This window comes from Nesoenas mayeri, assembly GCF_963082525.1.
Source record: "Nesoenas mayeri genome assembly, chromosome: 16".
Classification (NCBI taxonomy): Eukaryota; Metazoa; Chordata; class Aves; order Columbiformes; family Columbidae; genus Nesoenas; species Nesoenas mayeri.
Window position 1 is genome coordinate 11,082,654 of NC_137562.1, and position 71,179 is coordinate 11,153,832.

A 71,179-nucleotide genomic window follows, 5' to 3' on the forward strand; every position below is an offset into this window, starting at 1 on the left:
CAGGAACAGCTGATGTGGCAATTCCCGGTGTCCCTCGGCCACTGCAGAGCAGCCAAACTGGACACAAACCGGTGCCTCAGCCTCCCTAGTCTGTGTCAGCACAGCGGGTTGTGTGTTTTAATTAAATGCTGGGTAGAAGTAACTTGCTCACAAGCTCCTGAGCTCCCCGGGCAGCCCCTTCCCCCCGCTTTGCTGCCTGCAGGGCTGTGCTGGTGACACTGACCGCTGCACTCTGACTTGGGGGGAAAAACATATATAAAAAAGGAAAAAGTACACAGCTGCAACTCCACTGACAGCATATTACTTAAATAACAAACAAGGGATTTAAAAAAAGCAAACTATCTTTAATATCTCCAAAACCCCATGTGGAAGCAGTTTCACAGAAACATCACTTCTATCGTGCAGTCAAGACCGGAGGAGGCAGCAGAAAGAGGGAGAACCAGACAGCGCGTCCTTGGGGGCAGACGTGGAATTCAGCCCCACGTCTCAGAAATTCTCCAGCAGATCCAGGATCCGCTTCTGCTCGCTCTCCCGAAACTCCTGGTTCTTCCCGTCCCCGATGTTCTCCGCGTACTCTGCGGGGGAGAGAGCACAGACAACAGACACTGATCAACAATGGGCAGCTTCTCCTGCAGGTACCACCCCAGAATCGAAATCTACGTCCACTGCAAACAGCTGAATTGGAATTTATGCAACGAGCATGATGGGTTTTCTCCCCATTCCTGAGGTTAAAGCTTTGCCTAATAAACATCCTCATTAAAAGCTTCTGTAGCAAACAGAGATTGTAGCAGAAATATCCAGCTCGTGTCATAAAGAGCACAAGGAACCCGAGTGGACACCAGCACCCAGAGGCGGCTCCTGTGCCCGCACCCGTTCCCTGAACAGTTGTATCACTGGCTTCTCTCAGACAGGAGATCCCAGCCAGCCCTGGACAAACAGGCTTTCCAGGTCACTGTTAACGCTGAGCATTGTCAGCGAAGGTCAGGCATGGACCAGCACACAACTGTTAAACATTCCTAACCCTAGGTTTAATCTGTCTGTTGGCCAAACATCTTAAATGAGGATTTTTGTCAAGTGGAGACAGTTCCCCAATCTACAACTGCTTTTAACCTATCTGGAAGAAAACACACCAGTTCAGATTTAACTACAAACTCTTTGTCTTCAGGCAGAGGACACCAGACCCCGCTCAAGGACTCGCCCATCCACAGCCACAACAAAGCACCGCGGAATCAAAAACCTCCTCCTGGCACCCACTGAAAGCCAGCAGCTCTCACCTCTGTCCCAGCTCCCTGTCCTGTCCCAGCTCCCTGTCCTGTCCCAGCTCCCTGTCCTGTCCTGACCCAGCTCCATCCCTGTCCCAGCTCCCTCCTTCCTGCAACCAGAACCTGCGTATTCAAAGACAGTTCAAAAAGAAAAAAGAAAAAGCAGGTTGTGAGCTGTGAAAGCAAGGAGCTGAACAAATTTTAGTAAATCAGGAGCAGACTGCCTGGTTAGACAGTGTTCTCCAGCCTCCGCCTTCTCGCATTCTTTCCCTTCTTCCTAAACAAACAGAACAGCTTGTATTCAGCATCTGAATAGTACGTTACTGTGGAAAGTTTGCTTTAATATTTATACGTTCAGCACTGCTACATGCTTCTGAGCTCCATCAAAGCCTTTATTATAAGAGCACTGAAAAGAGTGAGGACAGGCAGAAGTTGCTGCTGTGGGAGTGTTCCCTCCTGCGTGCGCTCTCTGTGTTCGAGAGGCGCAGCTCTTTGCCAGGGAGAAATCCCTTTGGTGTTTATACACTGCCACAGCCGCTGTACCAGGGCAGCAGTAACGCCGGGTTTGCTGATGCCAGCCCCAGCTCCTGGCTGTGCCGGCTGTGCAGGGGCCGAGCTGGCAGCACCGTGGCACAGGCAGCGCTCCCGCCCGACTGCGGCACCGCTGGTGTGCCAGAGCACGGCTCCCAGGGACCCTGAGTGCCACCAACGCCACTGCCCATCCCCTGCCCCGTGAGAGCACTCGGACCACAGCAAGCCACAGATTCCTCTGATCTTGCCCAAAAGCTCAGCAGTTTTCCTTCTAAACATTTAAGCTTTGTAAGACTGAAATCCCAGCGACTCGCAGGGCAGACTGTTTACTGGGTTACCAACTGTCGCTAATGCTGATTTGAAGAGAACAAATACAAGCCCTAGAACCAGGCTTAAAAAAATAAAAATCTCTGACTGAGTTTTTATGTATTTACCTTTTTATTTAAAATTCCACCACTTCAGTGAGAGACCAAAACCATCAAGGTAAGCTCCCCCTGCCAGCACTTAAACAGAGCTTCCACATTGCTGTAGCTACACAAAGGGAAAGGACCTGAGATTGGTTTCCGCTTCATTAGACAAAATACAACGGTTACAGAACAGTAAAAATCAATAGGGAAATACTGAAGCTTGTAATGGATATTGGAGGCTCCGAAGCCGGCACGCAGGGAGGGAGCACAGGCCAGTTTAGCGCCGTCTCACACACACCTGCCTTTGCTGTGTGGTTGCCCTGCTAACAGCTCTGGTTTGTCACACTCAGCAGTTACTCCACCTCCCCGGCTTCCTGATGTGCCAGTTCCCTTCACCAAAAGCAGAGGCTGAACTCAGCATCACCTGTCGGTACCCCTGGGGAAGGGCCAGGGCTGGTCCCCGGGTCAGATGGCGCATGCACTGTCCCCTCACAGCACCGAGTGTCACGGCTCTGAGTCACCGCGCATCCCTGGCGAGGGACAGGGGCCAACACAGACACCACGAGCTGCCGTGAGGACCAGGCTCCATCCCAGAGACATCCCCCAACCAAGGCTCAGCCGTGCTCTTCCAAAGGACAAACTGACTGTCCCCTTGCAAGTAACGCTTGATCTTCCAGAAAAAGGAGCTGCAGGAGGAGCAGTCAGCCCACAGAAACGCGCTTAACGAGCCCTCGACCATCCCTGCCCGCTCCCCATGAAAGCCCCACCGTAAGGAAATGCATTTGCTGCTGTGCTTGCATCCTAAGTAATGCTGAGCAACCCTGGGGGACCCATCAGCTGTCAGGTTGCCAGAGAAACATGGAGAATATGTAGGCCATAAAAACCAAACTAAAAACGAAGCACCTAATTAGTATGCAAAAAATAGAAAAAAAAAAAAGAAGAACAAAACACTGAACGAAAAGTAAAAATAAACCAGCGCTCGTCTGTCCTGAGAGCAAGTTGGAAAGTGCCCTGGAAATGTGTCAGCCAAGGCTCAATGCTCCCGACGTCCCAGTCACTCGGGACACAGCCCTACAGCTCAGACACCAGCTACGATTCGGAAATCCCTGCAGGAACACTCCAGGGGCCACGGTCAGCCCAGGAAACAGCCCTGGACAGGCATGAATGTGTCCATGGGGCACTTCTGCCAAAAGACAGTGAATCTACAGTGACAACATACTTGGACATAGAAGTGTAAGTACTGAAAAACTTGAGTTTCACCAGCGCAGAGCTCAGGTGAGCTCAGTGCTGCTCCTGCCTGGCAGGAACCCCCCAGGTCCCACTGCAGGATTTCACATGGGACCACTGATAAATTGATCTCTGAGGTCACTGACAATTGTGGCAGCAAAAGTCACTAAAACTGGCAAGCATGAGAGTTGGGGAAAGTGAAAACAGAGCCTCAAATACTGTGTCCCTCACCCGTATCTTCAATGTGCCACACATGGCCTCTTTGGGCAGAGAACATGTTACTGCGGAGAGCACCAACCTGACACGCAACCCACAGCTTGCAGCGCACAACAAAACCACTGAAAAAGGTTCAAAATGCAAGGCACGGCTCGTGAAAGAAAGAATCAGATGAAATTCTAATGCAGCTGCCCTCCAAAGAGCTTTGTGTGTAAATCACCAAACCAAAGACATGAACGTGAGGTGTGTAAATCCAGCCAGATGTGTAGACAAATCCCTCGGGCACCCGTGGCCCAGGTCAAACGTGGCAATCTGCGCATGGCTGTGAGCCATGCCCTGCGCTGGAAGTGCACGGGCTGGAGGCAGAACTGTCAAGCATCACAATTAAAAGCAGAAAAGACATCCTATCCAGTCCCCCTGCTCATCAGCAGGCATTAACCTGCACTTGCTGGCAAAGGACAAGGGCCAAAGCGATTGCCTGTAGCTGCAGGAAATTTCACACTGTCAGAAAATCGCTCTCAATTTTGTCACACCAGCCGTCCTTCTGATCCCCTTCTTTCCTGCTTACGAGAAGGGAGAAAAACGACAGGATCTGCAAGACAAAAGATGCCTGTACCTGCCAGTGTTGGGGGGAAGAAAAGGCCAGCAGAATATCGCTGTGATTCCCAAAGCAATCAGAGCCTTCAAAACAGAAGAACCCACAGCTCAGTGCCCTGGAGCCAACCTGCCCGTCTGTCCAGGAGAGGAGAGGGAGACACACTCCACACCCTCCCTGCTCTCAGCACAGCCCTGGGGAGCAGAACAGTCCCAGACGCAGGTCGGGGGCAGCAGGTCCTGGTCCTGTCCCCCTCCCAGCTCCGCCGGTTGCTCTGCTGAAGGACAGCGGGCTACAGGGGACAGCCACAGCTCAAATCAGCATCGCTCTGATTCAACATAAGCTTTAAAAATAACAAGCAGTACTTTAAAACTGGGATCGCAAATCACAACAGCTACATTTTAAAGCTACAGAGGATACTTTAATGCTATAATCCATATTAATCTGACACTAAGAACAAGACAAATACACCATGGATACTAATACAGTGCAGATGGTGAAGTGCGGGGCCGTGTTAATGAAAGATGAGACTCCGCTGTTCTCATCTCTAGAATGCATGTACACTCCCCTTAAATATTTACTCTAGCGTTCATGTCGGCAGCGAGTTCCAGGCAGGCTGAGCTGATGGCAGCACCCAGTGCTGTGCTGCTCCGTGACCATGCACAACACGAGTGTCCTGATGCGGTCACGCGTGGCTCTGTCAGGGTGACACCAGCCCTGCCCACACCTCAGCATGGCCCAGCCATGGCTGGAGACACCAGTGAAGTCACGGAGAGCCCCATGTGAGGGCTGATCCCACCAAGGAATGGCCAGACTGCCCCAGCAGAGGAGACATGCAGAGGAACATCTCAACTCACCCTTTAGGATGTGTCGAACAATTTTAATGGAGCTGCCTCTCATGTTCAGAATCTGATGGACTCTCTGACGGATCTGATAGGGGATAGGAAAGAGAAGAAAGTAATTTCCGACACAACACAAAACTACGCACACCCCTTTGATCCCATTGAGGGAAGAGCACCACGAAACCTGGCTCAGCCTCGCCAGTCCCCGACCCAGAGCAGCTCCCCGGAGACACCCAAGCCATGTCTGCCAGGACTGAGTCTTGCCTGTACCACGGATGGAAACTTAGACAATCTGCCAGCCTTGGGTACAGCTTTACCTGGGGAACGTTGGCATTACAGATCTCTGCCATGATGTAACAAATGAGCTGCAGAACAAAGAGACCAGCATCCAGGCGACGGAGATAAAATTCGTCTTCCATGTCATCATCTATTATCTCTCCCCGACGCACCATGTCCTGTAATGCAACGCAAAAGAAAGGTGTGATGACTGTCTCTCAAAGTGGCAAAATGTTGGTGATACTTGTGGTTTCTTAAGAAATGCTTTGTTCCCCAAAACATTAACATCCATATATTTCTCCCCAAAGAAGTACTTTTAATAATTCATTTAAATTCACAAAACATTTCATTCCGTTTTGAACAAAGTTGCCTTTGCTGGTTGTGAAGTGTGTCCATCTGCAAATTAAAATTCTAATTCAAACATACAAATTACGTTTCTAAATTGAGCGATTAGAGACTGTGAATATGGAACAAACCAGTGTCTCTATTATTTATCAGTTCTTTGTCAAAATGGAACAAACAGCCACTCTTTCACTGGCCATTTGAGGGTGCTGTTCAGCAGTGCAGAACACGACTCCAGCAGGCTCCAAGGCCCATCAGGCTTCCAACTTTATTACTGACTGATCAATGAGAAAACAGGTCTGACAATTCTGCACAAGCCTGGCTTTGCCAAGCCCAGCCTTGCTCCCTGTGTGAGGGGCAGCAGAGCCCGCGTTCTGTGATCGCTGACGGGTTTTCTCCCTCTGCTCCAATGGCATTTCGCTGTGAGACCTGCCCAGACAAAACCCAAATGCAGGTGGCAAGGGGCCACTCCGTGCGTCTTCAGACAGAGCATCTTCTTCCACATGCCCCAGGGCACCCGGCGATGGGCTCAGAGCAGCTTCCCTGCAAGCGGCCGCATCACCCGCTGAGCTGCCACCACCTTCCTGGGGACCGGCAGTTAAAATAACTGCTGCTGTGTCTGACCATCTGCATTTTGGGGGTTGTTTTTTGGGTTTCCTCTTGAACAAAGGCAGCAGCTGTCAGGCCTGCCTGCTCACTGCAGCCCGTGTGACTGAGGATGCGGCGCCGGCAGGTGTGCGCGGGCACGGAGCGATATTTCCTCATTAGAGTCAGCAGAGCCGACACCGGCCCTGCGATGCGCAGCAAGTGCTTCCTCGGGGCACACACGCAAGGTCAACAGCACCAAAGCTGGTCCAGGCTCCTGAATTCTCCTGTTCTGTCAAGCCACGTCCCAGCATAGAATTTGAGTCTTTCAGGCACAAGAAGGAAAATGAGCCCAGTGCACTTCCCAGTGCAGAGAGCGCAATGGTGACCACCACCCAGAAACTGTGTCCAGTGACTCAGTGCAGCTCACACCGGCTCCTGAGAGGGGACACCACTGGTCACGAAACGCTTCTCCCTCCTCCTGGAAATCCAGCTTGCCAATGAAAGAACAGGTCAGGTTTAAAACACAATGCCCAGTTACCAATGCCATAAAGTCAATGGCTTTGGCTCCACTTCAGGATGCTCCAGCATCAGACCCTGCAGATTCCAGCCTTTGCACAACCATCATTAGTGCCAGGTTCTCAAGCCCCAAGCACAGGCAGGACTGGGCAGGACTGGGCAGGACTGGCACACAGGCTCTTGCCAGCAAAAAAAATCCAATTTTGTGCAAGGAGTGAATTTTCTCAGCCTGCATCCATGCCAAAACTGCTTGAATCTGATCAAATCTTGTCTCTAACACTAAACAATGTTGAGTCTGGCTAGCAAGAGATCGGAATATCGAGAAGAATTCAAGAAAGATGAGAAGGCACTCGCTCCTGAACCGCTGCTCACCCTGCTCACCACACACACTCCTCTCAGCAGTGCTAAATTCCTGAACAGAAAACACCATCAGGGCAGGACTGGAGTCTATGGAGCAGAAACAAAGCGCGTCTCTGCTCTGCATTCCAGCCCAGCAACCAGAGGAGCTGAAACAGGCAACTGCTGCCTTGATTACAGAGAGGAGGTAGCACTTTAACAGCCCCTCTCGACAGAGAAGCAAGATTATTTTGTGCCAGTAAATTAAGCAGATATGAATTAGAAGACAAGTACAGTTTTAAGGTGCCTTTTCACAACCTTTTTTTTTTTTTAAACCACAACCAACCACCCTTTAAATGCTAATCTGCCTCCCAGTACAGTGCCGAACAGCCACCTTTCCACTTTGTCTCTCTCTGCGAGCTGTCACGTCGCGAACCTCCAAATGAGCACTTCGGTGCCATTTCTAATCTGCCAGCAATATGTGCTGAGGTGCCCCTTGCTGATGGGAGAAGACAGCAATAAGATGGGCTTCTGTGAAGCTAAAATGAGCTTCTTTCACACTAATGAGGCAGGACTGACAGGCCTCGGGGTGTCAAATAGAGACTGGAAACCTAAAGACACACCAGCTCTGCTGTTGCCATACAAGAGATCACATCAGCTCTGGTTGCTGCAGCAGGGCCTGGAGCTGCTCCTCACCCTCCTGGTCCCTCCTACACACAGCATGGGGCAGGGAGCGGGGACAAACCCCAACAGGACTCCATGTTTGCTGCTGCACTGGCAGGACAGCGAGGCCACAGCCAGGCACTGCAGAGGAGAAAGGGAACGGCCACGCATGGAACCAGCTACCACCTGGGCCCCTGCCTCATGTCAGCCCCTCTGCCCTCACTGCTCTGTTGGGGCTGCTGGGGACAGGCAGGTGACACCTGCAGATGGCAGGGAACAGCTCAACTCCAGGTCATCGCTGAGCCCTCGCTCACAAAGGGACGGAGACTCGCAGCAGGAGAGCAGCGAGGAGAAACCCTGGGGGAAACCAGCCCCTGGCAACCAGGGCTGTCCAGGGCCACCTGCTCGCAGCTGCCAGCTGTGACAGCGATGTCCCTGCAGAGCACACGCTTTCTCCAGCAGAGCGACCACTGTTTTCCCTGGAACACGCAACGTCGGGACGCAGCCCTGGCCAGGTTGTGGACTGCAGGCGACAAGGTGACCTAGAAGCTCTCAGAACCACACAAACCACCAGAGCCTGTTGCTGCACAAAGCACTTTCTTCGGTTCTGCCTCACAAGCAGAAACATACTGGAATTTCTGTAAATTGAGAAACCAATCTGCAAAAGCTGGAAAGTTCGTTGCGATTGCTACAAAGCAAACCACCACTTCCTAGTCAGGAGAAACAGCAGCACCTCCTGCAAGGGCACAAGCTCAACGTCGGCAGCGAGAAATGGGCCCCGCGTCAGGGCAGCTGTCTGAAGAGACCCACCAGGCTCAGCCCCAGAGCCCTAAGCCGAGCCCAGCCAGCCAGCAGCATAGTCCTAAGCCAAGCCCAGTGGCCGCATAGCTCAGCACAGCCAACATGAACCTGTCGGCTGCAGAACCCGCACACCCTCCCCTCCTTAAGATCTAAGCTAAAGATTACCACGTCTCTCTGCAGCCCCTGGCCCGACGCTGTGTCCTGCCCTCAGAACGGCTCAGGCAGTTCAGTTTATCTAAACCCGGCTGGAATGCTGGGCTCATGCACATTCCTGTTTCAATTATGCTGGTCTGCGGACATCGCTCTCATGCCAGGAGTTCCACCTCTCCCTTTCAGTGACTTCACTGTAGCACAATTAGCATGTAATTTGTAAGTCATTACAGCGCAAAGTGTCTGGTGAGAATATTTTAAGCAATAAACCTGCTGAGCATAATTTTCTGTGGAATTATAAAAATATTAAACCGTCTCCTGTCTTTCCCCACCATCTTTAGAGATCACTAAGGCTATCGTTTCCGCCTGTAATTATACATCATTTTAGAGTTTAAAGCTCTAGGATTTTGCACCCTTTCCTACAGAAAGAAGTGAAGAATTTGAGAAGGGGACAAGGCATTTTCTACATTTCATTAACTAAAAACTCTGAGAAAAGTGCTAAGACAAGCATCAGGTATCGGAGACAAATGCTCACATGCACTTCACTCCCGGGTTTCACGTGGCAATTAGGGGAATCACTAAGTTACTACTTTAAAATATATTCCCCAGAGCCAGTGGGTGACGCTGGAAGGGAAGCTCTCCCCCCGCACCCCGGCCCGTTTCCAGGTTAAGGGTGCAGGCTCATTACAAGGGGCTCCAGAAATTCCCCCCTGCCTCCTGCCCCGAGCCCCCCACACCTGCACGGCCATGGCTGAGGAGAGGGCTATACACAAATCACTACAATAAACCATGCTAAAGGAACGAAAAAGGAAGAGAACTGCAAGAGCAGGAGTTTCTTATGCCAGCTGCACTGCTACAGATAAAACCTCAGGTACAATACACTCCGTCATTCCCTGGATAATCGAGTTTTCACTTCTTGTAATGCAAGACTTAGCAGGATACTCTGTCTGTCAGACTTAGATCTCGTTCTCCTCAGGACAGGATAAGCCTGTAAAATCTCATCAGGTATCATTTTTCTTGGGGCAGGAAGAAAGGTGAGGATCTGTGAACTGGACCTTGGGGTGCAATGTCCCCTACTGCCAGAGTAAGGTCAAAGCCCCCAGGTGATGCAGCAGTTTCTAAGGGACCAAGTGTTTGTACCATCCACTTCAGTGATTCATGTGCCACAATGAGAAATGCTAAAGTGCTCCATAAATCCTGTCCCTGGAGTGCCGGCAGCTGATGGACAGAATGACGGCTCTGGCTCCTTCTGTGTGGGGAAACCACCTGAGCCACTTCAGATCTCAGCAGGTCATTTCCCACTGACCGTTTGAGGATGCTACAAAACAAAGCAAACTGTAATTCTAAGAGTGTTCCAAGCACGGAATGAACCTCAACATTGCATTTCCTACATGTTGTGCCCAACATATTGCACAAGATGTTCCTGCCAAATCCTATTATTGGCTCTAATAGGAGTGGAGAACCATTTATCCATGCCACTCTGGCCTGCAGAGCCTTGTGAAGGGGCAAGTGCACAGTGCCCTCTGGATACAGGAGGAAAAGCTGAGCTTCTTGTGGTTTCTCTTCTCTCCTGCATCAGTAACACAAACGGCTTAATATTATTCAAGAGCTTCCACAAGAGCTTCTTCACAAATTCCCTTCGCCCTGCTTTGTGCTGGCTGCAGCAGTTCACACCTGCAGACAGGATCGAGGGCACACGCATGGGCTCTGCACGCTGCATTTTGGGGCTCTGCACAGCAGCGGCCCCTACGCCACAACACTTCGGCCAGAACAATCCATTCTGCTCTCTGATTTCTAAAACCAACACACCAACGCTGAAACGTAAAGAATAAATGATTTCTTGCTCTGTTCCGAGGAGGAGGAATGGAGCACGGAAGGATCACAGGAGAGGGTAAAGGCTGGTTGTCTTCAGGCCACCGTTCAGTTGTGAAGCTGCAGCTGTCCATATGGAGCGTGCACGCTGGCAGCAAACGCAGCTCCATTCATCACTCAGCTCGCGTCTCTCTGATGCCCTCAGAACGTTTGCCGGTGCCCAGAGAAGCGGCCTTGGCTGCGGGCAGCCAGCGCTGGCCGGCACCTGGCAGGGGCCGAGCCCGTGGCACGCCGAGCTCGCCCACGTGCGGGGACGGCGGCTGCACTGATTACTCTCCGTCAGCGCTAATCAATCTCACACCCTCTTCAGTGCTGATACAGATAATCTTGTGGGAAGCCGGCCAAGCTTGCTAACAGCTCTGCAAGCTGCTTCCTGACTCCAGCAGCTCATTCTCGTTCAAAAAGTCTGTTCCAGCTCCAGTTCCAAGAAAGTGTGTTGTGGTACCAAGGCTCGTGTCATTCAAAACGATTCGCTGCTGGTGTGCAGAGAGCACACCAGCCTTTGGCTGCAGCCTCATCTAACTAATCAAAATAGACGTGTTCTCGCAGCTGATCAGAACTCTAAAGACCAGGGTAGGAGGCCTCGCACATTATCATGTAATTGTCTCTCTGCATTTCACTTACTCTCCATCTGCCAAACCAAGCAAGATTGCAGCCAAGTAAAAGTGAAGGCAAATTGAAGCACAGACTCAGGCTCTCCCAGTAAAATTCACTCTCAGAAAAGGCCAGAAGCACTCGCTGTGGTGAAGCCCTCAGCCCGTTTTATCTGAGGGTAACTGGAAGCTGGCGAGCAGGGCAAGAAGAACCAAGAGGTGACAGTACAGGTCCAAGGGCCAGCTCACAAGTGACCTGGCTGAGCCAGGAGCTCTGTGCAGAGGTATCATAGACACGAGCTGGAAGAATTAAGCAATACATACGTGTTTCTCTCCATCAATCTTCTTATCAGCTGCCTGCATTGCATCCAGGTACTTAAAATACAGTTCCATCAGCCTGTCGACCTGCAAGAGCAGAAGAGAGAGACCTAAGCAAGAGAAAAGAACAATGCAATCATCTTTAATCCTTCATGCTATGTTGTTTTCCTCCCAGCTGCAGCGTTCACAAAGTAACAGGCAATTCTGTCACTCAGAGGAAGAAATACATTCCAGAAGGACAGAACAAGTGTTGGTCTGATGCGCACGCTGAGTCTGCAGGCATTTGAACGTAATCCCGCATCACAATATGGTCTCGTCAGCTCCAGCTACAAGGCAGCAGCCACGGCCTTGGCTCGCTCGCTCTCCTCTGCTGCTGTTCTCCGGTTCTCCCAGCTCCATCACGGACCCTTCTGCCGATGCTGTGAAGTGTATCGGCCTGTTACAGCTCTCCTGCTCTCCTCTGAATTGCATCAGGCAACTGAAAGCCTGTCAACTAATGGGAAATTTTCTGCAGCTGGTAGCACAGGTTATGAAAAATGCCTTTAAGAGACACTAATGAGGAATACTAAGGAACCAGTATTTTTTCCCCAGTGACAGAATTTACAAATCCCTTGAGAATTACTGTTTTGCAAAAGCTGCTGTTTCTGTTTCACAGCTATTTGATCTATCCACCACCATGTAAATATTTTGGAAATAATTTCCCAGGCTAAACACCACTAAAGTGACACATTCTAGGAGAGGAATGGGGCATGTTAAACATGCACTATAGCAATTCCTAAACTCTCTGCAAAAGAGCTTGACCAAAAAACTGTCACCTTTGCACGCTGCCCAGGCTCACGGAGCCAGCACAGCGCAGCCCCACACAGCACGTGTCACCGTACGTGACACAGGCTGGGAATCACTGCAGCCATGCGCTGGAGCACCAGGAAATGAGCACACACGATGTGGGAGGCCAAGCACTACAGGCATCTCCAGTTCTCCAGTTTGTAAGTAACAACATCAGCAGGAGAACAATGGCGTGTGAGAGCACAGGCTCTACAAATACAATAAGGGCTCTTCGGTACCTCCAGGAGCCTACAGGCACCCACTGGTACCGAGTATCTGCTCAGCCTGGTACCCAGAGCCTGCAGACACACTCAACACTCACCTTCTCACTGTCATTCTCTGTGAATTTATTCAGCAACCGTGTCCTCTGCTGCCCTCTCAGGTTTCGCAGAAGGGAGGCCAAGATGGAACAGACATGTTCTGGAGATACAAAATGAAAATTGCATGCTGAGATCAGGAACAGAAGCTTATTTTCTCCGTAACGTGCCATTAAATTTACTCCCAGCGCTCCTGTGTGTAGCCATTGATAAGCAGAACGCTGGCTGCTCCCATGGCCGGGGAGTAGCAAGTTGTGTTTGTGGGAGCACAGGCAGCTCCTCACCCTGCAGCAACGGCTCCTCTGGCTCTGCTGCACCCATCCTGCTTTCTGCAGTGACCTGAGAAAAGCTCCTTACGTAAAGCCGAGCTCTGCTCCCGTTTGCCCCGGGCTGGTAGCCCAGGCTCCGGGTCCCCTGTCCCAGCTGTGGGTGCAGCCGCTGCTCCTCCCCAGGGCTGAGGGACCCCGGGCAAAGCCAGCGCTGCTGCGCAGGTGGCCGAGTTTGCTAAACGGAACGGGCCCTGACACAGGAAATCTTGAGGAAGGAATCACTGGGCCAGCGGGCAGCTCCTGCAGAGACTTCACTGGTATTAGCTAGAGGAAAAAATCCTCAAACAAACCACTTGTATTTACAGAAAATCCCACGGATTGAACATAAATGTGCCACAACAAACCAGACACAATCAAATAAACATGTTCTACAGTCTCCTCAGTTGCTCCTGGGGTCATATTTTACAGCACAAACCTCAGAGCCAAGTAACAAGTCAACAGCACAAGCACACAAGAGCCGACACGGATGCTCATGTCCCTGCACAGCTGACAGAACCGAGTGCCTAGGTCTGCTGCAGCTGGTCCCCGATTGACAAGTCACTGGTGTCACCTCCTGCCCACAGGTCTGCACTGAGCACAGACCTTCTGCTTTAGATATCTCAATATATTCCAAACGGTAACTTCTCCAAGATGTCCTTGCTTTAATCTTGCTGATTAGGACACAAGAACAACAATGGCCACAAACATTTCCTCACCCATAGTGGTGTGGAGAGAAGGAGTGTCAAGATTTGTTATTTTCAGAGAGGAAAATGCAACACGCAGAGAAAAGGGATCATCATCTTACTGCTGTCAAACCATCTTAACAGGCGTTTCCACAGCGCTGCCTGGCCCGAAGCCACGAGGAGCCTTGATGGATCACACCAGCATCCTTAGAATCAGCAACACGCGTTTGCAGGGGGTTCTCAGCACCTGCTCACGCACAGTGACGCCGCTGCCCGGCCGCGGCACAGGTCCCTGTCCCACACGGCAGCACACACCAGTTCATTAGCTACTTATAAATGTGGCTTCCTCAGGAACAGATTTCTGCCCGAGGTGGTGTCAATTTGTCACGTTCCAAAGAGCCAGGGAGCGGTGCAGATAACAGGTTTATCGGGCGGCTGCTCCGTCATCCCGACAGGATAACGCGGGTGAAGGATGGCTCAGGTTCCTGATGCACAGAAACAGCTACACAACAAAAACCAATGCCAAATTAAACATCGACATTAAAAAATACCATAAAAGCCTCCAAAGTCCTTGCAAGATCCTATTTTCTTAAGGTGAAGAAAAGCATGACAAAAATTAAGTCCCTTTTTTCAATACATCTCAACAATCCTCTGCTGTTACAGAAAGAAGTCAGCATTCTGCATTTCACGCTATTTTTTCTCAAACTTTATTTTTTTGGAAGCGTTTAGGAATGTTGACATGGTATTTTAGTAGAAATATTCTCACCAGTGATATATCTTCATTGCTTTTTTTCGATATTCCTTTACTAGGAAATGTATTTTAGCCATCGTTTTTGCTTTGGTGCTCATATGCAGACATTTATCCATTTCACCAATAAAATCCTTAAAACTACTGAGAAGTCTAAAGAAGCTGACATAGGTTTTTTAAGAATGAAGTTATTCTTCCAACATATCACTCCAGAAAACCCAGGCAAAGCAAACACCCAGCTGAGCCACGCTCAGCACCAACAGTTCCTTAATGGAACAACAGTTACCAGCTGGCAGCCAGGATGCATCCAAAATGATCTTTTTTCATATCACCAGCCCAAAATCTCACAAATCTGCAGACAGAGGAAGGCAGAGCCTGATTTTTCATTAGCAGGTATCTCTGTTTTAGGCCCCGTTGGCTGCTTCACGTACCGCTGCTGCCCGGGACACCGATGCTGCAGTGGCCACAACGGCCATGTCCCACCGCATCTGTCACCCCACCAAACCAAAGCACCGGCCCCGAGTCACCGCGGGCTCTGGGGGGCCTGTCCCTCTCAGACAGACACGAAGGCCTGAGAGCGCCAGTGGTGTTTAAAAGCCCCTAATGAGATCGATCCCGCCTGGGGCTGCGCTGTGCTGAATACAGATTAATCTGCTCCACGCTGGCAGCTGCGGCAGCAGGAGGTCCTGTCACGTCTCGCTCCTCTGCCACCACCACACCCTCCTTTTCTGTTGTTTTTCACATTTCATTCTGTGGGACCCCGCCTGGCGGGGAGCTCCCCACGTCCTGCAGCACCATGTGGACCAGGTCATGTCCCACGGGGCCATGTCGGGTGCAGGACAGCGGGTGCTCCGGTGAACCCAGTGGAACACAGTGGCTCTAATTAGGAACAGGGAAGTGCCAGGAAACAAACACACACACACCTCTTTCAGAAATGTCTGCCCTTTCTACACACAAACCACATCGGTACTCCGCATTCTAAAAGACTGGCCCACTCAACTATCTCAAAATATGTTGCCAAGAAAAATCTCATCTTAAAATACTGATGGCAGTAAGAAATCCTGATTTTACTGATGGGTAAAGTGGGGCCTGGAAAGGTTGAAAAAGCTCCGCACAATGCCCCGGGTGAGCTGACATTCAAGCATCATGCTGAATGTAAAACACAATTCTTTCTATCAACTGAGAAGGTTTATTTTTGTGATGTTCTTGTAACGGAGAATGCTAACTCTAATTGAGACAAATTTAACTCTGTACTCGGCATCATGGCTCATTCAAGTAACAGATTCCTGTCGTATTCTGGAGGGTTGATGGTAAAATAACAAATTGGCATAATAAAGTTCTGTTCAGCCAGACTGATGCCTTCCCTGTGTATTCACTCCAGACGACCCCCACATGACAAATGTTCGCTGCTCTGGCACAGGGTACTCAGTTGATAAAGACACTCTTTGTCAAACCATTTTTCTGTTGCTGCCTTTCCACTGCTCTGGACTCAAGGAACTCTGCACAGGATTCACCGCGGGGATTTGCTGCCTCTCAGTCTGGGCTACAGAGGACGAAGAGCAGATTCACTAAGAAACGGTTTTGCTGCTGTTGTTTTCTAAAGGAAGCGCGTAGCTGAGCGGCTCCAAAAGGGGGTTCTGTACTGCGAGAGGAGAACAGGCACAACAGCCTTGGAAAGGGGCTGAGCTAATTCTCAGGTGATCAAATTAAGCATTCCTAAGTAAAACTGACATCCAAGTCTCAAGAAGGCACTTAAATGAAGATGACATGGGCAAACACCCTTTTACAATTCCCTAGAGTCTCCAGGTGACACACAGGGCTGCGGCACACGAGCCCATCAATGTGCAGTCAAACACCACCAGCCAAATCTTCGGACTCGGATCATCCATAGAGACAGTTAAGAAATTTTCCGCTCCTTTTTTTCCTAATTACATAGTGTATATAAAGCATAAATACATGCAGTTTGAATTTAAACGGTTCACAGACTTCCTAGAGTAAAATAATTTTTAAGCAGTGACAGTGTTTAAAACGTGGCTAACCAGCACTGGCACCTTTATGCTAGCTTTAAAAAAAGAGATAAATACATTATAGGAAAGCTATTTTTATCAAATTTAATCTGGATTCTAGATTTCTGTAACAAATAAAAGCTCGCTGAGTCACACCGAGATTTTGACATAGACATTAACATTTTCCTGGCAGAAGACGATCATTGTAATTAATTTTGTTTTTAAACAATTTGAACACAAGATAAAGTTTCTACAAGAAAAGGTGACAAGACTGAACAGCAGCATTCCCTTTGACAGATCAATGCAGACAGCAGCATGTTCGGGGCTCTGACAGCCCGGAGGACACCGACTCCCAGTCACCCCCCAGCCATGCAGCGTTTCCCTCAGACCCGGGAGCGTCGCAACCCCGGCGCCCCGAGCACAGAGTCATTAACAGTAAAACACACACGGTGCCGCGTGTACCCACATCAGGACAAGGGCTGCGCAGGCTCCAGGGGAACCCTGTGAAACATCTCAATTAGCTCTCGTCATTAGAAATTCAGTAACTCACCTGCCCAGCGATGTAAAACAAAGGAAATTTGCCTTACTACCACAGTGGTTTAGGGAGAGTTTATTTTAATAAAACTGATTTCTGGACTCATCTTAATATCCTCCATTTCTCCTGAATATGAATGAGATGGAGGTACGAGACGGAGCCTGCTTGCACGGATCACTCCGTTCTCCTGAGGGCAGATTTGCTTTTTTTCGCTATCACAGAAACAGTCAGGAACTGACCCTGTGAGGGTTTTCCAGACTGGTACCAAATCCTCACAGCAGCCAAGACTTTCACAGAATCACAGAATGTCAGGGATTGGAATGGACCTGGAAAGCTCATCCAGTGCAATCCCCCCATGGAGCAGGAACACCCAGATGAGGTTACACAGGAAGGTGTCCAGGTGGGTTGGAATGTCTGCAGAGCAGGAGACTCCACAACCCCCCTGGGCAGCCTGGGCCAGGCTCTGCCACCCTCACCGAGAAGAAGTTTCTTCTCAAATTTAAGTGGAACCTCTTGTGTTCCGGTTTGTACCCATTACCCTTTGTCCTATCATTGGTTGTCACCGAGAAGAGCCTGGCTCAATCCTCGTGACACTCACCCTTTATATATCCGTAAACATGAATAAGGTCACCCCTCAGTCTCCTCCAAACTAGAGAGCCCCAGTTCCCTCAGCCTTTCCTCATAAGGGAGATGCTCCACTCCCTTCAGCATCTTTGTTGCCACAGATGTCATCTGCAGTCTCAAGATGAAGCGGATGAGACAGAGATTAACTCGCTTTCCCAAACCAAAATATTCAGTCAGGGATGTGAGCCACAGACCCAGATCTCGACTCAGAAGCTTGTATTCTAGCTTGAGCTTTCTCAGTAGGAATTAAATCACCTTGTTTTCATACTGTAAAGGAAGATTTCAAACCATCCCATAAACCCACTATCTCAGTGGAAATGCACTCTTCGCAATTTCATTGCACCAAACCCCAGTTCCAAGCCGGGCTGGTTGGGTTTAGAGCTCCCGGTTTGCTGTCGTCTCCCTCCCGTTCCCCTTGGTTTGCCGCCAGGACGGATATTGGCAATCCTGACACCCACTGACACCTCTTCAGCTTTCAACACCGTTCACCCTTTACAGAACTGAGATGAGTAACAAACTGCCACAAAACGTCAAGCACCTCTGGCAGTATTTAAAGTTTCTTCCAAGACACAGTCAATTATTAACCAAATGGAAAAGGCAAAGTCACCAGAAGCGGGAGGGACCGAGCTGGGGATTCAGTTCAGCAGAAGGTTCTGCAGTCATACTTCACAGCAGATTTCTGTTCAGAATTTTCCAGGGGAGAAAGGGAAAAAATAGAAAAACAAAACAACAAAAAAAAAAGCGCAACTTCAAAAGCTTGCAGTTTATTTCTGCAATGCCTGATGTTCATCGAGTCACACTCCAGCGCTCAGAGCCATGAAAACGCTGCTTTTGAGGTGACATCTGTAGTTGCCTCATTACTCTTTTCAAAAGAGTTTTGCATCAAAGAGTCAGAGCTTCAAACAACAGACCCTACAGGAGTAAAATAACTTATTAACAGCACATGAAATGGAATTGCCAGGCACTGCTGCTACCAAAACAAGCAGGGCAAGCGTGTCACCAACAGCTGACAGTGACAGTAACAGCAAGCAGGAGCCTGGACCTGAGTGCACCTAGGAGGTGCTGCTCCCGCCCCCCGTCCTGGGCAGCACACCCACCTTCGTGCTCTTTTTCAGTCGTTCCAACCTTCTTTATCTTCTTGGGCGATTTCATGAAGAGAGGAAAGATGGTCCTGAGCCCCAGAATGTCGACAAACTTGTGGCAGTTGTCGGTGCCCTCGGGCCCGATCATGGCGTGGTCGAGCACCTTCAGCGCGCTGCTGCGGGAAATCTTCTTCTCCCTGCCAAGGGAAAGCTGCACATTACAATGTTCGGGGGCATGAGGAGCTTTGGACAACACTACTTCAAAAATACAGCACGAGAAGGGAAACAAACGTGACAGGGAAAGTGCAAAGAGTCTGAGCACAAGCTCTAAGCGAGATTTTCTTCCAGGAGCCAAAACATTATGTCAGCAAATACTCTTTTCAAAACTGTGGCTGAGAATAGTCTCTCGGTTATTTCTTTTTAAAATGTTTTTAGTATCCTTTTATTTTCTATTTTCTTTTTATTTCATTTTATATATTTTATTGTTATGGTTTCATTTTCTTACTTTTTATTTCTCGGCTATTGAAGAAGTCATTGCTTCCCCACCTCACAAGCACTGGCAGGGCAGGCTGGGTTGGGCACACAGGGCAAACACTGTCACACCAAAAGGTGAGGATTTAGATCTCGCAATAAGGCAGTTTAATAAAGGAGTAAGTTGGGTGGTCATCTACGAAAAAGAAAACCCATCTCCAGAAATTACCTTTGGAAGGATGCAGACAGATTGTGGGCTATTCCGGTTTAATATGAGTTCAGATACTGGTTAACTCACACCAATAACACACAGATAGTCTGAAAACCATCTCCAAAAGCTCTGTACCTTTCAGACTAGAAACAGAGGAATTTATAATTCATCCAGAGGAAAATTTAAACTATCTGATGACACAACGAAGAGCAGAGAGCTGAGCAGGGAGCATTGCATAGGCCAGACAATATGAGAAATGTTTTCAGGGGAAGTAATTGCATATTGATCAGCATTTAGGAAGGTTGCACAGAGCTGATCTCTGGAATATTCATTGGGTTTAAGTTCAGGCTTTTAGAGATCAATAGCTGCTTGACTGGACTGTCTAGAGTTGATTTTACTTGAAATATTTATCCTGCCAGAGGGCAAGCAGTTTATCTTACTCTCATCTGTGCTTATTGAGGTAACTTTTAGCTGAACACTAACGCAAAGACAAGCACACATGAGTATCACCAAACAGGGGTGACCTCAGGCTTCACGGGAGCTCTGAATTACACCTTGATTTGCTGACCATTAGTTTTCCTCCTTTTAATACCATCACATCTGAAATAACTCTTTTGGTACGTTTATTATTTCAAAACAAAAGGGTGCTAACATTATTTGGACCTTCCACATTAGCATAACACAATCTCTCGGTTTCCAAAACACCAGCAAAAGCAGAATACCAGATCTCCTGGGAAGTGCTGCATAAAATGGTTCTGTTTAATTAACCAGAAGATTTAGTAAAGAGACAGTCTAAGTTTCCATGGGGTCATTAGGAACAGCATGACAAGAAAATATAAAAGGATTTCAATGATTGCAAAAATTACACCCTGAAATAACTCTGGCCAAGCCGTGGAGCCGTACAGCTGGTTTTGCTGTGCGGGAGCAAACGCATTTCTGAGGGTCACGAAGAGCCGCTGAGCAGCTGCAGAAGGAAGATGGTGTTGCCCAAGTGATGCAAGTTTCCCTGAGCTCCCGTCGCTGTGTTTGTCTGTGCACACATGCACACACCTTCAGTTGATCACTGGGAAAGCCACATGGCACTTTTCCTGTGCAATGGAGACTCTTTCTGCCACATTCCTGGGAGCGCAGCGGCTGCGTCTCCTCCAAAGCCCAACACAACTCTGCAGCCAAAGCCAGGAGCTCCCTGCCAGCCTGTGCACAGAACTCACAGTACCAGCCTGGGCTTCTGTCCTTTGGCTTTGAAAGGTAAACTGCATTTAGGTCACCAAGGCAAGGCTGAGGGACTGTGTACTAAAACTGTGCTTCCTGACCTAAAAAAATATATATTTAATTCAATTCTATATGACATTTATACATTTTTTACTGGTGGCTGCCACCTTGACAAACCATCTTATTATTGACAAAGACACTCTATAAATTAAACGAGCCTGCATTGCTGCAGAGATGCCAATCGAATAGTTACATATACCCGTGCTCTTACCCTGCTTCATAACTGCCCCTTGGTCTGTGCTGCCACAGGCTGTCCCTGTCCCAAACCCTCAGCTCCCTGAGCCACTCAGGGCCGTCCAAGGGCGAGTCCCCCCAACACCGCCAGCCCGTGACCAGGACACGCTGGGGACGTGCACAGCACATCAGCCACATCGGGCACCTGTTCAGGTGCCACCGCTGGCTCCCCATAAACCAGTGCAAGTTCACACGAAACAACATTTTCACTGTTGGCATTTGTGCAGAACATAGTCCTGTTTTCATTTGTGTCCACAGGAACATCTCGAATGCGTTCCAGACGTGACGCTCACCTGCAGGTCTGTGTGCACAACCATTATTAAAGGAACAGCTTGGCCGGATGCACTGGGCAGCACGAGATACAGAATGCTCTGTTCTCCAAGACAGTCCTGGAGATCCAAGCCTGATATCTTTATTCTCACGCAGCTTATCTATCTCACATCATGTCAATAAACTTTCAACTTTGCTTATTTGTCCTTTCATCTATACAGACCATAGTACAATGATTAACCGCCTTCCACATAAAAACTAAAAAATAACAGATCTCTTCCCCCAGTCTTCAGAGGACACCGACAGGAGAGAAAAATATCCTGCCCAGTTTGTGGGCGAGGTGGTCGATCACAACAGAGCGGCATTGCTGTTCTTTGCTGTTTATCATGAAGGTATCAAGAAGACACAGAAGCGAACACTCCGGTGCAGCTCTCTGGTCACAGCTGTTATAATGAGGATCGCTCCCCATTCACAACTCTAACCTGCCACTACCAAAGTGGCACCAAAAAAACAAGCTCCTGTGAGCATACAGCAGGAGAACTCCCAAAGACAACAGAGGTTAGCAGAGTTAATAGCCATTAAATAGCTTCTGGATATTAAAATCTGTAAAAAACCCACAAGCACTCAAAACCTTGCAGTGTCAGTTCTCACACACTTTGTTTGGCAAACAAGGTACAGGAATGAACTGGCATGTCAACACCACAGATAGTACAAAATACTACAAAAAGTGGTTGGCAGCTCTTCAAAAGAAGAAAAACATTAATCAGCAATAAAATCAGCAGCTTAATGCCTCTGACTCTAGTCTGAAGACATCATTAGAAGCAAGAAGTTTCCTCGCTCTGTCCAATGAGGTGCTGCTCTCTCTAAATGACTTGCAGGGTGGGACAGGCCAAGGCCAGGAGCTGCGCTGGGATCAGACTCACTCAACCAGCAGCTCACGTTATTTGCTCAAACAGCCAGGTGAGGAGAATTTCGGCTTTTCTACTACTAGAAAAGTTTAAAAAAAAGAATCAACTGTCAGTATAGTCCATGCTTATGGACAGTAGCAATGTAAGCTTCTAGAAAATGTTCTGTGAACTGTTACTTGTTTTCCATTGTCACTTTATCAATCCCATTCAGACTGTAGAATAAGTTTGGTTCCTGAGCACCAAAAGATTGAGGTCCTGGAAACTCCTTCCATCAGACAGAGCTGCTGCTGGCAGTTAAGTCAGGCTTTGTCCCTCCTAATCCCTTCACAGCTAGCCAGGGGGGACATGAAAACGCATTCAGGGAGAAGTTTTCCTCTTGTCATAATTTTCCAGCTGGGGTCCTGGTACAGAGAGTGCTAAATAGCAGAGTCCAAAAATGAAGGAAAAGCTATTAAAAATCCAAACGCTGAGTCCCACCCACATGGCACAAGAACTCCAAGTAATTAGTTCTGCAAGGTTAGCTTAGCAGCTTAGTACTAGAGGCAGAGGGAGGCCTCCCTCTCGGTCTTAGTTTTGAAGCTTTTCTTTAATTAGCCTCAAGAAAACCCAGCGTTCCTATTTGAATAATCCACATTTGGCTATTTATTCAGTTCCTTGCTGCTGCACGTTCCTCAGCCATGCACTGCGGGAACTTGTCGCCGCTCGCTGGCGTTGGCCAAGCAGCTGCCGCACAGCTGGGGACGGACAGACAGACCCAGTCTGGGGCAGCCGGTCAGTGGAGACATAATCCAGTGCCAGGAGAGAGAGCACAGAAGTCCTGGAGACTCGTGGTGTGACAAGACACGTCACAAGAACTGCATGTTATGCCTGTGTCACAAAAGCAATTTTTGTATCAACATCCACAAAAATTCATCAGCTCAGAGGATACACAACAGTGTGAATCTTGAACCGGGGAACAAAAGAAAAACGTTTTCTCTAGAGACATCCAAAGGTTCCCTCACACCCTCACAGGGGTCTCTGAAATCCTTAGAGGATTCGCGGCCTGCCCCACAGCTTTGTTTCATCTGGTCACCCTGCACGGCTGCTCTCCAGCACCTATTGCACTATCCCCATTTCCTAGGAAACAAAGCTAAAGACAAAGAGAGGAGCTTTTATTATGTCTGAGAAGGTCGAACTATACGCTGGAAAAAAAGAAACAGAAAATGGACAAATATGCTAACACAGACATTTTATAACCAGAGAAACACAAGTATTTAGCCAGGATAAGTGTTGGTAGGTCAAGAGCAGGCAGAAAATGGCAAAGTGACCAGGGTACCTGAGCATCAGGTTCATGAGCTGCAGACCCTCGCCCTTCAGGAAGCGATCGCGGTTGGAACTGAGCATCAGGCAGGAGCACAGTGAGTCAAACAGGTTCTCCATCATCTCCTGTTCTTCTGCTGTGCCAGGGTTGTGGCGTTTGAACACCTGCATGGCAAAGATGGCAGAATTACCCCAAAACGGAGGGCTCCATTCTGTCCTGGCTGTTGTAGAGCACATGCAAACATTTTACACCACAAGCACCCTGCCCAACTCCAACTTGCCATGTCACTATAAACAAAGCAATGTAACTCCCACACACCTCTGCATTAAGATCTGTAAACCAGGGGTTAACCTCCCTTAGCACGGATGACACACTCATGTGGAAGTTATTCCAGGCCTAAGCCTGCACCAAACACAAAGCACTCGGGACGGCCACAGCACTGGCCCCACAACTCCCCACCTCCTCTCACCCTCGCAGAGAGGGTGCAGGGAATTACTCACCGATAACTGCTGAAGCAGCACATCGATCCCATCCAGCTCCCCGAGCAATTCTCTGTTGTCTAGACGGAGGTGGGGGAAAGGGGGGAAGAAGAGAGAGAAAAATGAAGCTAACTGTCAGATTTTACAGCCGTCTAACACTGATACATCAGTGAGCAAAATCAATACAGCTTGACAGAGCACAATGGCTGCAGGGGAGGAGACAGTGCTCACGGGATTGCCCGGGACGGGGGCAGGAGCGCTGCGGATCCCCGGGGCACGCTCACCATCATTGTTCTGCAGCAGGATAGCCAGCACCTCGCTGCAGTACAGCTTGTTGGCATCAAAGGGCATCTTGGCCTGCGGGCAGGAAGAACACAAGGCTCAGCAGGGCACGGCTCTCTGCATTTCACTCATCTGAACACATTAATCAAATCACCCAACATGTGAGCAACATATAAACCAACATAGAACAGTGGTAACTTTGCAGTGTGCCTCAGTGACAAAACAGCAATAAATCTCTCTGATTGCGGGATATGTGTGCCTGTGCACAAGAGCAGAAGCTCCGCTCCAGTCCCTCATGCTGTCCTCCATAAGCAGGTTTGACCAAGTTGGCTCAAAACCCCTGAGAAGAGTGTCAGGTTTTTGCAACATAGGATCTGTTTCCTGTGATGAACTTTCCATGATGTTCTATAACCGTGGCACAGCATGCACCAGCTGCTGTCCTACGGCACGCGGCAGGAAACAATGGGTGGCTCTCTCAAGGCTGCCCACAACATCATCAAACCCCGACTGTGGTGGAGCAGTGAGCTATTAAGCTGTCCACCTGAGCCTTCGGAGGAGGTTCTGACAGTCAGAACACAATTACACAACCTGACGCCGAGTCAGAAAACAGAAACTCGCACTGCGCTGTGTGTCAGACGTGGACAGAACCCTGATGTTAACTCATCCCACAGCCCTTCTCCAGCAGCGCAAAGCTCTGCCCAGGTGCTGAGGTCCTGGTTTCATCCCAAACACATCTGGTAGGGACAGAGACTCGAGACCACGTGCTGCCAATAGCAAAGGCGCCTGGGCGAGGGTTCCATTAACGTGCAGCTCCCCGCGACAGCATCTTGGTCAGAAAGAGCAGCACTGAGCACACGGCCCAGCGCAGGCACGGCTCACACAGACACACGCAGCACTGAGTTTATTTTCTGTGGAACTAGGCAAGGGAATTCACGTTGTGATTATTTTACCTTCCCAAGTTTCTGGGTCTTTCAGCTGCCAGAGTAATTACAAGGCGGGCAGCAGAGCCACACTCAGTACACACCTGCCTGGAATAAAATTAACTCCGCTTTTTGTTTTTAAGCAAAAAGAATATTATTATGCTACTACCTGTAGTGAGAAATTATAGGTTACTTCTGCTAACAAGTATTTGAGGGGTACAGAGGAATTTCTGCACACTTAGAAAGCTGAGAGAGTATTTCTGTGATTCAGAGGCCTTCTGACTATAAAGACATTTAAATGTGTAAGTGCTAATGATGCCTTCCGAACAGGTCAGGAAAAAGACAGAATCTGTTTGCTAAGTTTTCTTCATGAGTTCTGTAGGAGACAAACCTCCCTACAGTATTTTCCAGGGAATGTTTAGGCATCTTTTCACACAAGACAGAGCTTAACTGTGTAACTCACTGCCACAGGACGCTAAGAATATCAAAGAGTAATTTTAAATTCAAAAGGCAATTAGATGAGTTCAAAGAAAAAGCCACCGCCAGCAGCCGTTAAAAAAAGACATCACTCGAAACTCAAAAAAAGTGTTAGAGATGTAGGAAGGAAAGGCAGAAATGGTCTTTGTTAGGTTCCCTGCTCACGGATAAGCTTTTATATTCCTCAGCCATGGACCATACAGGAATTATATCAACAGAAAAAAAAGACACTTTCTACTGTAAGACGTTTACAATATAAAGACAAGACAGAAGTATGTCCATTTAAACTCAACTGCAGAGGAAACAAACCCTGAATTCTAGCTTTTCATCCTTAAATTGGCTTCTCTTAACATATATGTAAAACTGGCTTATTGTAAGGGCTGCTTTAGGTGCAGAGCAGCTGCTCTGCTGGGGAAGGGGACAAGCAGAGCTTCAGCGCTGGGTGGTGGACAGACCCTCATTCTCATGGCAGGGTGAGGGACATGTCAACAAAAATACCTCCCACAAAAACAAGCGAAAACCTTCAAGCCGACTGAACATCAGATGCTCTTCTAGGCAAACACTACAAAAGTGAGAGTACTTCTACTCACAGACTTGCATCGCATTGTGTAAAGCCAACTCCTTCCATTTTGCTAGTTTATAAGGAGTTTTAAAAGGGGCAAACTTCCCAGTTTGAGGCGTTTCGAGTTCACTGTATTCACAAATGTTAGATCTTGTCACAAAGATAACCTACAGCAATGGCAAGAGCCAATAATAAACAGCTTTGGGCCTGTAACCCGTCGGTTTGTGCTGTGACACGTCCCAGCGCAGAGGAACCCGCTCACCTTCAGCCTCTTGAGCAGCCACTGCATCAGGCCCTGCTGCGCGGCCTCGGTGCACATCTCCGGCCGGAACTCCGCCATGTTCTCCACGATGGCTGGGGAGACACACACAAAACAGCCGCCTTGCCCCACCTGCTGCTCAGCCCTGGCTGGATTGACACTGCTTGGCCAGAAGGTCCTAGGGCTGCGCTGCTCTTCTCAAACTTACATCTTCCTTACAAAACCACCTGGGTTTTGAGTGAGACTTTAGGCTCAGGTGTACAATACCCTCTCAGGTTTCACATTGCCCACATAGTCCATCCTCAGTGCAACGCTCCTTGCTGGAAGAAGCCTGAGACACTCTCCCTCTACTGCAGCAGCAGCAATTCTCACTGCACAAAACTAAACTAACACCAACAGCGGCACTAAAAATTCCAAAACTTGTGTTTCCAGCCTCCGTCATTCTTCCAGTCCTCGGGAGATCACAATCCCAAACAACTGCAAGGAGCAGATGATGGGCTAAATGCTACTAACAGTGAGACACTGCAGAGCAGTGACTGTTGTACAAGGACCGGGGAACACAGAGGTAACAACGTGCTCATATGAAATACAAACGTTTTGCTACCTGAAAGTTAAATCTATTCCTAAGACATAAGCAGCTCTCCTAAGGGAGTAGGTAGAGCTGACAGATGAGCATGTAGCAAATACATAAGCAGTGGAGCCTTCCTGGAGCAGGGCAGTTTCATCTGAGTGTCATCACCTCCCTGTGGGATGAGACACCTCAGAGCAGCCCTGGGGCAAACACTGCTCCAGGGACCAGGCTTCACCTCAGCTAAAGCTGAGCTTGAACAAAAGCTGCTCCAGGTCCTCTGCTGTCATGTTGGCAGTTCAGAGGGAAAGGAGTCAGGAGGGAAAGCGGGGAGATAACCCGCCCCCTTCGCTCAAAGGGCAGGAGGGAGCGAGAGGCTGCGCACCAGCCACTTACCCAGCGTGTTGTGGACACCGTCCGCCTCCTCCTTCACACTCTCATCCAGGCGCTCTAAGTTCTGGACCAGCAAGGCCACAACCTGGCCCTCCACCTAAATCACCGGGGTCATGGGAAAGATGAAAAGAAAGATGACTGAAAAAAGGAAGATGAAGGCGAAATACTGTTAATAAATAATAAAAATCAATAAGCCCTACTGAAAAATCCTACCAGACATAAGCAGAAGACATTAACAATCTTGCTTGAACATCTCAGAGGAAGAGAAGGAATCACCAAGTAAATCTGGCACTATGTTTGTTCTAATTAATTAAACAACTTTCGTGTTTCAGATTAAACAGAAAAACATCTGGAGGCAAACATGCACTTTGTCGCAGCCTTATTTCCTGAAGCAGCCTGATTGATTTCTAATCCCTCTGAAGGGCGCGCGGCCCCACGTCAGTGGCCTACACCTGTGCTGGACCTTCCACCTCCACGGGCACAAAGAGCTGGAGGAACAACCCTCCCACACGAAGATTCACATCCAAAAGCTGAATGATCACCAGTTGAGGCCTTGCATCTAAATCCCAGCAAGATGGAAGTACCAAGTTGACTTCAGTGAGCCAAAACCCAGACAAAGCAGGAGCAGGAACCTGCATCCGCAGGTGGAGCCTCCGACCAAACACTCACACAGGTATCTGTGACCGGGCAGAGCCTTTGGCCCACTCTGCATTGCGGACGTGAGCCTGGAAAAGTTAAAATAACAGTTCCAACTCAAACACTGTTCACCAGCTTGAGGCGCAGTGAACCCCTGGAAAAAATACAAATCTCAGCCGCTGTAGAAGGAAGTGCAACAATCTTCACAAATACCCTACATTATACCTACTTCCTTAAAAAAAATAATCTGAAAAGCAAATATCTAAGCTTTTCTCCCAAGCTCTGCCTGACCTGTTTCTTTCAAGGAGGACAATAAAACCTCTAAAACTTGGCTGTTATCAATGGGCTGGTGACAAGGCAAACAGAAAAAGAACTTTGTTTGATTTACTACCTCTCTGCACATTTTACAGAAAACATCTTCTCCAGCAGTTCCTCTCTGCCACTCCCTTCATCCAGCAATCTCTCCACGAAGGCACAGTAATTAAGAACAGCCAGGGGCCAGTCGGAGAACTCGGCTGCAGGCCACTGTCATTAACCTTTGCAAGGTAACATTACAGTGACCGGACAAGAAGGATTGTAGGAGAAAACAGAGCAGCTAAACAAAGCAAACAAAAGAAAACCCGCAATTCCCCATCTTTCCATTTCAACATAATAGTTACAGAACACAACACAGCCACAGCGATTCACAAATGCAGCAATTCAGCAGCATAAGCTGCCCAAGGTAGGACAGACATGTAAATCTCAGGTTTTGCTGGTATCGGTTCTCTGGAGGGCTCGTGCTCAGTTCGGTGGCCGAGGAGCAGGGAACACCCAGCGCAAACGCCAGGAAAGGGAGATCCACCCTGGAGACCAGGAGCCGCTCAAGAGTTACCCGGGCAGGGAGCACATCAGACTGAGTAATGCACCTTCTGCTGCACACAGGTCATCTTCTGGGGTTGTTTAACCTCTGTGCCAAAAAGGATCAGTACCTCTGAACCCTCCTCCGCCCTTAAAATGCATCAGCTCTGCTACACGAAAACTTTCACACTCTTACTTCTTGTTCAGAACACGTACCCTCACTATAACAACACACATCCCAGTTCCAGCACAGGTTTTGGGGTCTGAAACAAGAGTTACTGAGTGGAAGACGACTGGTGACCCCTGCAAGAGATCAGAGCAGCCTCACTGTCCTTCAGCCAACCCAAGCCCTGCCACAAACCGCAGCTTCTCACGGTGAACCAGCTCACCCCGTTCTGCAAGAAGGGAGGTAAATCGAGCTCCTGTTTTCAATAGAACACTAAGTCACAAATATTACCTCATTCTTCCTCCCTGCACAAAAAAAATCTCCCATCCTACACAAATCTTGCAATGTGAGTGTGTTCCTTCCAAAAAAGAAGTGGTTGAACAATGGGCAAGAAGAATCTGTTCCCCAAACTCTGGCATTCCGCTCAAAACACCGCCGTGTTCCCCAGCACACATCCCCGCCGCGGTGAGCGGCCCCTGATCCAGCCACCTCCGCCCCGAGGGCACCGGGGTGAGCGCGGCCACAGAGCGCGGCAGTTCTGACACCGCGGTGCTGCACGGGCACACGCTGCTCAGGCAGCGAAATAATCCAGCGGCTACTACTTACCAGAGCGTCTATGAGGACTTCAGCTCCTTCTTCACTCTCATGGAGAGTATCTATATCAGTCAGCTCCTGAAGCAAGTCCACCACGGCTATGGAAACATGTGCAGGTGTTAAGGACAATGAACACAGAGGCAGATGCCCGGAGTATCCCAAGTAGGGCGCTCTGGGGCCAGTGCGCTCGTACAACGATCCAACACAGCCAAACATGTTCCAGCATGAGGGGAGGAACAGCTGAGCCCAGAGCACACAGACACTTCAGCACTCGGTCCTACAAGCACCTAAATCAGGGAATCCCAACAATTAGGAATGATAAAAATGAACATGATTGTCTGCTTACTGTCTCAGGCAATTTTACTGTTTCTTGATATTTATTGAGTTTTTTACATCAACATTTCTAGAGTTGGTATAACCAGGCACCATTTTGCTTTGTCAAGATCGAACACAAGCAAAAAGATATAAGTTCCACTAATGTGATTTGGGTGTTGTGCTCTCAGCGGCAGCCCTGTAACTTGCCACAGCAGGAGCAGCCGCCATCACCTCTGCCCAGCCCAATTAGGCCAGCGCACACCGTTAAGCCAGGCCTTGCAGGAGCAGCACAGCTTCTGCCAGCCCCATTTTCACTCATTAACTCCAAGCTGCATAACACACGGTTCCCTGGCTGCTCCACAGCCCTCCTGTACGACGAGACATATTCCAGCTCATTAGACCCACTTCCCCATTCTCTCAGACGCGCTGATCAATCTTGCCTGAGCCCCACTGAGGCAGAACAGGGTTCGCAGTTTTCTGCACGTCCTATATAACAACTTTGTGATGAATCTCTTTAAAATGCCCCAGCTAACGAGCCAGGCTCCCAGTTCTCCTATTTGTGCATTTGCTCAGACACATGAGCAGCAGCAGGAAAAGCATTTTCACATGTCTTTCCTTAGCAAGGTTCCAGTTGTGACTTATCTAAGCTGAAGAAAGGCTGCGAGAGCTGCCTGTCCCAGGCCCACATTAACCCATGTCTCAGCACAGCAGATGTGTCTCACTAAGACAACCTCTTTCTTTCATTTACAGCGCTCCCTACCCGAGGTCGAGCTCTCTGCACATGCTCCTGATGGCAATGTCACCTCCCGCTGCACCTGCCACCAGGAACTGGCCGGGTGGTGACTCCTCACCAGGCACAGTCACTCCTGCTCACACAAAAACATGGCCAAAGGTGCCCAGGTACCATTTTTAAAAGCAAGTTGCAGTACGACTCAATAAGTTAAGAGAAAATAACCTGCCTTACATTTATTCTGCAAAGAATCAACTACTAATTACCAAAATCTGGAGGAAGGGACTGATATGAACCTTGTGAAGCTCAAGAGATGCCAAGTGCTGCCCGGGAAGGGAAAAGGCTCCACTGCCCAGGGAGCTCGTGTTCCTGCCAGAGCATCAGTTGTCCTAGAGAATTTAGGGGACAGAAAAGCAAAACCTCACTTGAAGTTTTTGTGTCTTTCATTAATAAAATCCTGTCGGTGATCATCTTTCATTCACATGTTTTGTGTACAACTGCATGAATCATTCAGTAGATTATTTGCTCCCTCTGGACATCGCTTTTGTCTCCTTGCATTAGTCCCTCAAGACACGATATTTAAATCACATCTGAAGAGCCATTTGTTTAGTCCTCTCCTTGAAGAACTCATTTTAAAAATCTTTTTCCATTTGTTTTAACAAGAAGTCATTACAAAACTTGAGCTGTATCAATTTATTTTTGTGCTTAGATCTTCCCTTCAGTGGTGTTTCTGTTCTGTCCGTGAGCAGCAGCGCAGTGCAGAGGCGTCGCTACAGCCTGGGTCCTGCTTCCAACGGATGGGAAAACACTTCAGCAGTTTTATAACAAGAAATGTATTTTTCTCAAAATTGCAGTTCACAGGTCAAATTTCTACCCATAAACTTAACTGACAGGCAAGTTGCAAACCAATTAAAAAGAGTTCACAGTGGAAATACTGACAAGTCCTTGACAGCCGCAGTGACCCCAGGACATAGCTTTTCATGGCTGAGAAGACGAGAGAGCGCGTTCTCGCAGGCTCCAGCTGGGACCCTGCTCAGCATCCCCTCCGCTTGGATCTGCCTTGTGAATGAGAAACCCGGTACAAGCTCTTCACACCGTGCACGTCATACACAAAGAGCCTGTGGTGTCTGGCAAAAAATAAGCAATGGAACGGTGATAGCCACAAAACTGGTTCTGCATTGTAGGTGCTTCCCTCCGACAGCAAACTGCTAACAAACATTCACTTAAGAGTAATTTCCATTCTGGATCAGAGATATGAAAGCTGTGCTGTTTGCAAGGATCAGCTTTCCACCGCATCGAGGTTCAGCTAGATACAAGTCAAAATAGCCAAACACATAGCAGTGCTTTCCAATATAAACGAGTATGCAATAAAATATTTATGCTTTGTTTTTATCTCCTGATCGCTGCACTCACTTAGGAAGAATGAATTATGAATTCTTAAACACAAGGAAAAGTGCTAAAAAACAAACCCAAGATCTGTGCATCGGAGCACAACGCTGAACACTTAATAGTCCTTTTAACACAGCGCATTTCAAAACACCTCAGAAAAGCTGCTTGCCTACATCTTTACAAACAAAGAAATAAGGAATAAATTACTTCCCAAAGGTCATGAATCAATAAAAGAGAAAAAGAAAATCCTGCTGTAGGCCCCAGTCTGAGAGCAGAGCTCTTTCCACCCTGCTTTACCGCTCTTTCCACCCCGCTTTACCGCTCTCTCTGCTCACTGGTGTTTGCAGGACACAAACACACCATCTCTTAAATCATCTCACAATTTCTCCGCTTAATCCACCATAGAATATTTCACAAGCAATGCAAGCCGAGCTCCACTTATAGAGGTTACACAATGGTAAGCCAGGCGCAGGTGTATTTATCAGCTGGTGGCCAAGCACCAAGACACCAGGATAGTAAAAAAATAACACTATTTTTCTTCAAAACTACCAAAATCTCTAGCAGTATAGACAGAAAACCCTCTCTGAGATGTCCTCAGATCTTCAGAGGAGCACGAGCAGTGACACAAGAACTAACTGAGCGTGGAAATGTCTCTGGATATTTAGGTAAGCAGAGGGGCTACCCAGAGCCCCAAGCACACCAAATTAAAGAGAACTGATCACACTTGCAAACAAAGATGTGGCACTGTGGTGAGCTAGTTCATGGCAAAGAGCTGAAGGCGTCACAGCTCAGCTTTCAACAAAAAGGGGTAAAACTCTTTACTTTTTCCTGGGACTGCTCCAGACAAAGTCTGCACACAGATCAAGGCTCTGCGCTGCTAAGCCCATACTTGAGCTTTTCCTCTATTGCTCATCTGTTCACGCTCTGACGCAGCCACTCAAGCCTAGATGAAAGGTCCATAAAACAGGAAAACAGAATAACAGCACTGAAAACCTCAGAATCAATATTACTTGAACAAAGAAGGCTTTCACTTGGAAGAAAAAATAAAGAGACATAAATTCAGTGAGTGGGAAAGAAGAGAAAAAACACACACAGAAGCCTGTGAAAGCTGGACCTAAGAGACACAGAAAGTCTGCAGAAAGCCTCTCGGGTGAGAGCTGATTTACCGACGGAAGGATATCGGTGTTGTCGTGGCCCAGCAGCCCCAGCAGCGACTGCACCGCATTGAGCTCCACCAGCAGGTGATACAGGTCTGGCATGGTGGCGATCACGTGCATCTCCTGGATGATGTCGTTCAGATCCAGCTCCGACTCCATGAACCTGGGGCAAGACAAGAACCGTTAATACAAAGGAAGAAGTACATCAGCTGTGGTCTTGCACAGCCCTTTTCAGAACAGAGACCAGCCCTCCCAGTGGGTTCCAGGGCAGGTTTATCACCCCGGCTGAACATGGCCCCATCATTTTGACCCTCAGCGCTGACATCCCGAGCCCAGAGCTCCAGGGCAGCTGTGCTGCCTCCTGTCCTGAGACTGCCCTTGAACCTCAACCACGACAGCAGGAGCCTTCCTACCATCGACATAACCAGACTTGTTCCAATTCTGCAAATCAGTTCAAGAACTTAGGAGAAAAAAAGAAAAATCAAGAGGTTGTGGCTATGCCTGAAAACAACCACCTGCGTATGAAATCAATTCTCCAGAGCGATGCACCTTCCCCGGCTGCCACATATCAGTGTGGCAATTGTATCAGGCTGAAGTAAAGTCCATAAAAAGAATTTGAGTAAGGGAACAAACAGTAAACTGGACAAAACCCAATGACACTCAAATGTAGGAAGAAATTCATGGAACGTGAATAACAAATCTCGGTGAAAGGAGAAAGCGGTTCACTAGAACCACAGGTGTGGAACCAAACACCAAGTCTGTGACGGCTTTCAGAGCCCATTCAGCCGCTCTGCTCACCTGAAAGCTTCATACTATAGAATTATTTCCTTCCCACACGGACCACTGATTGCATATGGAAGCACAACACCTTCAAGCAAAATGATGGTGTGAAATCTTTAATTATTTGGAAAGCAAAACTCCCCAACCCAGGGTCTCAATCTTCCAGCCCACCCCCCAGAGACGCACCAGCTGCCTGTCAGCAGAGAGCGACCGCTCAGAGCCAGCGCCAAGAGAAACCCAGAAGGGAGAACTGCAGCATGGGCTGAGAACACAGACACCAACTAACCAAACAGAAACCCAGAAGGGAGAACTGCAGTGTGGACCGAGCTCCTCAGCGCTTGCTCTGAGCACCCAGACACCAACTCACCAAACTTTACTGAATGTGTGCGCTCTCAAAATAAAAACAACATGAGGTTTAGTGCTGAAGTTTCACAATCTATCATATTATTAAATTCTTGCTGTTGTTATTAATAAACTAGAACTTTTCCCTTCATTGCTAATTATTCTCTTTGTGCTGCCGGCCATGTACCAGTCACCACCAGCATCTCCTTAATGCCATTTTTAATTAAAAAAGTTAGTCTCAAATACAATTGAGAGCTACATGGCAATAAGTGCTGTTACATAAGCCTTGTGTAACTGAAAATGACTGTATATCCAGGAAATTGATTTAGGGTTGAAAAAAGCAGTAAGAGAGAGGGGCCGAGCACAATCTTACTTCTCTGGGTTGTCCGGAAACTTGATCCGCAGCTCCTGGTTTTTGTACGATCTCTTCTCAAAGGTGAGAATCATCTTCTTCACTGAACTTTCATCCAGAGGTTCCTCCTGAGCAGAGGGAAGGGCAGAGGACAGAGCTGGGGCTGGCAGGACGGTCCGACCGCGGCAGCAAATGGGAAGCGCGAGGGGAACACGGGACACCCCACTGAGGGGACCCGGGACACCCCCTGCACCCCCTGACCTGCTCCCCGCAACAAACCGCCCACCGGGCTGGTGCAAACCAGGGTTCACCCTTGAAGGAACCAGCAGAGCTCCCCTGCGCTTTCTGAAACTACCAATGACAAACAAACCCTTTGGGACAGCTCGTCCTCCCCGAGCTGTGCTCACACCTGTGAGCACCAGGCACCACCACACACACAGAGAATTTTGCTGCTGACATGTAAAATGTGCCTTGGCAGCTCATGCCCAGGGAGAGTTTCTTTTCTGAAGTCCACTGTGTTATTTCTTTTTGTAGCTCTACATTTAACTGCCCCGAGTTTATGTTCTTTTGTATTTTCCTCGCTTGGATAAGTTTTCATTTTTATTTTAAAGTCTTTTCCTAAAGAAAAAAAAAAATCAACATTTTACTCTAGTACTTTTTATTTCTGAAATTCTAAGGTGTTTCTCAGCTGGCAATACACATTTATGTACATCAGCTGCATAACTTCTGCTGCCTCCCTGACACCTACAAACACGATTCTATTATTTTCCTTGTTTCATTATTTTAGTTAATGCACTTCTTTTAATAAAACATTGATCATATAGATTTTCTTGTGTAACCTCTTCCCTCTCCTTTATTTGACTATGTTACAACCACTATTAAAGAGAAGTTCTCAAAACAAAAAGCAAACCAAGCCCCTTCACATCTTAAGCCAAGCTGTGTGTCCCATCTCCTGTTCGGGATTAAATCAAGAGTTGCTTCTGGTGTCGAAGACTCTTTGGTTAGTGGCTCTAAGCAGGCATCTTGCGCAAGACAGAAAACTTGAGTTTGTTCAGCAAACTCCATGACAGTGATAGCACCAGCCCAAGTCTTCCCTTACATGGGGCTGCCTGCAGCCTCAGGCCCAGCACACACTGCTGGTGTGAATTCGGGGTGTCCTGTGCAGGGACAGGAGCTGCATTGGATGATCCTGCAGGTCCCTCCCAGCAGGACAGTCTGGGACTCCAGCACCATCCCCCTCGTGGCACCACTCGTCCATCAATACTGAGCTGCCCAAACCATCTTCTCCCTGCACTGGGATTCCAGCCCACCGAGGCACTGTCACACACACCGGCTCTGCTTCCCCCTCTCGTTCGACTCTTCACTGTCTCTAAAACACCCCCCTGTCTCATCCGCATCAGGGCCTGCTCTATATCTTGTGTTACCTGTGCATTCAGCATCACAGTGTCCTACAGATCAGCTTCCTTTCCTCAAATCTACTGTTACAAAGTGCATTTTGATGGCACTTATACTAACCATGTTCCAGGATAATAAACAAGAGATTTTGGTTCCAAAGACACTTTGGACTTCCAGTCCTTAAAAGGTCCAGATGGGAGAACTGCACCTGACAGAGCCGCGGGAACCCCCAGGACCCACCAGCTGAGAGGACTCCGGGCTATGTCCCTTCATCCTGGAGCACAACGCTACAGAAATCCCACATAATCTTTCTCTGCCATCAGCAACAACTGTAATGGCAATAGCTCAATGTCAAACAAACGAGGGAGATTTCCAGAGACAAATGCTGGCAATGCTGCATACAGAGGACACGATATTTTACAAATCTACACGATTGTGCAGTGGTGAATCTCACTTGGTTCTTTATCAAACTGGACACAGGCAGCAGGAAGCAAATATCTTCTAGATTTATACCAATCCATGTGTCGCATTTATAAAGTGATCTTTTCCCTGGCCCCTGGCAGAAAGGCCAAGGCTGCATCGGATTTCTGTCTCCAAGGCTGGAAATCATTTACTCCTGACAGCAGCTGCCCCCTGCTCTGACCCCAGGCCCTGCTCGTACAGAGGAACGGTGGCTTTTTGCTGCTGCTGCAGAGACATAGAGAGGGGGAGTGGGAGAGGCTGCGGGGCTGGGGGCACTGACAAGAATAACAAAGTTAAAAAAACCAGTTAGAATACAGAAACTATTTCCTAAAAACATATTTTAGAAGGTGATTTGGCTATTCCCAGCCTAAAACAGAGATTAGGCTTGAAAGCTTTCCCTTCCCTCTCCCTTTTGCCCTCCCCAAGGCTTCAGAGGAAATCTCTGAGAAGCCCATTTGAAATGAATGAACACCCTGCAGGGCAGGAAAGTAAAGTCAGGACCTCCAGCTGCACGAGGCACAAGAAAATCACCAGTTATCATCTACGTGGAAAGAAACTGAAATCACGGAGAGGTGACTGAGCGTTTGCTTATTTCCCGCTGCCTCCCCGCTTCCCAGAACACCAGTGATTTACTTCCTCCTCTTCCTCTTCTCCATCTCTCTCCATTATCTGAAGAAGTTTCTTCTTCTCATCATCAGTTTCATCCACAGCAACAGGCTCCTCTTCCCTGTGCCGACTGTGCTCGCGGGCACCTGCTTGTTTCCGACGTGCTTTGATTTCTTCTTCCTCTTCATCACGGGGTCTCTTTGTCCCTCTGTTGGGCTAAATCGAGAAATAACGTGAATGAACACAAAGCTTCTGTGACCCTTGCAAACCCGAACCCCAATATTACAAGATGTACTGAGGAAATTTTTGCAAGTTGTTGAAAGGATTTGCTTACACAACACTTCTCAACTCTGGAAGCTGAAAGGAAATTAATTTAGTGAGGTGGAACATTAGATAAGTGGGTGAATGGCTCTGCCAAGAGCTGTGTCAATGTCCTGCCAGGTTCGATCCATGGACACAGGTCACGGGCAGGGATCTCTGTAACCAATATTGCAGAGACCAGCAGATCAGCAGCCTGGGGATCAGGAACCAGCCGGCAGGGAGATAAACCCACGACATACAGACAGCAGAGCAACAAGCTCAGAGAGCAGAAAAAGAGAATTTACCCTCCTAGTATATGAGACTACGTTAAATCTTTGTGTGCATCCTACCGTGCTTTGACTTCCCGTCCTCCTGTCTCAAGGTTGCTGACCCCGCTGCAGCCTCAGCGCCTGGTTTGGGTTTGCAGGACAGCAGCATCGCCGGCTGCCGCAGTTCTGCAGGGCCTGCACCACCTCTATAGTTGGCTTCCAACAACTTCAGATCTCATTCCACATTCTCTACTTAATTGTCAAAATTAAAGGTAATTTGCCAGGGAAAAGAGTAAGTCCGTTAATCCTAATCCCATGTTTTAATTCTGGCAAAAAGGGATTAAATATTTGCAGCAGAAGGGAAAATTCTCCCTTCAAAACCCACAAGGATATTAGATTGGGTGTCTCACATTTTGTTGAAGGACAGACAAGCTGGAATGGCAGTACTGCATGCTCTGTACCTACAGGAAAACAAAGCTTCATTCTTCACTATTTAAAAGAAGCCTGTGTGCTAAGAACAATGAAAACAATTGGAAAAATACTTTTACTTCCTATCAGCTGCTCAAGTTCCTGGTGGATGATTTTGTAATCCAGCAGGTCCAGCATTTGTCTGACCTAGTTCATAAAACATGACCTGGCAGGAAGACCCCATTTTTCTGTTGGGTGGAATCTCTGTCTAAAACCATGAACATCACATCGATGTGAGGCTGCTTTCCACTGAGATTTGGGCTCTTCTCCATTTGATTTAAAGCTGCAGCAGGAACAGGTGACAGTGCCACTCTCCTGCCAGGCCCCACACGGGTGTCAAAGGGGAATTTCCAGCTCCTGGCAGGTTGGGGACAACAAACCTCTGAGACAAACCCGCTGGGAGCTACAGAGCTGCTGCAGCAGCTCCTCGGCACAGCCCGAGAGCGTCACCTCCTTAGTGCTGTGCAAAGGAACAACCAGCAAATGCAAACTCTGCCCACAAGAAAACGACTTTCAGGAGACACATTTAAAAACAAACAAAAACCCACACAAACAAAACAGGATACATCACCCTCACCCCCCAAAAGCAACCGAAGTGTTAATTGTAAGGAGAGGAGAGGGGTAGCAGCCCGGCAGCACCGGGAAGGTGCAGAACTGAGTTCCCAGCCGAGGGCTCAGCACAAACCGCCGCTGAGGAGCTGCAGCCCCAGTCCCCTCCATTCCGCCCCTTCCTGCCCACGGCTCCTCCACTCTGTCCATTCCAGACAGTCCATTCTCGACTCAAAGCTCCTCTCAGTGCTCTCAGGCACCTTTAACGCAGTTACTCAGCTCATAATGCAATAGCTGGGGAGCATAAGCACACCCAGAGGTCCTCCGAAATGAAAAAATTATTTGCTTGGAGGGTTTTGGCAGCAGATTTTCAGGGTTGCATTTTTTATTTTTTCGGTTGTTGGGCTTTGTTGGATTTTTTTTGTTTGGTTTGGGGCTGGGGGGGGTCAGTTTTGGGGGTTTGTTTATGTTTGGTTGGTTGTTTGCTAAGCAAATTCCTATTACTTATCTTCTAGGTACATTAAAATATGATTTCACATAGAACAATTTGGAAACAAATGTGTCATTCACAACAAATAATTCAAACCCTTCCCAAGAAATCAACAATTCAATAAGGAAAATAAAAAGAAAAAAAGGTGTTGTTCTAAATGACATTCTTAGGGAAAGGCTCTGGTTAATATATATTCCCTGCTCAGTGCCTCTAAGGGCACCCAGGTCTGTCCTTCCACTCACTCCTCGATAACCCCCAATTCATCCCAAACCACCTCTGACAGGTAACGTTACAACCACAGACACAGAAATTAGTGGCACAAAAGTCCTGAAATTCACAACAAAAAGCCACCTGAGATCTGTCCCAAACGCTCCTCATGCAGTGAGTCACAATCTCATTCCTTGCTCCCATTTCTAAGATGGAAAAAGGAACAAAATCCCCGGAGGCGGCAGCGGAACGAGGGACGGAGGGAGCGGGGGCTTGTCAGAGCCAAAGTGCCGAACAACAGGGACTGATCACCTGAACAAAACCCAAATTCAAACTCCATCATGAAACCAACCCCATCTCCTCTGAGCACACAGCCCGCAGCAGCAGAATTTACACCCCGCTCCAGCCTCAATCTTTTAATCCTTTTTCGTATGTATGCATTGTTGAGGGGGAGGAATCGTCTGTAACACAACAGAAATCACGATGATGAATTATGGAGGTGCCCCGCGTGCCGTCATTAACGCTGCCAACACGCCGGCAATCGGCAGTAATTGAATTCCCGGGCAAACGCTATTAAGAAGGCATTAAGGTTTTTCCTTTTGTTATTGATGTTACACAAAACCTTCCCAAGAACATTGCAGGTTTCCAACCAGCACCATTAGAACCCAGAAATCAAGACCTAAGTGTAGCCCGTGGGTTTGTGCTCATTTCGCAGGGATGCGCGGCCGCCAGCACCAGATTCACGGGATCACCAGCCCTGGGCACTGGTTCCCACCTTCGTATCACGACAGTGTTTGCTATGGGATGGATACAAACCCACAGAATTAAACACGTACATTGCTGCACTGAGACTGGTGCATTTTGCTAAGCAAACACATAAATTGTGTCTAAACATATTCATTTAAATAATTTCATGGCTTCACAAACATCTACACAAGTTTTGCTTTCTGGTAGAAAAAGGAAAGTTAATCATTTGATAAATAAATCGTGGGGTTTTTTACTCAGTTGTGCTAAGGTGCATTTGGCAAGAAGATGGAATTCATTAAGAAATGCACAAGAAAAGCATTTTTAAATTGTTTTGTTAGTTAAGCTTAATTTTGTTCCTCTTGAATGCAGTGCATTCACAGTAATTTATTCAGAAGACATTTTCATTTAAATCTAACACTGGTATCAATGCACACACACACACAAAAAAAGGGTTTAAAAAAAGCTGTAAAAAACCCTGACATTTATAAATTCCAATGAAGTCAACAAAAACTGGTGATCAGTAAAGGGAGAATTATCTGTTTCTCTTCCAGCCTTCAGCTGCGCTTTTGGCCGTGAACTGACAGACCCAACCGTCACAGACCCGCTCCAAACATGACCGGGGACACACAGTCCCTGTGGGGACACACAGCCCCGGGGCTGTACCTGCTCCACTGGCACAGGCACATCCCATGCCAGAGAAACGCAACCTGCTCAAGCCCCGCTGGCCGTTCTGTGCAGCTGCTGCCCCGCAGCATGGGGATAGCGACCCACAGCTTGGGGACAGGGCCCCTGTCAGTGTGGGGACAGGGACCCACACCCACCGGGCTGAGCCCCAGGGCTCCAGCCCCTCCAGACACTGGGTTCTGGAGGAGTCTCAGGGATGGAGCTCCACACCAAGACAGCTGCTCTGCGAGTAACCTGGTTACTGTGCAGCTCACAAATTATTTGTTAATAAAATCTGAAATAAATCTTCATCAGCGATGCAGCTTGTTCTGTGCCGCCAGCTCGGCGGCGGTGGCTGCGGCTGCTCAAGCCCTGCAGAACCTGCGCAGCGCTGGGCTACGAACGCAGCCCTGAATCCCCGGGGGAATCTTTCCTCCCTTCTGCATTTTGTTTCCGGCATTTGTGATAAACCAGACTACCATCAATCCTACTGGTTATTGGTTTTACCTCCTGAAGCACAACACTCCTATCTGGTGCAGGATCTGAGCGTTAGAACTGGGGAGAACTGCTGCCATGAACACCTCGAGAGCCCCAAACCCACACAAACAGGGGGCAATTGAAACAGCAGATGTGTGCTGAACCCACACACAGACAGCTCCTCACCAGCCCACCTAACGAACCCTTTCCCCTCCAGACTCAACCCCGCAGTGGGTGGCGGGACCGATCCCGCTGTGACACACACGCTGCAGTTCAGTGGCCAAGATCACACCCCGAACAGTCAAACAAAGACCCACGCGCAGCCCCGTCAGCACCCAAGACCAGCTGTGCGGCACAGCCTTGGCTCCCAGTTCAACCCATGGGCTGGACAAGAGCCAGCAGGTAACGAGGCTGCAAAGTGACTGAGCTCCTGCTCAGCCACACCGCCTCCACCATCAGATACATCCATTATATCGCACATTGAGAGTGAACCGGCTGTGCCAGCAGCAGGAATTATGCGGGGCCTCCTCCATCCCACCACAACCTGCGCTCAAGCCGTTCAGACACGTGAGCCCTTATCCTATTATTTACTGCCGCTTTTGTTACTTGATTTTACTAATATTCCATTAAAAAATTAGCAGTTTGTAATGATCGCTCACACCGGTGAAATCTGCATTTAATGAGTATTAAAATAATCCCCCTTACATCTTCCCAAGACAATTGAACGAGATCTCTGAGAAGAGCAGAGTTGGCTTTGTCCCCTAATTACCCTCTGTAATTGGAGACCAGACACAGCATCCAGGCGTAGCCTTTCTGGGCAGAGCAGCAGCAATATTTAATCATCACTTTAGACCATCTGCAACTGTTTTGCAGCAACACATAAAGTTTATGGATTCCTGAGCTTTGTATAAACCGCCAGGTGCTGGTTAATTGTATTTTTTGTTGCAAGAGTTTCCTTTTCCCACTCTGACAGGCACTTGGTGCTGAACTGGTGGCACAGTGCCTGCAATCTTCTGGCACTGAGGGAAAACATCATCCTGGTTGAGCAAGGGCACAGACCAGGCATTTAGAGACAAATCCAAAACAGGGTAAAAGACAAGCAATTATTCTGGGTTGAGCTGAGCAGACTGGCTCATTTGCAGCACGAGATGGAAGCCAGGGCACGGAGACGCACACCAGTGTCATCTCCTCCTGCTCCTCCACCCCTTTCACCTGTTTTCACCATTTTACCAAGTTCTGGAGGACTGAATTCATCGACACTGAAATTCAACACTTACTCCGAAGCATCAGCTACCGACACAGAAACCACCCATACCCAGGGGAGAGACCAGAACCGCACAGAGCAAGGACAAACCCTTCAGAACCACTGCAGTAGTTGCCTGAGAGCTGCAGAATGTTCTGTCCTGCAAGCAAGCATCATTTCAGCAGCAAGAAGTTAAAATCATAACACCCAGCACCTTGGCAGCATTTCTTTACCTCTTGCCCCACAGAACCCGGCCCCGCGCTGCCACGAGCGGCCACCCTCATCTCAGAAACCTCATCCCAGGGAAAGCTGTGCAGAAACCAGTGAGATCGAGGGAAAGCAGCTGCGCACCCTCCTACAGAGCAGAATTGGATCCTGTGGCTTGGCAAGAGGAAAACAAACAAAAATCCAAACTAGAACCTGGCTAAAAAATTAAAACAAATAGAAGTTCAACACAGGTTTGCCTTTACGCGCCTTAGGTGTAAACTGCATCAGGATCATTAACCGTCACTGAGGTGGGGAAGAGTAAAGAATTTAAGGAACATGAGAAACGATTGTTCTAATATGATATTGAAAAATCACAGGAAAAACGGTCGTGATGGAAACCCAAAGGCAGAGCAGATCTCAGCATGCACAGTGAGGCAGGAGGGGGGTCAGACAGTGACTCACGGCGGAGAATGGCCCGGGCTGAGCCAAGCAGAACCCAGCAGGGTTCCATTCCCACAGCCACACCGCAGTGTTTTCATACCACTGGGAAAAGAAGATAAGAAATTTCTCGAACCCAAAGGTAACTTTCCTGCCTGCCCTATGCATTCCAAACAACCCGTTCTGACAGTACAGGCACATCCTGACTGGCAGAACACACGTCTCACGTCCCAACACATGCAGAGACCCGGGCCCAGCATGAACCAGGCTGGCAGGGGGAAAACAGCTCAGGTAACGGTATCTGAGTGAGGGTGTAGTAACTCAAGTGTAATAACTGAGAGGTCACGTAACCCCGCTACTCCATCATGTCTCGGTGTGTTTCTCACCCCCGTTCCGCAGGGAAAGGCCCTGGCTGCAGTTTGCCCCAGAACTAAAGTACGAACCAACACTGTCAGGTGCGCAAATCACAATGAGAGTGGTTGAAACATCATCACAAACCGGAGCTCTGGGTCCTGACGCACCGGGAACACGTGGAATCCGCCCCCGTGTCACCACACACGGGATTCAACACATCTGCCCGTGAACCAACCTGAGACACCGGCCAGAACGGGCAGAGGGAGGGGAAACGGGCACAGGAGAAAAGGAACCTGTTACAGGAAGGGAAACTTTCACCAAATGCTTGGGTAAAGATTAAATTAAAAGAGTTTTGCCACAAAGCAGGTAGGAGGAAAAAAAAACACAACCCAAGGAGCCGGCAAGCCCGAACCGAGCAGCCGAACGGGCACGGGCGGCACAGCCGCGGAACCGCCCGGGACAAACGGCCCCACGGAGCCGCGTTCCCGGAGAGCCGCCGGTAGCCGGGTCGCAGCGGGGCAGCGCTCCCCCCGGCCCGGCGGGGCAGCAGGAACGGCCGGGCCGCTCCCCGCGCACCGAGCGCTCCCACCGGCGCGGGGCCGGGCAAGGCCCAGGGGAGCAGCCGAGCCGGGCCCCGCCGCCGCCCCCCGAGCGCCGCTGCGGGGCCGCTCACCTGGTAGCTGAGCAGCTCCCCCACGTCCATGGCACCGGCCGGGCCCCGCCACCGGGAAACTGTCGCCAACCACCGGAGCCGCACGACACCGTGCCGTAAGGCAGGGAGCGGGGGCGAACCGGGAGGGCGCCACTCTGCCGGAAAGCGAGGCGGGAGGACGGGTGCCGGAAAGCGAGAGGCGGGAGTCGCCACACTGCCGTAAAGCAGCCCTGGGAGTCTTAAAGCAGTAGAGGGCAGGGGTGGGAGCGCCGGGGGGAGAGCGGCCCGAGCACCTCCCGCCTGTCCGGGAGCCACCGGTACCGGGAGAGGAGCAGGAGTGGGCAGGGGGGCGGTGCTGCGGGCAGGGGGCAGAACCCCCGGGGACGGGCCCTGCAGAGCCCCCAGCAGCTCCCAAAACGGGCGGTTTTTACCCCGTTTTCTGTCACCCACGACCCCCCACGGGGCTGGGCAGCTGTTCATCCAGCGCCAGCACGTCCTGCCCAGCGTCTGCCACCGTGAAACGAGCCCCAGAACGAGCCCCGGGAGCGACGTGATGGTCTCTTGTTTGCCCAGGTGACAAATAGTCCTGTAATCTGCCGAGATGCAGAACCACTGACGGATTAGAGGCATTTTTCAATTTAACAAATATGAATAATTAGAAGAGAGTCAACTTGGCCAAAATCTTATTGAATTTATTTCAACTATCCTTTAAAAAAAAACAGCTTTGAGCTAAAATAATTTTTCATAACATAATGATCGCAGATATTATGCAGTTATCTCAGTAGGAGTCTGGTTTGAGAACGCTCACAAAATTAAAAATATATATAATATTTTCAAAGAAGGCCCTGGCATTCCCCATTGTTTCAATAAAGCAGGAGGTATCAGTCATGACAAAATTAACTCAACAAATCTGCCTGTTAGAGATGAGATAAATAGGAGATAATTACGGGATCATCCGGCTTCACCGCTGAGTGTTGATTCACCAGCCGTGCGAGTAGAGCAGCCGGAGCAGTGACACTCGTGAGCATGACACACACCAGGCACCAGTGCCCCCGTCTCCTCCGCCAGGAGCGTTCACACCCCAGTGGGTCCTCAGGATGTCCCCAAAGCCCCGGATCTGTGAAGAGCCCATACACACCCATGGGGGTCTCACCTGGCACCATGAACCCTGTGCTGGGAGCTCAGAGCACGGGGCAGTGCCACTGAACAGCCACCGACTCCGCTGTCCCCTCCTGTCCCCGTCACACCAAATGGCCACATCACTGCCTGGGAAACCGGGCTGTCCCCGAGCCGCTGTGGGGCAGGACCGGTAACAGATTTATCCATAAGGGCAGCTGGAGCACAGGGACAGAACATTGAACTGAAAAGCAAAACCAGGAGCAAACCTGCAATCTATAAAAGCCCCAAAGAGGCAAAGGGACGGGCTAAGCCAGCCCCCTGGGCACCAGGCTCTGCACAGGGACACCGGCCACCCTGGGGGCTCCGGCCAGGCGGGACAAACCCACAACTGGGAGCCCACGGCAGCTCCCCGTCCCTGGCACCACCCACCATGGGGACCAGGACATCACTGGGACCTCGGGGCTGCCCAGCCAGGGGCAATGGGACCTACAGCACTTTGTCCCCTGTCCTTGGCAACATCCCGGGAGTTTGGGGTGTCCCAGCCCCTCTGCCCTCAGTGCACCAGCATAACAGGCAGCGATGTCCTGGTGACCCTCTGGTGCTGCCAGCAGGCACAACAGCCACCCAGCAGCACCTCTGACCCTGGGGATGCAGAGGGACCAGGTTCTGGCAGCCCCCAGAGATGGGGACGATCCCCAGCGGCAGCACTGGTGCCACGGCAGCTCCGCAGGGCACGGGGAGGCTCAGCCCTGCTGCAGGAGGAGAATCCTGCCTTAATTTTATTCCAAGTTCAGGTTTCAATCCAGATGCCTGGAGATCTAATTCCGAATAAATAATTGTACTGAGTAACCCAGGTCCCCTGGTGATTAACTAAACACACTGAGGCTCACTGAAATTGAATTAGTGGTGTGCACTCAGCCGTTATTACCCTCCCCACGTCATGAATATTAATGAGGGGTTATTAAGAAATGTAAATGATGCCTCAGGGGGTTGGGAGCACGAAGGGTGCTGGGCCGTGTGGGCTGATATGACAAACCATTAGGAAAACAGCCTGATTGAAGCCACTTTTTAATTATGTCAGATCTCGCTCTTTCTCGGGCACAGCCGCGTTTCCGGATGCTTTCGCTTCTATGAAAATGAGAAAAAGGAACAAGTTACAGCTGGAATGTGAAATGAGCGTTTGCAAGGTGGCAAAGCCACAACCCCCGAGCACCCGGGGAAGGGGTGGCGGCCGGGCCCTGCCTGCACCTGTGGGTCCCCACCGCCACCAGCCTGGGCCCCCCAGCTGGGCATGGGCAGGGGGACACCAGCACCCCCACAGCACCCACACCCTGACCTGGGTCCCGCAGCCCCTTCTTTCCCTGGTTCAGCATCACTGCCCAGCATGGCTGGTAAATCTCTGGATAAATCTCATGCATTTTAAGAGGCTCTTGCTGGCGTCCCCACACCACAGAATCAGAGCTGACAGGTGCAGCTGAGTTAATCAGAGTGGATAATGGAGGAAAAGAAAGAAATCTCAGACCAAATTGCTGCAGGAATCATGAGCCGGGACTCAAAATCATCCAATTAAACCAGGGTGAAGCTTAAAGGGAAAGACAGCCACGCTCTGAGCCTCGTGTCCCACCCAAAAGGGAGAAAGGGACCAGTCCCGGGGCAACCCGAGCCCGTGTCCCACAGGAGGGTCATCCCACTGGGGCCATGCCAGCATCTGGGTGCAGCCAACACTGCTTCATTGGTAGTTTACTTGTAAAAGAGACGAAACAGGCCTGGTGCTCTTCTTCCAGAGATAACGTTGGACCTGATGCTTTGATGGGGAGGCGAGTGTGGTCCCTTCCCAGCCCTGGTTCTGCCACAGCCACCATCCCACCGTGCCAGCACTGGCTCCTGCCCGGCACCTGTGTCTGCCCGCACCAGCACCCATGGCTCAGGAGGGCCAGGCTACCGGACAAGCTAAAAAATGAGCATTTAACACCACGAAGGCCCATTCCTGCAGCAGTGGAAATGCACCAGCATTGCTGCAGTGTGAGCACGGGCGGTCAGGATGGGAACACGTGGGGAGCTGTTGGTATTCAGGTCTCTGCATCGATGGTTCCATAAGACCAGGCTGGCCTCTTAATTGCACCCGCAAGCACTGAAATTACTGAAGGGTAAAATGCAAATGGGCTGTAACCTTCGCAGAGCTTGCACCAGCTCCACGCCAAAAGAGCAGCACCTGCATTTCTGCCACTTTTTCTAAATTGCTGCTGGAGCTGTTGGGCAATTGCCCCCCAGCCCCTCGCAGCCTTCACACCCCATCCCAGTGCCACCATTCCAGCCCAAAGAGTTTGGGGTGATATCTGCTGCAGCTCCTGGCCAGGGTGCCAGGTCCCGGGGCTGAGCGCCCACTGAGCCAGCCAGCACCACAGGGCCATTGGGAGATGCCAGCTGTGGCATAACATTTAATGGGATTTTCATGAACCTGACGATTCGATTCATTTGGCAGGCGGGCAGGGGGGGCAGGACTGGGTAATTAAAAGGAGCTGATCTGTGAAATCCAGCTGCGGGGAGGGCGAGCAGGAGGAGCCGGGCTGGTGCCCCCACCCCAGTGCGGTGACCATGGCCAGGCTGCTCCTCCATCCCCGCGCTGGTGCCACTCGCTGTCCCGGCACAGCTGGAGCCAGAGCGGCACCTTATTTATGGCTCCGCTTCCTCGAGTTAAACTCCACAAAGCGTGACAATCAAAATTAAAGATTTCTCCAGAAAGGCAGCCTGGGGGGAAATCACTGCCGAGGCCAACAGAGATTTCCCAACGGTGACTTTTAAATTAAAGGGGAAAAAAAATTTCTTTAATTTGGTGGCGTGCTTGGGATGCAGCTCACTGGCCACGTTATTATCCAGCTCAGCAAATGCTCCCAGAATTCGCTCACGCTCCAAATTTCCAATTTGGAGGCAGCATGTCCCCACCTGCGCCAGCGGCACAGCCCTGTGGTGGGGACACAGCCCCTGCCACCCACCGCACCCCCAGCACATGCCAGAGGCACTGCCAGGCCCAGCCATGGGTCACGGCAATATGGCTTCACCGTCTGACCAGAGAAGCCACCACTTGTCCCCAGTGCAGGAGTTGCCCAAGGTGACAGGGCTGGTGGCCCCAGGACAGCCCTGCCCAGAGCCACAGGGAGCACAGGCAGCCCCAGAGCTGCCTCCCTTGGCACAGCCCTTCCCCTTCCTCTCCCCCCGCCCCTTCAAGATGAAGCAATGAAATTATTTTTCTACTTGAGTAGTTTTCAATTTAGATTAAGAAAAATCTGTGCTCCGTTAGCGACGTTGCAGTAAATCACGAGCGAGCGGCACTCTGCAGCTGACAGCCCGATCGCTTATCGGCTGCAAACCCTTTTTCACACTGACAGGCTCCAAGTGTGACATTGAGCAGGGGCAGCAGCAGCTGATGTGGTGACCATGTGGGGAGAGGGACCCACGGCCAGAATGCACCCTGGGGCACCACCCAGAGCAGATGGGATCAGGCCCTGGGCACCACAACCTGGGACAGGTCTGGAGCCTCAGGGGCCGCCCTGGCTCTGCCAGCCCTGGCACTGCTCCTAGGGCCACCATGGGAGCCGTGTGGGTGACACATTGGCTCCCACCCAATCCCCATGGCTCAGCAACATGCCAGGGCTGAACCAGCACCTACTGCCAGAGCTGCTTGGTGCTCCAGCATCTCGCTGAGCTCCGGCCCGTCTGTCACCACAAACAGCTCCCAACACAGCCGTGACGGTGCCCATTACTGGCTGCCCACGGCCACACCGGGAGCAAATCCACATCCTCAAGCCAGCATCGTCAAAATAAGCATTTGACAGAAAACAAACCTTTTTTTTTCTCCCCTTCTGGTTCTTCATGCTTGTTTATCACTTCCATGGGACAAGCAGAGCTGTCAGTGCCTGAACCTCACTCATCCGTTTAACCTTGGGGGAAGAAACACATTTGCGGCGGGTAACGTGCATCAGATGGTGGCACTGGGAGCGCCTGTAGCTGCTGCGCCTGATGGATGGGCTACACGGGCCTCGCCTGACCCGCGCTTGTATGTTATCTGCATTGCTGCGGGAGGCTTTTCATCACACCGACAGCTCCAGCATCACCTGCCTGCCAGGAGCTCCTCGCCAGGGATGGCTGCCGGCAGCAATGGCCAGGAGCAGCCCAGCCACGCAGCTGTGGCTGGCACCACGCCGGGGAGAGGCCACCGTGCTGGGGGGGGTCGCAGACTCTGGCTGTGGTGGCACTGGAGGGACAGGGACAGCCCTACTGGGAGCAGAGCTGGCACCTGCCATGCCCAAGGAGACAGAGGACGCCCTCACTGCTGCCAGTGCCACCAGCCTGGTGGGAGAGGCCAAGCTGCTGCACTTGTCCTTTGGGTGACGTTCTGCCAACGAGGGGTCCTGTGACAGTGACGGAGAGGGTACGGAGCTGGGCAGCCCGGAACCCCGGTGACAGATGAGCACTGCCAAGTGCCGACACAAAAGCCATTTGGTGTGGGGAAATGATAGATGCTAACACTAATTTTAAGCACAGGCAGCTGAATTCCTCCAGACAGTCGCGGCGCTCAGGATTTAGGGCACAGCTGCTGGGTTCAGATAAGGTGTGAAATCAGCCTGGCGTGCACGGTGTTACTTAATAATGAACGTCTCATGATGGATGGGGGTGGCTCAGTGATACAACCTCCACATTTGGAGCCTTTCAAACCTCTTGCCATCAATCCTGGTCCCTGCCAGGCGACAGGAGGGGCAGCTGGCACACACCCGGCTCAGTGGGCACCCTGCCTTGGGCTGCACAACCCCCTCCCGTGCCACGGGCACCTTCATACTGGCTGCAGCACTGTGAGGAGCCTGGGGCCGCTAGTCCCGCCAGTGCCACCAATAGCACTGCCCCAGCAGCTCCTCATACTCCCTCCAGGCCAGGACCATCACTGGCTGCTCCCGTGGGCTGCTGTGTGAGAAGGGGGACGGAGAGATGTCATGCCCTCTCCAGGGACGTCGCTGCTCACCCAGCACCAGCTCTCGCCCCACCACAGTGAGTGGGCTTCGACCCACGTGGGCAGCGCAGACACAGCGTCCGCCCAAAATATTTATGGTAAAAACGACATTGGAAATGGCAAGTGCTGTGCTTGTCTGTAGCATTTAATCTTTCTTCTGACCTTAAAAAAAAAAATCTATTTGCATTGAGATTTTAAATTCACTTCTTACATCACCTACTACAGGCTTCACACCGTATTAATTTCTCCTCAAGCAAATGAGTTTGATATTTGCTCTTTTCTGGTACCATCAGTGCCAGATGCACAGAGGACACATGCTGTGTCCCCCCAGACCTGCAGCCTGTGCTCACTCCCCCCGTGCTCACCCCGCCACATACCTTTCCCCCACATAATTCCACCCGCGCACACCCTCGTATACACACAAGCACCTTCAGGGGATCCCACGTCCTCCAGCGCTGGGACAGGTCCGAGCAGCGCGGCTGCCACCTCCCAGAGCAGGAAGAGGAGGAGGAAAGCTCCGGGATGAAGGCCGGGGGACGCGGCAGCGAGCCTCCAGAGCGCCCGGTCCTGCTGGAGCGGAGCCGCTCTCTGCTGCGGTCCCATCCATTTAGAGTGATCGCTGCCTGGAGTGCGGTCAGCTCACCTCATTATTGTGCAAATTGCTGGGAATGCAAATCGGGTGCACCTGGGGATAAGTGATTAACAGTATCACCGCTGATTAAGGTCGCAGGGCACTTTCTGCTTGTTCAGGGCGCCTGCGCTCCCGGTCCGTTTCGAGTCCAATGGTCGGGTTATTTTACGCCTGTGACCGGGGATCCTTACGAGAGGCTTGATTAGGCTCTTGCAGCTAGTCGATGAGACCCCGCCGACCGCCCCCCGGATCAGAGACGCTCCGGGCGGGGTCCGGCTCCTCCAGCCCCCAACCCCCCGCCTCTCCCCGGCCCGGTCCCCGGTGGGGCTCCTCATCTGCTTAACGGGCGTGAGCAGTATGCAAACCACCGCCGGTTATTGCCGAGGCAGCGCTTAATTTAGGCAATGTATTTAAAGGAACTAATTAGAATTGTATTAATATTTATGAGCCTCATGGAGAAGCTGATAGTCGCTATTGAGGGTATTAACTGTTATCTTGTACCGGGCAGGACCGGGGTGTTTGGAGGCAACTTTAATTGTGGTGAAAACAGACGACATCTCGCCAGCAGCCGGTGGCAGCGGCCAGCCCGGCGCCGCGCATCCAACTGCGTCTGCAGCGCTGATGAATGTCCGCTGCAATTAACAACCCTGCCCATGTGGTGCCCCTCGCCAGAGCGGCCAGTCATCCCCCCGAGCATCCCTTCGGTGAGGGAGGGGCCACCCACTCGGGGCAGGGAAGGCAGAGCCCGCACATTCCCCTGGAGCAGCCCCCAGTCCCCGCGCAAGTCGTCATGCCACCGGCCAGCAACCCCACCTCATCCATAACCAGCTCCCTGCCCACACCCGACCTCTCGCTATAGCAAAGTTCACACCAATTTTCCTTCCCCTCATTTGTCTGTAAACCATGAAGAAAAATCACCACCATCCACCCGCATCAGGCCACCGCAGTGATGTATAGCTGTAATAAAAACCCCATTTGGGGAGGCCACCTTCCCCATGCCACCAGCCCTTGTGACATGCATGGCACAGGGCTGGGGCTGCCAGCGCCTGTGGGCACCCAGCGCCAGCCTGGCCCCCCCACACCTCCATCTTGGTCTCGCTGCAGCTGGCGGCCGTGACCAGGAGCTGCCGGAGCCATTGGGGAGCCACAGCTTCTGCACCATGTTCAGGCAGTTGGTGCCATTAGCACCTGAGAACAGGATCGTGGGGACTGGAGGGGGCAGCATCCCACCTGGGCTGGGCACCCTTCAAACTGGGGGTCAGACCTGGGACCACGCACCGCAGCCCTGCCTGAGCTCCTTGTGCAGCCCCACTGGCTCCAGAAGGATGGGGTGCTGGGGACAGGGAGACAAGGACAGGGACATGGGGGTCTGGGATCCCTACCTTTGTGTCTGCCCCACACAGGGACTTTCATCTCTGCAGCAGACATGCTGCTGGCTCAGGGCTGAGCAGGAGCAGGTGGGGAGGGAGCTGAATAATAAATTGGCATTTTCAAGAGGTTTTCATCTTTTCTGTTTCAAGTTCCTCCCTGTCTCTGCCTGCAGAGCTCACCAGCAGCGCACAAGGAGGCAGCATGCAAGGCACTGTCTGACTGCTGCCAGTTTGACATGAAAACCCACTTGGCATGAGCCTCTGAGGCACTCCCGCCCCCCAGCTCCCCAGCCTGTCCCCATGGTGGCCAGGGGCAGTGTGGTGTTGCCAGAGTGGGTGGGCATCACCCACCAGTTCGGCACCAGCTCCCCAGCACTGCCCGGCTCCGCGCAGCCATGCGAGAGGTTGGGGCACCACAACAGCCGCCTGCTGGGGCTGAGCTGGGACTGAGGGGCTGCTGTCTGGCATCCAGAGCAGAACCATGCCCCTCGTGCCAGTTCCCTGGGCTCACGCAGGGTCTGGCCTTGCAGCTCCAGCACACGTGGACGTGAAGGGAAGCAGGAAGGCGCTAGGAGCACGTGGGGGCATAGGTCAGGCCAGACAGAGGAGACAGGGCTGCTGCAAGCCAGGCATCCTGGCACTTTATTGCGAGGGGCAGAGCATTGCGGCCAGCACTGCCACAGACCCCGGCTCCAGGGCTGCTGGTCCCAGGGGATGTGGGGCAGGCCCCGCTGGCACCTCCTCCTCAGGGTCATTCCTTGGCTCTCCCTGGGGACAAAAGGGAACAGTGAGGACAGAGGTGCAGGCAGCAGGGTCCTGGGGAGCAGAGCTGGCCCCAGACTGGCCGCTGCCCTCACCCCCACCCCAGCCCTGGGCACAGGCTGCCCCCTCGCCCACAGCTCTGGGGACATGGCAGAGCTGGGAGCAGCCCTCGTGGCTCCAGTGTTGTGTGAAGACACAACCTTGTGCCAGGGAAGCTGAGCAACTGTTGCGGCTGTTCATCCACCAACGGCCCCAACTGCCCACAGCTTCACTAGGAAACAAATGTCACAACCAGATGAGTGCCCACGTGGTGCCACCCTCCCCGCCTCGGGGGCCACCGCGGGTCCGCCACCTCTGCCAAACACGTTCGGCAGAGACATGGGAAGGCAAGTTGCTGGAGCAGGCTTTTCCCCCGGCCTCTGCAGGCTGAGTGCCTCCTTGGTCAGGTTTCCTACTTTGGTCAGAGCCAGGCAACAGTGTCAGTAATCACAGTTTTGCAGCCTGATTATCAAAGATGACATAGCTCCCAAGATGGAGGTGCGAGCTGATTGAAATCACCCAGCATGTACAGTCGGAGGCTGCTGTGCAGTGTGCAGTGTGAAGCGGGGTGCTGCCACGCTCTCTGCCGCCGGGGGGCTGCCCTTGTTCCATGGGGACCCCAGCAGACCTGCCAGGTCTGGCTACCCAGCTGCAGGGAGGCAGCCCTGCACTCCCACTCTGCCCAGGCAGGGCAGCCCAGTCCCTCCTCTCACCTGGTTGCTGGCAGACCTTCTGGCACTCCTCCATCGTTTCAAAGTTGTTGGGGTTCCCCTGGCAGCCACTGTAGATGAAGGGCTGGCAGGTCCCCATGGCAGGGTTGTAGACATAGCGATGGTAGTGTCCCCTGCATGGGCCATGGACGGGCGGGAGGTGACAGATGTGAGGTGAGGATACAGGGCTGTCAGAAGGAGCAGGATCCAGCTGGTAGTGCCTGCTGGTACGTGGGAGCGGGGCCATAGCAGCTTTGTCTGGAGACAGGCAGCCGAGGCCACAGCCCGTGAAGCAGCACTTGTTGCGGCCGGGACAGTCGGTGTCATAGGTGCAGGAGTTGTTGCAGGGGGCAAAGGTCTGGAGCACCTTTCTCTTGGGGCAGACGCCTGATTTGGCTGCAGGTGGGAAAAGCAACAGGGTCACAGGTGAGGTCTGTCCTGGCCACAGCCCCCTCCCCCCAAGCCCTGGGGCTGTCCTTACCTGGCACCGGCTGTACGCACTGGACGTGGCAGCCTATGCTGCAGCACTTCATGGTGTCTCGGCACTGGCTGTCGCTGCTGCACTCCGCAAGGCAGATGTTCACCACCTCAGGGGCCCGTGGGCAGAAGCCCCTCTTGGCTGGGGGTGCCAAACAGGGTCAGAGCCCCACTAGGGACTGCCTGACCCCACCACCCAGCCCAACCATGGGTGCTCACCCCTGGGCCTGTGGGCAGGGAGCAACAGGCACCCCTGTCCCCCAACACCAGAGGGGCTGAGAACAGGGATGGGTGTGTGGGACGCCCTTGTGGGTGATGCACCCTGCAGGCAGCAGCTCTGCTTGGAAGATCCCAGACCCAGCACATCCTGTCCACATGCTGTGACAGGGCATGGGGGCTGGCAGGGCTGCAGGACCCGCTTCCCTTGGAGAGCACTGTACAGGCTCATCCTTGTCTATTGGGGCAAAGTGACCCCCTCACCTCCGATGGGCAGCCGGCACTCCCGTCCGCAGCCGGTGCTGCAGCAGCGCTCGCTGCCTGGGCAGTTCCCGTCCGAGGAGCAGAAGTTGTCACAGCGTCCCACAGGGATCCGGCTGGGCGGGGGACACTCGCCATCCCTCCCTGTGGGGAAAGGCAGGGGGTCACGGCGGGCGGGACTCCAGCACGGGCAGTGGGGCACGTCGAGGTACCGGGCACTGGCAGGATCGGGCACTGGCGTAGCTGCCCAGCACCTCGGGAGCTGCCAGCGGGTGAGGGACCGGGGGACACGGAGCTGCCCCAAGGGGTCCAGCCCCGCTGGGTGCGCGCTCTGTAGCAGCGGGGACCGCGGGGCTGCACAGGGCGTCCCACGGGATGTCCCAGCTCGGAGACCGGGGACCTCCAGCGCATTCCCACCGAGGCGACCCCGGGGAGAGCGGGACGGTGGCGGGAGCGGGACCGAACGCAGGGCGCAGCCAGGGCTCACCTAGCAGGCGCTGCCCCGCGGCCGGGCCTGGGGGACCCTGGAGGGCCGCCAGCAGCAGCAGCAGGAGCAGCTTCATGGTGCTGCCCCGCGGCGCCCACGCCCGCTTAAGTAGAGCCCGGGAGTCCCGGACCGGGCTGGCGCAGCGTCCGCGCCGCTCCCCGCCCCCGGCCCGGCCACGGCGCTCCCGGAGCCCTACGGGGCCCGGCCCGCTCCGGCGGAGCAACAGCCTCCTCTGCCGGCCGCCCGGGATGTGCGCAGGATCGGGCCCGAGCCCAGGGAGCTGCAAGACAGCGGGGCAGAGGGGGGTCTGGGCAGGCAGAGCTGGGAAGGCCCGCAGACGGGGAGGGGCTGCACATGCCCGGGGTCTATTCCCTGTGGCCAGGGCACAGCGGCAGGAGGACATGCCAGCTTCACACTGCCTTGTGCCAGCAGGACTCAAACACATGTCATTAATGGCACACAGCTATGCGCTGTGACACACGGTGAGTGTGCGGCAGCCGAGAGAAGAAGAGCGCAAGGACAAAGTCCCACAGAGTAAGGGGCTGCCAGTGGCAGCCAGAGGACCAGGTGCTGCTTAGAAGAGGCTGGTGACTCCCCACATCACCACTCTGGCACTGCAGCATGTGCCACGTTGGGGCAACAGTGTCATTCAGAGTGACGCTGTGCACATTAACCAGGGACAGGACTGCTTTTACAGCCCCCAGTTTTCTTGTTTCATTTGTTTCAGACCCAGACTTTCTGTAGCAACAGGTGCCTTTGGGCATTTGGAGTAGGGATGACGCAAACAGGAATTTCCAAGTGGGGAAATACGATCGTTGAGCTGTAAAACCCCGTATGAGATTGCAGAGGCCACGTCAGCCTCAGCACAGACACTTGCTTCCAGCCACATTGGCCTTATGACAAACCTCCGGGCAGGGAGCGTCCTGCCCCGCATACTGGGACCCTGGCCAAGGCCTTTCTCCCCAGCTCCAGCTCCAGCAGAGGTTGAACCCCTTCCACCAGCCCCTCCAAAACCCAGTTCCTGCCCCTCTCCACCCCCGTGGCCATGGGCTGCCTTTGCTGCAGCCCTGCCAGCCCCCCTGTGCCCAGCAAGCCAGGCTCCTCTGCCCGGCCTGCCAGCAGTAGATGCAGGTGCTCTTGGCCATGGGGGGACACGGTGAGCTGTGCCAGTGTGGCCAGCAGAGCCTTGGGGCGCAGCAGCACTGTGGGGTCCCTGTGAGCACCGAACACACCTCACCTTCGGCCCCATCACCCATCACACATTCGACTGTGCTGAGTTCTCTGTCCCCTCCCCATACCGTTAACCTTGGAGTCCCCCACTCTGCCCTGGACCACCTCCTGCCAGTCCTGGTGCGTGGAGAGGTGAAAGGCAGCCCCGGTGCTGACCCTGCTGGAGCACCCACCTGCCGTGACACTTCTGCAGCCAGTCAGCCTGCCAGCACCCAGCCTGTCCCTGCAGAGGAATGGTGCTCAGTGCACAACGCCTGGCCTGGCACGTCACTCAGGCTTCCCACGCTCTGCTCCCCCTGAGGCCACACTCACCCGCAGGGACCCAGCTGGCTGTCACCTGCAGATCTGTGGGCAGACACAGCAGGATGCGGGCACCAGGCCAGCACCAAGGCAGTCGCTCCATCCCAAAACGTCCCTGCGCCACACTGCCAGGACAGCCCCCACCCTAGCACTGCATCCTCCTGTTCTGTGCTCCCTGGATTCTTGTCCCAGCAACTCATCTAATTGCTTGTCACACCTGGGCAGTACTTCACATCTGACATGTTGACTCCCAGAGTTTGGTGATGAGACCACCCGCCCTCTGCCCCTTGCCTGCGGGCCTCCTGCAGTGCTCTCATCTCCTGCATTACAGAAGAAAGTCCTGTCTGCACCCTTTGGGCCACATGGGATGTACCAGCATTCTCCTATCCCCTCTGTCCCCTCTTTCCCAAGCCAGAGAGCTCCAGCACCTTCCTCTGGGCTTGCCGTGGCCATGAGGGTCATGATGGCTGCATCTCCCTTTCCACCAGAGAGGGTGCCATTGGGTGCTGATGTCCCCACCCTGTCTGCAGCCTGGCTGCTGGGGCTGGGGCCATGGTAAATGATTTCTCAGGCAATAATACATTGTGGGGCTGTCTCTGCCTCGGGCACACCATGAAACACAGCAAGAGTTTCGATTCATCAAAGTTATGTGTGTGGCAGCCCCTCCCCAGCCCCGTACAGATATAAACCCTTGCTGACCCGCACCGGTCATCCAGCACTCGCAGGAACAGCCATGAAGATCACCGGCATTCTGCTCATTGGCATCATGGCCCTGTGTGCCCAACTGCAGGCGGCTGCTGTGGCTCCCAGGGGCACAGGTGAGTGCTTGGGCATCACGAGGTGGCCACATCCCCTGGCTCTCAGGGTGTTGTGGGGCTGGCTCAGGCCAGGGATCCTGCATGGGACACGCAGGTAAGACCAATCGCAACAGCACAGGGCCAGGTGCTTCCCCAGCTCTGGGGTTCCCCATGCGCCACCACCAAGCCATGAGGCTCCGGCTCTGGGGCTCCCCATGTGCCACCACCGAGCCGTGAGGCTCCGGCTCTGCAGCGTGGGGAGGGGCTGCTGAGCTCTGCGCCATGCAGGCAGCGCAGGCAGCGGGGGCTGGCGGCAGCAGCGGGATGCGGCAGTGCAGCGGGTACCGTCCTGCCTGTGGGGACACCAGCCCCCAGTCACTAGCCGCGTACACAGCCGGGCCCCAAAGGGGTCAGATAACTCCCCATGCACCAGCCCGTGCACAGTGCGGGGTGCCTGGGCTGCGACTGCCAAGACCCGAGCTCTCCCTGAGGAAGGGTGCCCCTCTCCATTGCTGTTCCCTGCTCTCCTCGCTCTGTGCAGCAGCAGGGTGCTGGCTAGCTGCCTGGGGGCATCATGCCTGGTCCAGTAACTCTCCCCTTTTAATCATTGACCACCATCCCCCGGCAGGCAGGGAGATGTGACTCCAACACTTTCCCTGCTGCCATGAAGGAGCCGCAGTCACCTGCAGGGCTTGGGCGCAGCTGGTGTGACTGGGCTCCAGAGTGGCAGGCACTGTCACCCAGGGATGCTGCAGGGAACAACCTTTGGGGTCAGGCTTGGGGCTGCTGATCCCACATCCTTGGCCAGGATCCTCCTCTGGACGTGCCTTGGCACGGGGATGGCTGCTTACGGCTGTGCCGGCAGAGCCCTGCACTCCCCACAGCCGTCCTTGGCCTCTGATGAGGAAGGAGCTGGCAGAGCCAGGGTGAGGACAGCAGAATCCCCAGTGGCACGCACTGGGGACAGGAGCCAGAGCATTTCTGTCTCCCGGAAAGCGATGCCAACAGCATGGGCTGGAGCCCTGGCCCTGCCACCTGCATGTGCATCCCCCCCAGGCTGCTCTGGCTGGCTGGGAGCAGCTCCGGCTGGATGAGCTGCTCAGCAGCCAGCCGGGCACAGCGGGGCCAAGGTGCAGCCTCAGGCAAACCCGCCGACACCCACACTGCTCCCCATAACTCTCACCTTCCTCCCCCATTTCCTCTTCATCTCCAGTTCTGGGCTCTCATCCACGCTCATGCAGCCGCCCTGGTGCAGCCCAGCTGTAGGGACAAGCCGCTGGGTGGGCAGCGTGGGGCTGGCAGCAGCACTGCTGCGCCAGGCGAGGCCACAGGGTCCAGTGGGCTCTGACTCTGCGCAGCATGGGCAGGGACAGCACGAGTCCCCCACCTCTGTCCCAGAGGGCAGCACTCACACCGCCTGGCCAACTGTCATGTTTGCAACAGCCATGTTACCATCCCACCCCGACCACTGCTGCACCGTGCCCTGGCCCTGGCACGGGGGCCACCAGGCTGCAACACAGCTGCCTTTATTTAGGGAGTCCCAGCAAGGGCCCAGGGCTGGGAACACCAGCCCAGCCCAGGTCCCCACATCGCTGTCACCAGTGGGGACCAGATGCATGGGCAGAGCGGGAGCATCCCAGCCAGCCTGAGCGTGACAGGCTCTGTCAGCCTCCCCGGCACCAGCCACCAAGTTCCCCAGCCCAGAGGGTGCAGGGACAAGGACTGCCCCGCTGCTCTCCCTGCGCGCCAGGCCTGTCCCCTGTCCCCATGAATTGGCTCCTGCTGCCGAGGACAGTGAAGCACGGAGCAGCAGAAGGGCAGGTGGCTGGGCCGTCTGTGCCAGCTCCTGTTACTGCATAAACACCCACGGCAGGGAGGCGACCACAGGCAAGGCAAACAGTTACTGATTTACTGCCACTCCGCTCCGTGCCACATTGTTGACTGTGGGGTTAAATTACCTGGAGACGGACCCCGGAAGAGCGGACAGCAGCTCGTGACTCAGGGCAGGGACCGTGTCCCTGGCCCTCCCACCCCCAGCCCATGCGTGTCTGCAGGGGGCTCCAGCCCTGGAGCCCCTGCCAGTGACAAGGCACATCACTGGAGAAAGGGCAGGTCTCACCCTCCTTGCTGTGCAGGAGAGGCTCATCTTGAGACCGAGCCCAGGATGGGTCCGAGGGAGCTAGGATGCTCTGGGATTGTCCCCTGGCTGGGCAGCACCAGCACTGTGCACAAGGACCTGCATGGTGACAGCAGCCAAACGACACAAGGCATTGAGCCAAAACTGGGAGCTGTGAGCAAAGGGGTCGGGGTGCTTGGCATGGTGCTGAGCTGCTACTCTCTCGTCAGCAGCCCTGAGCAGCTAAAACCAGCCCTGGCAGCACCTGTGGAAGAGACAGAAGCTGGTGGGGCGACAAATGCTGATGAGACCAGGGCAGCCACACCGGGCAGTCTGGGCCACTTGGTCAGCTGGACCTACCCAACACACCCCGGCTCAGCATCGCCGGTGCCGTGAGGCAGCACATGTGCTGTGGGACAGGGTTCCCCAGACCCAGCCCAGAGCTCTGGGGTCATACGACCCCCGGCACCATCATGGCACAGAGTACCAGGCGCACAGCCAGAGCGTGCTGGCAGTGCGCTCCCCACCTGCCGCTCACCCAACCGGCACTGCCGGCTGGTCCAGGCCCCATCCCTGGGGCTGCAGGAGGCGGTGAGGATGGCAGGGACCATGGGATGAGGCCACGGCCAGGCACGAGGAGCTCCCACGGCTGCCGGGGAGGTGCGGAGGAGCCCCGGGGCAGGCGCCTGCCCAGAGAGCCTGAAGGGCCCTTCAGTTGAGGAGCGAAAGCTAGAGAACAAGTGGCTGGAGTAGGAGCCAGGCAAGCAGCAGCAGCAGCCAAGACACAGCCCCTGTCTGCGGGGCCACAGCTCATCCTGGACCCTGGGCATCAGCAGCCCAGGCTGGAGGCTCCGCTCGAGCTCACAATGGCGGCTGAGGCGGCACAGGGAGAGTCTGAGTCAGGATGGATCGTGCCATGTCCCCATGCACCGCGCCTGCCATGCTCACCGCTGGCAGCAGCAGCGGCATCCCCGTGGCCGAGCAGCCCTGAACCCTGACTGGCTTGGTGCTGGGGCTGGCTGCGGTCTGACGTGCGGCACATGGTGCCGCGGCTCTGGCAGGTGGCTGCTGTTCCTGCCCAGCAAGTTTTCGGCGTGGCCGCCCTGTCTCCTCGAGGCTCCCCCTCCCTGGTCGGCAGCCAGCCGGGCAGATACCTGATACTCGGGTTGTGCAAGCGCGAGGGGGGAGCCTGGCCCTGCCCGGCCCTGGGAGCCACCCGGAAGGCCGAGCCCTCCCGCCCGCTGGCCCCACCTGGAGAGGAGCTAAAAGGCTGGCCGGGGCCCCGCGGCGCAGCGCCGGCTCCGCACCATGCCCACGGCCCGCAGCGTGCTCGTCCTGGCGGGGCTCCTGGCTCTCTGGGCAGAACCGCCTCCAGCATCCGCCCAGAATGTCACCAGTGAGTATGAGCGCACGCTCGGCTCGGCACGGCACGCCCCGGGCCAGCAGCCAGCATCGCTCCAGCCCTGGGGCCTGCTGCGCTGGGGGCCGGGGCCAGAGCCAGCCGGTGCCTGGCGCGGTTGGGCTCAGCAGCATCCCCGGACCCAGCCCTGGGACTGGTGGCAGCATCTCCCGCCTGGAGCTGGCAGCCCTTGCCCTGTGCCAGGGGGCCGGCAGCCCCGGCACCCGCCCACGCCCTCCGCCTTTGCCTTGCAGCGAAAGCCGGCGTGTGCCCGGACCCGGCGATGGAAGCAGTGAACTGCACGGTTGGGTGCCAGTCCGATGGCGACTGCGAGAGCACCCTCAAGTGCTGCCCGGCAGCCTGCGGCAAGGCCTGCCAGAAGCCAGATGGTAACACTGCCTCCTGCTCCCGGCCCTGCTGCCATGAGCTGAAAGCCTGTCCCAGCCGGCAACACCGGTGTTCTGGGGCACGGTAGCAGCCGTGGGCCTGGGTGCCCATTGCAAATCTGGCTGCAGCGTGGTTATGGTTATTGGGGGCTACACAGGGAGCCCGGTGGGATTGGGGTGTGCCCCCAGGGTGACCTGCTGGCACAGTACACCCACCACTCAGCCTTGCCAGGGCAACACTCACCCCTTCTTCCTCCCAGTGACACAGGAGTTGAGCTGACGCCTCCAGATGATGCTGGGGCCGGTGCAGAGGACAGGGGCCTCCCCTTCACTGCCCACTCAGTCTCCTGAGTGGCTGACAGCGTGGGATGTGGGCACTGTCCTGCCTCCCGACCCTGTGCCTGGGAAGGGTCTCCCAACAGCATCATCCCAGCGCTGCACAGGGCTGGGCCCCACAGGCACCCAGTCGAGTGCACTTACTGTGCCGGTCCTGCCGGAGAGCAGCTGGGACAGCAGGAGTTGGGATCTCCAGTGCAAACGTGTGGATGTGAACCAGAGACTCCGGTACCTCCATTGCCACCTGCAAGGACAATGCTGGCCTGGCTACGCCACAGTGGAGGACGACACGATGCGGAGCCCAGAGCCCAGCACTGGTGGCAGGCAGCAGGACAGGAGGACAGGGCACTGCACAACTAGGGCACAGGCTGTCTGGGGGGCACACGTGCCCCACTGAGCCCACGTGCCATGAGCACGCAGCTGGGACAATCCGTGGTGTCTGGGGGGGGAAAGCAAGATCAATGCTGCCATCAGGGCCATGTGCTGCAGCCGTGCATCCTGTGCTGGCCACACACCCCTGAGTGGGACGCTAAGCACAGGGACCATGGGGGCCACCATGCCACGTGGTGTCCCCGGCATGTCCCCATTGGGTCAGGCTAGTGGAAGCGCCAATAGGTAGAGCTGTGAGGTGGAGAAGCCATCGCTGGCACAGGGACCTTTCCTCTGTGACAGCTGGGGCTGGGGCCATGCCCGCAGCTCCAGGAGCTGCAGAGCTGGCCCTGTCCCTCATGCCAGGGCCGGCAGGTCTCAAGTCTCTTCCCTTTTGCAGAGAAGCCCGGCACCTGCCCGCCTGTCAGTCCAGGGATCCCCATGCTGGGCTTCTGCATGAACCAGTGCAAGACGGACTCCAACTGTCACGGGACCCAGAAGTGCTGCAGGAATGGCTGCGGCAAGGTCTCCTGCATGACACCCCTCCCCTGAGGTCAGTCGGGCACCCACCAACCCTGGGGATCCCACAACACCTAGGGCATGGCACTCATGTGCCCATCCTGCTCATGGCATCTGCTCCCTTTTGCAGGCACCCCCGCCTCCTGCCAGCCCGGCCACAGGGAAGCTGCTGCCTGACACGAGTCCTGCAAACCCAGGCCCCAGCCCTGCACCGTCCACCCCAGCCCAGAGCCTTCAGCCCCAGCTTCCTCCCCAGGGCCCCCTTCTTGGGGTTCGCCGCAACCCCCTGCACTCTCACCAATAAAGCAGCCTCTCCCTGCCACACTGGTGGCCGCTTCTCCATCCTGCCATGCTCCTGGTTGGGCAGATGCTCTGCTCAGCCCCAGCCACCACCTGCCTGACACGAGGGCTGCTGGGTGCTGGTGCCACCTGGAAGGGCTGCACCTGCCAAACACCAGCGCTGACTGTCTGCACCATGTCCCCGAGGGACCCCAGGCAGTGCCCCTACCCAGGTTAGCCCCATGGCCCGAGCTGCCTTGGCACGTTGACTCCTCCACCTTTGCACAGCTGTGCTCAGAGCGGGGACATCGCAGCATGGCTGCATCCCTGTCCCATGGGAGCAGAACTGCTCTCTGCTCTGCGGTGACCAGGGGACAGAGATGCTGCTGGCGTGTGCCATTGCATGAGCATCACCCAAACCCCCTCCTGCCCCAGGCACTCACAGCCACAGCGGCATATCACCCATGGCAGGAGCCTGAAGGAACTGTGGGCCATGAAGCCTACAACCCTGACTCCCCATCCCATGGCTGCCCCTGCCCCATCCCTACCCTCCCTGCTCACAGCCAGGCCCTGCTCCTGCCCCACTCTCCCTGGCACCTCCTGCACCCCATGGGTATCCTGGTGCCTCGGCCTTTTGTGCCCATCTCACTCCCTTTCCCACCCCTGGAGCAGAGCAAGATATTCCACGTGCCTTCGAGGTGCTGGCACCCCCAGGGCCCCCACCTTTGCCAGGGACAGAGCACAGCTGTCCCCAGGGCAGGGTTAGCTCCTCACCCTGCCCAGTACAGCCCAGTGCCCGGTGCCAATTCCCCCTCTCCTTGCAGTGAGGGTGCGGGCTGGTACACTCCAGCTCAGCCCCACAGCCCTCTGCAGCAGCTCTGCCCATCCTGCGTGCCGGGAGGACACCGAGGAGCAGGGACAGCACATCGCTCCTCCCTGTCCCATCCCTGCTGCTGGTAGGGTGCAGCAGGGGGGCTCCCGGAGCGCTGCCGTCCCCTGTCCTGGCTGCTCGCGGATCACCGGTGACCTGGAAAGCCTGTGCTGTGGAGGATGCATCAGCCACGGGCTGCGAGCCCAGCGACTCGCCCCCGAGCCCGATTGTTCGTGCCAGGCGCTCCCACGGTCCCGACACGGTGCTGCCGTGGGAAGGGGCCGCTCGCCTCGGCCGATCCCCGCCCCGACTGAGTTTAAATCCCGGCCGGTGGCCCCGCAGCACGGCTCCTTGAGGGCGGCACGATGCCGGGTCAGCGCACCCTCCTCCTGCTGCTCCTGGTGCTTTTCGAGGAGCTGCCGCCCACCCCGGCCCAGCAGCACCGTGCTGGGGCCCAGGGCGCTGTCCCCACGGCCACCCCGGCCCCGCGCCGGGCCCCGCGGGGACGCCGGCCCCCCGCCGCCCGGCTTCTCCCCCGGAAAGCGGGGCAGTGCCCGGCGGGGACGAGCCGGCTCCTGAGCACCCCCACCCTGTACTGCCTCTCCGACCACAGCTGCCCCGGTGCCGAGAAGTGCTGCCAGATTGGGGAGGTCAGGACCTGCCTCCTCCCCAGCACAGGTACCGCTGGCTTCCCTGAGAGGTGCCAGCGCAGGACAGGGTGATGGGAGATGGGTGGGATGCAGGCAGGGGCCGGTGCCCATGTCAGGCCTGGGGCCACACTGAGCATCTCCCTCCGCAGAGACTCCGGGCTACTGCCCCCGTGCCGGCAGCCCCGCTGGGATCAGCTGCAAGATGAGCTGCCGCAACGACACCGTGTGCAGCCCCGGGCAGAAGTGCTGCACCCGTGGCTGCTGCGCCCGCTGCACACCTGCCCAGCCAGGTAAGGCACCCGGGTGTCCCTGTGCCAGGCTGGTGGTGCCACGTGTCTGCATCCCCTCCTCGCTCTGTGGAGGAGATGCAGGTGCTGTGGTGCGAGGCTGGCTCCACACTGAGTCCCAAACCTGCCCCTCACTCAAGCCAAACCCGGTTTCTGCCCACGGAAGCGTGCCCGGAGCAGTGCGGCCACCTGCTCCAACCGCTGCGCTGATGACCGGGACTGTCCCGGGAACCGCAAGTGCTGCTTCTCTGGCTGCGGGCTGGCCTGTGCCCGCCCGGACACAGGTACAGCTGCACCGTCCCTCCCTTGGGCCCATGGCTTGCCAGACCTGCACCCCCCACCCAAGCATGTGCACCCCCAGCACTGCCCATGGATGCCTTGCAGCTGCCCTGCAGCCACATCAGTGGGCTCCTCCTCCCCTGCAACGCCCAACGTGTGCCCAGCTGTGCCACCAGACAAGCCCCAGCAGCCTTGCCTGGCCAAGTGTGCAGCCGTGGCAGCCATCCAGGCCCTGGGAGTGTGTGCCACCGGCTGCAGCATCTGGTGCCATGCGGCACACGGTGCCACGCACCTGCCCTTGGCACAGCCCCCTACCCCTGAGCCCCCGGGCAGGAGCATAACCTTGGGGCATTGTGGGAAGGGATTGTCATGCCCAGCTCCTCCATGACGGGTGTGCCATGGGTGTGCCATCCCATCCTGCACCCTATCCTGCACTCATTCTGCATCACACTCAGGCTGGGTGCTGGTGGCCAGCGTTGTTCTTCACCACTACAGCTGCCAACTGGCACCCCATGTGCAGCTGTGACTGGTTTCACTGAATCAGACTGGTATGGGCATGAGGCTGGTGGCTGTGGACAGCACTGGGCTCTGGGAGGGAGGATGTGGGACAGGATGGGGACAGGATGGGGGGCAACAAAGGAGTAGGCTGGAGATGGAGGCCGTACCAGGAGGAAGCAGGATCCCAGCATGGCCGCAGTCCATGTTGTCACCAGGGGGACATGATGCTGCACCAAAGCCCGGCGTGTGCCCTGTGGTGCTGCGGGGCTCCCTGGGACCCTGCCTGGAGCTGTGTGACACTGACAGCGACTGCACTGGGCCCGCCAAGTGTTGCACCACCGGCTGTGGCCACGTCTGCAAACCACCCATTGAGGGTAAAACCACCTGTGGGTCTGAGACCCCAATGTGTTCCCTCTCTGCTCTGGTCCCAGGCTCAGCACCCCTGGCCAGGGCCAGTACCCCCCTGGCTGTGGCCAGGACGGGTCCCCCACCCTGGAGGGACACCTTGCCTGCAGGGATGGGACCCTCACCCCTACCTCTCCCTGTGTATTCCAGTGCGTCCCGGGCTCTGTCCCCCCATGACTGATGATGACCCAGTGGCCGAGTGCCTCCTCCTGTGCCTGCAGGACAAGGATTGTCCCCCTCGCCAGAAGTGCTGCCTTCTGGGCTGCGGCCGGGCGTGTGTCCCCCCGCTGCAGGGTAGGACGCCCTCATCCTCCCACCTCCTGGGTCCCAGCAGCCCGGAGCACAGTGCAGGTCTTGCCTCTGTAGCAGCTCCAGCCTGGAGGGGAAGCAGGGAGGCCAGGGGACACCAGGGTGGGGCACCCTAGGGCCCCCTACCCCTCGGGGGAGTGCTCGTTCTCTTCTGACCACTTCGCCTGTCTCTTCCAGACACGGCCTAGCCCAGGCCAGGGAGGGCTGCACCAGGAGCTGCTGTTTTGGGGGCGCTCCCCACCCCGCTGCCATCACACCGCTCTGGGTGAGCAAAGAGATGCTGCTGCCACAGTCCCCTCTGCCCCCCGTGTCTATCCCTCCTCTGGACCCTCTGAACTGCTGCCAAGAGGGTACCGGCATTGCTCGGAGGGGTTCTGGTTGGGGTGCCGGCACCCCAGCTGTGCCACTGAGGGCTGCGTGCCACCTGGACCATCCCACACCAGGCCAAGGCTCCTGGCAGCGCAGGCACAGAGGCAAACCTCATCCCTGTCAGCCCCAGCTGCTCAGCAGCACTGAAACAGAATAAACCAGCATGTGGTTGCCTTCTGCTCTGCATCCCCATCCCTGTGCGTGGCTGCGGGTTCCCAGGACGGGCAGGCAGCCCTGGGCTGCGCACAGGCAGGAGGTGCAGGCAGGAGCTGCCCTGGGACAGGGAGAGGTTCCCATTTGCATGCGAGCACCCTCCAGCCACCATCACCCACAGTGACTGTCCCACCAGGCCTAGGGGCTCCACGATGTCCCCTCAGCAGTCACGGAAGGGAGTGCAGAAAACAGTCCCCTTGGATTCCTTGCACCAGGGAAAGGATCATTTGCATCCCAAAGTGTGAAAACCTGGTTGGAAAAGCAGTCATGGGTCTGGGCAGGTGAAACACTTGGCCAGGGGAGGGGGTAGGGAGCATCACCCATGTGCCAGGAGCCACAGCAGGACCCACTCACTCCCTGGTCCTGTCATGGTGCTGGGACACTGAGCCAGCCCAGGACATCTCTCCCACCCTGTGGGGCCAGATTCTGAGTGGTCCCATAGACAGAGGCTGTACGAGCTGAGCCAAGCCATGGCTGCAGAGTAACGCCAAGGTGGCAGAGCTGGCAAAGCCCCTCCAGCTGCTCCCACTGCTGTGCCAGGGATGAGCTGCGGGCTCTGCCTATGGCCCCCAGCGTGTGGAGATGAGGGACAAATGGGGCTAGAAAGAAACCTGGGCAGAGGGTCACAGCGAGCCACAACAGGGACAGAGCCGTGCACTGCAAGGGACAGCAGCCACCTGACCCCACCTGTCCTCCCTGACCCCATGGGTCACCCTGCCCCAAAGCGTGGCTTGGCTGGAGATAAATGGGGTGGCTGGCAGGGCGCCGGCGGGTTCTGGGAACTGCCCCTCCTCCTGCCCCTCCTGCCCATGGCACAGCCAGCAGCCGAGCTTCAGCCGCCCATCACCCTGGGCACCCCCACCAGGGACTTTAAACCCAGCCACAGCTCAGCTGTGGACACGCACATCATCCCCAGCAGCACCATGAGGCCGGAGGTTTTCCTCCTTCTGGGGCTCCTCATCCTCAGGGCAGATCTGGGCACTGCACCAGAGGAGACAGGCGGTGAGTACCGGCAGGCAAACCCAGTAGAGGGTCCAGGCTGTGGCTGACACATTCTTGGCACAGATCCCTGCTGCTGGGGCCCCCTCAGCCTGGGGGCAATGCTGGAGCAGGGGTGCCCAGCTGCAGTGCTGCTCTGCCTGCCATGAGACAATGGTTCAGTTCCTTTGTTTTAACCAAACAGCTGCTGTTTGTGGTGAAACCTCCCAGTAGCAGCTCTGTTTGCAGCCCAAACAGCACAGCCCTGCCAGGAGCCGGCAAGAGCTGTTTGCAGAAACTGCTGCTCCTGCCACATCTCCTGGCTCATGGGTGGGAGCCGGGCACAGGTGCCAGCTGGGGCTCACCCATGCCCATGCCAAATGCAGGGCTGTTCCGATTTTCCCAGCATGGCCAATATGAATACAGGGTGCCAGGAGGAGGATGAAGAGGAGGAGACAGCAGCAAAGAGTGTGCCACTTGCAGTGAGGAAGTGCGGGAAAGCAGGATGCTCAGGACTGGATCCTGACCTCCAGCTGGTGCTGGCTTGGTGCTGGCATCTCCCTGGCAGGGCCAGCGACATCCTTGTGGCACTCACTGCCTTCCGAGGGCACACACAGGCTGCATCGTGCAATGTTGTGCTGATCTCTGTGTGGGGGTACAGCAGCCCTGTGGTGTTGCCATCAGCCAGGCACCGCCGTGCCAGTGAGGGAGGGTCAGCGGGAGCCAGGGGTCGGGTCGGGGCGGGGGCCCCCAGGGGCCGCGTTCCTGCTAGGACCCTGCCCCCCGCAGCCTGTGCTCCACTCTCCGGTCCCTTGTCCCCCAAAGGTGGGACCCATGCCCCACTCTCCGGGGGATAGAGGGTGAGGAGCTCTGTCTCGCGGCGCTGCCCTGAGGCCGCCGTCCTGCTGCAGGGCAACTACACAAGCCGGGAAGGTGCCCACGGGATTACACACGCTGCTTGCGCCTGGAACCCCCGCTTTGTGCCAACGACTCCAGCTGCCCCGGCTGGCACAAGTGCTGCCCCCGGGAGTGCCGGCTCCGCTGCACCCCCCCAGCAGAAGGTACCGCACCACGGTGTGGCCACCGGCACACCTCCGCCCCCATCCCTGGCCCCATCCCCACTGCCACAGAGCAGCTCTCCGTGCGCTGCTGGCAGCCCCGCGGGATGGGGCAGGCAGAGGGGTCCGGCGGGGCGGGCAGGGACCCCAGCCTGGGCAGGTTCCCGTCTCTGCTCCGAGACGCTGCTGGTGCAGCCTCAGCTCGGCCCCTCTCGGCCTTCCAGAGAAACCCGGCACCTGCCCTGCAGCGGCCCCCGAGGGGCTGTTCTACCCCTGCGCCTTCCCCTGCCTGGAGGACAGGGACTGCCTGGGAGCGCAGAAGTGCTGCCCGCTGCGCTGCGGCGTCGCCTGCCTGGAGCCGCTGCAGGGTAAGGGCTCGGCGGGGCCGGCAGGAAGCGCGGCACCGGGACCACGGCTGCCAGCGAACCGGGATGTGGGCGCCGGGCGTACGTGGGCCACGGCGAGGGGCTGGGGACCACCGGGGGCACACGGCAGCCGGTCGTGGGTGCTGAAGCCTCGCGTCTGCCCTGCTCCGCCAGACCGACCCAAACCCGGGGAGTGCCCTGCGGCGCAGCCGGGGCCGTCGGGGACGTGCCGGGAGCGGTGCCGAGGCGACAGCGACTGCCCCGACGCGCAGAAATGCTGCAACAGCAGCTGTGGCCACCAGTGTCTGCCAGCAGCCCCGGCCGGTGAGACGGGACGGGACGGGATGGGCAGGGCCGTGGCTCGGGGACGAGGGGTGATGCCATGGGGCCGTGGCCACCCCAAGGCACAGAGCTGTGGCACAACGGGGGTCCCTTCGCTCTGGGCTCGCCGATGTGGGCTCTGCGGAAGCTGGCGGGGCCAGCAGGAGAGCTGCCGCCTGTCCCCAACTTCTCACTGCTGTCCCCAGTGAAACCCGGCACCTGCCCCGCCAGCCCCGCACCGGACACCGAGCGGCCGTGCCGGGATGCCTGCGCCCACGACAGCGACTGCCCCGGCAGCGCCAAGTGCTGCCCCCTCGCCTGCGGGCTCGCCTGCCTGCCCCCCTCGCACGGTGAGCCTGGCAGTGCCGGGGGCTGCCGGAGGGGCTGCGGCTTCAGTCGTGAACGGCATGTCACGGGGGACACGGGGGGACACCCGCGGTCACCCGCGACCGGCAGAGAGGGGCTGGGGACCCATCGCGCGACTCCCGCGTTGGAGTGGGGAGGGGACGGCGAAGCCACGCACCGGAGAGGCCACCGTCCCATTCTCCCCTACTCCCTGCCGGTACCGCCGGCCGGGCACTGCTCCGCGGCGCAGAGGACGCCAGCCCTGCTCCGGCCACCCCACAGCCGCTCCACCAGTGGAGGTGCCATCAGGACCAGGACTGTCCCCCGCCTGAGGTGTGCTGTCACCAGCGGTGCAGCGCGGAGTGCCACACACATGGACGAGGTGAGGGGGGCGGCAGCCACCCCTGCGCTTCGGCAGCTCTGCCCTCCCTGGTCCCCACGGCCGAGCCCTCGGCAGTGCCCGGAGCGAGGGGACGGGGACCCTGGTGAAGTGGAAGGGAAGGGCTGCAGGGATCCGCCTGGGCTTGGGGCTCCGGGAAACTGCACCCCGGCAGCTTCGGGGTACCCCCTGCGTCTGCATCCCCGGCCCCACGTGCAGCCACCAGCCATCTGCCTCGCAGGGGTCCCCACGGCCGCGCCAGCCTGGCAGGAGGGGACAAATTGCTGGAGCGACGGCGACTGCGGCGATGGGGAGACGTGCTGCGGCGGCCGGTGCGCGGGGTTGTGCAGCGCTGAACACCAAGGTGGGACGCGCAGGGTGGCCGAGTCCGGTGAGCTGAGGAGCCCGGTAGGGCTCCGCTCCGTAGCCCACATGCGCCTCAGCTGAGGGGTCCGGTGCAAGCCCCGCGGTCCCCGTGAGAGGAGCTGCCGCAGCGCTGCCGCGGCAGTCGTGCTGCGGAGCCCAGTGTGTCCGGGGCTGCTGTGCCGAGGGGGCTGCGTGACCTTCGGGGGCGGCCGGCCTGGGGTGCAGCTCAGCGCAGCCACCTTGGGGACACCGCAGCCACCCAGCGCCGTGCCATGCAGGGAAGGCCGGCTTCTGCCCGGCCCACGCCGGGCTGTTCCCCACCTACGACTGCAGAGCCTGGTGTCGGCGCGATGCCGAGTGCCCCGGCGAGCAGAAGTGCTGCCTGCGCGGCTGCGACTACGTCTGCCTGTCCCCGTCCCAAGGTGCGAGCCGCTCGGGGACGCACCGGGCAGGGAAGCAGGGGGCATGGGTCCCTCCGCAGCTCCGGGGGCTGTGGTCTGCGCGGGGAGACCCGCCGATGCCCCCCGTGCCCCCAGCCCCGCTGCCTCCTGCCCTCCAGAGAAACCGGGCATCTGCCCCGCGGCCGA

The 71,179-nt window shown here is 54.4% G+C and overlaps 2 protein-coding genes across 2 annotated transcripts; one reads left to right on the plus strand and one right to left on the minus strand.

Annotated features, from left to right (window-relative positions):
* Positions 1 to 407: 407 nt before the first annotated feature.
* Positions 408 to 44,243, minus strand: CTNNBL1 (catenin beta like 1). Its single transcript, XM_080354810.1, is given in 17 exon segments — positions 408 to 575; positions 5,096 to 5,168; positions 5,398 to 5,535; positions 11,542 to 11,622; positions 12,683 to 12,780; positions 18,679 to 18,860; positions 23,345 to 23,493; positions 23,830 to 23,888; positions 24,093 to 24,165; positions 26,312 to 26,403; positions 27,273 to 27,366; positions 29,515 to 29,600; positions 33,103 to 33,109; positions 33,112 to 33,256; positions 34,589 to 34,695; positions 37,058 to 37,246; positions 44,116 to 44,243. Coding segments are annotated over 17 exon segments (1,692 nt in total). The 5' UTR covers positions 44,146 to 44,243; the 3' UTR covers positions 408 to 486.
* A 16,676-nt stretch (positions 44,244 to 60,919) lies between these two features.
* Positions 60,920 to 62,653, plus strand: WFDC3 (WAP four-disulfide core domain 3; the record flags this gene model as incomplete). Its single annotated transcript, XM_080354700.1, has 3 exons — positions 60,920 to 61,007; positions 61,265 to 61,399; positions 62,502 to 62,653. 3 exons carry the CDS (start codon positions 60,920 to 60,922, stop codon positions 62,651 to 62,653), a joined length of 375 nt encoding a protein of 124 aa, XP_080210826.1.
* Positions 62,654 to 71,179: the final 8,526 nt, after the last annotated feature.